Below are 72,089 nucleotides of genomic sequence, written 5' to 3' on the forward strand. Positions count from 1 at the left end.
TGCTAGATGTATGTGGTGAGGAGTTTCAGGAGTCCCCACATTGTATTCTTTGGTTTCTTCGATGAGAATCGTTAATCGTTCCTGCTATGTACTAGAGGAGAGAATGTCAAATCTTTCATCCTCAGGTGCCTCAGAGAGGTTTTCACCATTGGATACGCTCTTTCTTTTTAATGTTGTGGGATCAAACAGTGTCACAGTGTGGTTTTCACTAGAAAATCCATGTTTAATTGTTATATTTTTACAGCTGAAAGGTTTGGCATCCGCCCCAAAGTATGCTGCGCTATTAAGTTCTATGGCAAATCCAGCTTTGTGATCCCCACTTGGTATGTTATCCTATAGTTCCAAAAAGTCAATGATCGCCTCATCGTTTTGGAAATGGTCAAGACATGGGGGATTAGGTTGGTTCCATTCAATGAGTTTAGGATGGATAATGAGCATTACCTCATCTATTAGGTTAAGTTCGTGAGATGTATCAGTGAGGGTTAAGACGTTGTGGTGAAGGTCGTTGATGGTACTCTCCCTGTCAAAATCAGGTGTAGGATGTGATGTAGTGTCTGGGGAAGAAGTTTCCAGCTCAGGAACCCAAGAGGTCTTTATCTGTGCTTCTCTATAAACAGGGATATCTTTGCGGGGTGGAGGTAGTGATGTATCTTCCTCATCTGAAGTATTAAGCTAGACTGAATCAAATTCCCACTCATGCGAGTCAGTCTTCGAGTCACTTTCCAATAGTCGATTACTAAACCATATTGTGGTATCCTTTGAGTTAAATACTATAGGTGTAATCGGCTGATGAACCTTTGTAGATGAAATGATCGGTGTTGTAGAAAGGATTATGGGGATCAATGAATCCGATACAAGGAGTATTGGTGTTATTGAATCTATTGCTTCTGATGGAATTGTCGATGTTGTCGATATAGCTAGGGGTTTTGATACTAATAATGGTGCTATTGATGCAATTGTTGTTGTTGATGGGGTTGTTGGTTTTATTGATGGGATGATTGGTGTTGTGGATGGTATTGTTGGGATTTTTAGCCTCAATGGGGTAATTGCTATGGTTTTGGGTGCTTCTTTTATAATCAAAGGCAACCTCTTTGTAGTAGGTTGATATAGAGGTTTGCTGGGTTTCCCTTTAAATATGAGCTTAGGAAGGATCTCCTTTTGAAAGCCTAAGCCTGTGTTATCTTTGGGTTTTAATTCCGGCTGCAGCGACTCATGTCGCCCTTGCTTATAATGCCCTAAAGCACTTTGACCATCATATCCCATTCTTTGCACAATGAGAAGGCCTTTTCCATGTTGATCTGTGGGAAGCTTAGCTTGTAGAATTTTGGTGGTGATAGGATCTTTATAGATCCATTCTACTAAGTCTTCATCTATGGTTTCTTCTTCTTGACTCTTTCCAAGGATGAACGATGTCAAAGTACATGCTGGCTTGATTAGTGGTGCTTGAAGTATCTGTTGAGGTTTGCCATGTATTCTAGGAGAAGTGGGCATTTTTCCAACACAAAAGAGTTGGCTTAGATTGCACTCTCTAGGACCTTCTTTAGCTATTTTCATCTTGAGCTTCTCTTGCTTGGGTATAGTGGTATTTGAACTGGAAAGAGAGGTTGGACTTACGTATGACGTGGAGGAGATGGCTTCTCTATTTTTGGGAACGGTAATCTCTAGTTGATGACTTATGTTATGACAATATGCAAAGGGGTTTGCATTGCCCAGGATCATGATTTCTACACCATTATGTGGGAACTTGTGTTGGCATTATGTGAACTGGCATGAAGACATAATGACGTTGTATGTTGTCATTGATGTCAATATGTGTTATGAAGTGAACCAGCATATGTGATATGTGAGAAGAGGGAACTGGCATATGTATGAACCGGTTTATATGCCAAAGTGAAGTAGTATATTTGTTCAAGGAGAACCAACATGTTAAGATGAACTAGCATATAGTTATGGGAACTGGCACATGGAAGCATTGTATGATGACCGGTTGGTAGGTAGCTTCCACTTCAGGATTTCTGGTTGGAGTACCTCAAGTCTGTGTGGCTCAATCGGTGATCTTCATGTGATGAGTTAGCAGTATAATGAAGGACAAATCATGTTGCCACGTAAGCTCTATGTGCGTGAAGGATCTTGCATAAAGAAGACTATTCCTATCTACCTCAAGAATGTGCGAAGTCTATCAAATGGTGATAATGTGTGATGGGTTATCAGTGGCCATGAAATCGGTGGAAAATGGACGATGGAGAATGTCTTGAGATCGATTCAAGATTGTTGCATTTAGTGCAGTATGATTCAATGGTCAGGATTTAACTGCTTGAATTGCTTAACCTATTAGGTTTAGGGTTTAGGGTTTTTGCTACCGACCTGTCTGTTTCCTATAAGGTCGATGTTGTGTTTCTTTCTAAGGTTGTTGGCAAAAATTGTGAATGTGTATCCAAGGGAAGTGATACGTGATTCTTGCCAGACCAAAAGAGAGAAGAGATACCTGCAAAGTGAATGTGCAGAAGGAGAAGAGGAGCCTAAACGGATCTACATTAGCATTGAGTGTTGTTAACATATCATTGTAATTCCTGTTGATCTCTAACCACTTCAACAGTTGTAAAATCCCCTAATAGGGTAGCCTTAACTGGTTTGATGCAAAATCCCCTAACAAGGTGGTCTTAACAGGCTTGATTCAAATCCCTTAACTAGGTAACTCGAGGTTAATGAGTTCTGAGAAGCTATAGAGCTCTGGAGATCCTTTAGCTATTGAGTTCTTGAAATCCTCTAACAAGGTGACCCTACCGGGTTTAACCCTTAACCGGGTATTATAGCTATCCCTTAACTGGGTGATCCCTAACAAGATCGGTTCCTAGCAGAACCTATTGTAATGTCTTTAACCGGACAAGGCTCCTAACAGAGCAGACTTCAAAAGAGTTCAAAAGCAACTTGTGGGTATTCATCCCACCTATGGTTTTTCCCAGTTGGGTTTCCATGTGAAAAATATGTGTGTCATGTTTGATGCTTTTATCTTGTGATGCTTTGTTACTACCTGTTGAGAATATGATGGTTCTATGTTTTATGGTTGTCTATAAAGCATACTGAACTAACTATTGTGACAATCAGAGGATAGTTTACCTGTTCATGCATGAGGGTGAAATGGTAGTTTTGTTTTGAGTTAAATGAAAAGCTAAGTGTTCAACCAGCCAATGCTTGTTTTAAACACTCTTGGCTTTACCAGTTGCAGTCTGTGTTTAATAGGTATTCCTATTTGCCAGTTGTTTGGAGTATTTGTTGTCAAACCGGTTTTGGATTGTATTTATGTTTGTACTGATTCACCCCCCCTCTCAGTACCAGTTTGGTACTAGTGGTTCATCATTGAGTTATCAACTTGATACACTAATGGTAGGTGGATGAAATGACTTGCATGGTGTGTATCCAAGGTCTCCCCAACAACAAGTTGTATGGTAGAGGAAGGTCCAGAACCTGACATATGATGTGTTTCACCACGAGGCCCACTCGGATTGGTAGTACAATAGTTCCTTTGGATGAACGCTTTGCATCATCATAAGCTTTGATTGTGATCTTCTTGCAGGAATCCATTGATTCAATTGCATATCCCAATGCAGTGACTAATTGTAGTGTACAAATATTCAGGCCTGCTCCATTATCTATCAAGACTCGCTTAATCCTATGCTGGTTGATAAACCCTTCAATGTGGAGTGAGGTGTTATGAGGTTGTTGGAAGGATGTGTTGTCACTTTCAGAAAAAGTGAGACAAGGTGATGACCTTAGATTTCTGACCATGGCTTGGAACTGATCTGTATTTAGGTTTGCAAGGACTGACGCCACTTAGAGAGCTTGATCCAAGATTTTTTTATGAGATGGAGATAGGTGCAATAGCTCTAAGATAGATATTAGTGCGGGAGTTTTATCTAATTGGTCCACAAGGTTATACTGCTTTGGGATAGATGTGGTACCTTGTGGAGTTGCTTTTATGGTAATCTTGCTATGACGTGTAACAACATTGCAGTTGGAAATGGGATTTTTGATGGTAATAGTTGCAATTTGTTCACTGGCATCATACAAATGATTCACAATGTAATTATACGTGCCTCACATATAATCAGTGGTATCTATGTTTCTCCTTGAAGTGGAAGGACCTCTTTGATCTTGTGATGGAAGTGGATTTTTGAACATTAGATGATCATTGTTTGTTGTCTTTGGGTCGTGTCCTTCGATTTCGATATCACCTCGGTCAATAAGATCTTGAATAAGATCTTTCAATCTGTGATAATTTCTTGTCTTATTCCCTTTTCCTTGATGGAAATCGCAATGTTCAGTATCCCTCCACCATGAAGGTTTGACTTGAGGTTCGTAATTTTATGTTTTGGGTAAGGTCACAGATTTTGAGAAACCAATTGGTGTAACACTGTTTTGATGGGTTCCCTTAAGGGACTGTATGTTCACTTCGGTTTAAAATTTTGTTGATGTTGTCTAGGTTCTTCTTGAGATTTGTTGTGGCCTTGATTTAGAGGAGCAACTGTGTTATTCTTGGGTGGGGGGTTTTGTCCTGCAAATCGAACCACAGGTTGTGCACTTTTTATAGTTCATGCATCCACAACCCTGTCATTGACGATGTTTTTATTTTTGTTCCAAAAGTTAGGCTTGTCACTATTGAAGTGTGGATGAGGGTTGTCCTTTGGCTCATTGTATATTTTGGTAAGTCCTTTCTTGATGAGAGCTTGCTCACATTTTAAGCCTTTGGTGATCATGTCATTGAAAGAATCTGTGTCTTTTACGTCTAGGTGAAATTTTATTTCTTCGTTTAAGTTGAAAATAAATATTTCCACTAGTTCTTGTTCAGGTAACTGAAGAGAACGTCTGCTAGACATTTGACGCTATCGTTGCAGAAAGACTGAAAATAGTTCACTTGGTTTTTGTTTAGTGTTACATAGATCAGCCATGGTGATATCACGTTAAATGTTGTGTGAGTAATGTGCCAGGAACTTCTAGATGAGTTCTTCAAATATCCTAATGCCACCTGGTAATCAAGAAAACCATGATGTGGTTGTTCCTCCCAAGCTTTGGGGAAAAAGGCACGTTAGGTATGTATCCTCGTATGCCACTTTGAGGCAAGCTGAATGGAATTCTCTAACATGATCATGAGGATCTCCTTTTCCTCTATACTTTTTGAACTTGGGTGTTTCAAACCCTCATGGAAAAGGTGGCATATGAAGATTCCTATCAAAGGGATAGGGACAAATGTCATTGAGTGAAAATTGATTAGTTTTCACACCACTATGAAGTTGTTGGGTGAGATTTTCAACTTGTTGCCACATCATTTCTATTTCATTTGGAGGAGGAGGTAGTGGATTACCTTGATGAAGGTTGTATCTGATGTGATCTCGACCTCTTTCTTCCTCATTACAACTTTGTCGTTCTGATGCTTGCCTTAGTTGTGCAATACCAAAGTCAGAGGGTAGTTTGGCTCCTTCTTGAGCAAGTCTTAAAAAGTGAGCATTAGCATTGCTCCTGAGTATTTCATCAAACAATCTATTAAAGAGAGGGTTGTGTTGTGCCCTTTCTATTGCCGCAGGAGTAGGAGTACTTGGATTTTCATCATTTACGTTTCCTCCTAGGGCTTCTTGGAATTCATTGATATTGTCTTCCTCTTCTTCTTCAATTTTTATTTGTCTTGTTCTAGATTTGGTTTGAGCCATTTTGTTTACAATTTTTTGTTGAAGTTGAGTGAAAATGATGATGATTTGTTGATGAAATGAGAGATTGATGTTTGGTGGGGTGTTTTGCATATGAATCTCTAGCACTAAAGGTAGATGCTACCAAACGTTCTTTCTTGATTTGCTTGTTGTGTTTGATTGACAAAGTTTGATGTGATAAGGCTTAGAGAGATTTGAGATGTGTTATAGACCCAACTACCTAGTAATGAGAGGATTCACTCATAGACTAGTTTTAACCTGTGTAGAAATGCCTCTTAGGATGAGTTTATCCTAGATGTAGAGACACTCTAAAAGTGATGTGTTGTGTTTGATTCAAGCAATATCGAAATAGAACTTAGGACAAAAACTTCTTGATGTTTTGAGAGTTGGAATGGATTTTATGATGTGTGAATATGAGAATGGATGAAATGTTTAACTTCAATAGAAACTTTGTGTTACAAAAGGAACAAACTCTTCTTCTTGTTCAAAGGTTGGTGATTCTTCCCTAGCTGAGTTATATGTGATACAAATGTCTGGAAAGAAGGTAGGATTGATCTTGCCTCCCTTGTTTTTGTGATAACTCAAAGCTCTATATTGAGCAAAGGCTCTGTGGTTTAATGACTCTTGATCAAACTCATTTGATTTTCCTTGAAGGTATAGATGCATGTGATGTAAGAAGGTGCTTTGAGAGACAACTATCTGTCTATTAAGATAGAAGAATTTCTTCCTTTTTATGAAAGCCTTTGAGCTTAATGGTCTTCTCTTCAAGTTGATATGTTGATGAAGATTCTTCTTTCTCAAGATGTGAAGAACGATCATATAGTTTTATACTTTTGCTATTGCACTTGTTTTTTATCTTTGTTGGTTTTTGAGAAATGTTTGTGTTGGATGAATACTTGTTTTGGAATTGATTTTTGATTTTTCTTTGACAAGAAAATAAAGCAAGCACACAAACACAAGAATGTTGCCTCAAAAAGGCACAAATAAGTATGGGTCTAGATCAACCCAATCATTGGAATTTTTATGACCCTTTCCTTTAAATATATTTTAGGTGTTTTCCAGAGCCTGAAGTCGGCTCAATTTACACTAGTCTTGACTCAAAACAAAAACACTTCAAACACTCTTTATCCCTAAGGTCAAATGGCCAGTTGCGATAAGTTCATCCCACATCTTGATATTTCTTCGACTTTGGTACTACATACCTTATGAATCCTGTTATGGCAGGTAAGGATGTGATATACTAATTCTTGCACGAGCATAACAAATAGATGATCCCTATGATGAGGGAGTCACCACTTTTACCAGGCTACAAGTAACCTTTCAAAAAACTATGTTTCTACTCAAGGAAATATGTATGGTGAGTGTCTTGGGAGCAAAACCTTCTATGCTCTTGCACTGAATTTATCACAAATATCCTCAATCAATAGAATGGGTGGGCTACTACTTAAAGGTGTTTAGTAATTTTTGATATTTTTCGATATAAGTTCATTCTGCAGTGACTCACTTAAGAGCCTTGTAACTTGTGGTGGGGCTCGTTTGTCCTTTCAACAAGTTACACTGTAGGAACAACTATACCCAAGGCTACAACTTTCGCTATCACCTGATTTCTATAGCGGCTCGAAGGATTTACCACGCAAGGTCGTTCCTAAGAGTGATCGATCTCTTGGCAGACCTCTTTTAAAAAGATAAAACTTGAGTATTACTAACACTTTTCTCTTGCACCTAGGACCACAAAAGCCAAGGGAGAGGATAATGTGTGTTAGAAGTAGGACCACTCAACAAACTCTTTTTGCACAAGTGTGCCAAACATGAAATACACTTGTTCTTTTTAACTTGTCATTGCAATGATGTTCTATCTAATTGGGGATGTTGCTCCAACAGTCATGGTGTTCTTTTTATCCTTGAATGGAAAAACGTGTTGTAATCTAGGAATTGGAAATCTTGGTCAATTGGTCAATTGAATTAAGAGCACATTTTGCTTGAAGTAAATCAATTTGAGAACAACTTTGACAAATTGGGGATTCTTTTTAACTTGCACAAAATGAAGTGTTGATTGTGAATTTTAGTTTTATGTAAGAAATAAAATTTGCCTTGTTGATTTTAAGAACCAAAAGAATTTGTTCCTAACTTTGCAAAAAATAATTTTGTGTGTTTGTTTTTGTGATTCTTTTTAACTTTGAACAAGTGTGATTCTTTTTAGAGCTCTAAACGAAAGATGTGGTTCTTTTTAAAACTCCAAATGAAAGTGTAGTTGATTTTAACCCAAAAGGAAAATGAATTTATTTTATCCTAACTTGAAAGACAAAGTTAGCAATATGAACAAATTTATTTCCTAAGTTAAAATTGCTAAAAAAAATCCTATTGTAGGGGTTACTTAAAACCTGCACAAAGGATAATTAGTTAGAAAAATCTGCATGTTTTGGTGGGCTTCTACAAGCCTAAAATTTTTGGTTTTCAGTTACAAGGAATTTTCTTACAACTCTCTGTTACAATAGCTCGTCTGTGTGAAAACATAAGCACTATTTAACATGAAAGAGCAACAGTATAGACAATAGCGCTAAAGTATCAATTTGTGAAGGCGCTAAATTGAGAACAAAAGAGCAAGAGAATGACTTGTGTGTCAATTAAAACATTCAAAAGTTAGTAGTCTTCAAAATGATTGCTCTTTGATTCATGTCGGATTCACCAAATGATGCTCTGCAAAAAGGATTAGAAAATCTGCTTGATGGCAACACACACAAGAGCACAAGAAACAAACGTTAGTGTTAGCAACAAAAGATTATCCTAAATAGGCATATCAAGAGAGATACTAAGCATGAAATAGAAAACATACAAACATAGAATAGATAAACTATACTCCTCCAAATGCTAATCAAGATGCTCATAGTTGCTCCTCCCTTGTTCCTCTCCTCTCCAAGTTCCACATGAGTGTAGCTCTCAGCTTTTAGCACTAGCCATGGATGCCATATGGAGATTCAAGATGGTTGAATATGATAAGAAAATGCTATGCAAGTTTAGATAGTGATGCTATGAAGAATACTCTATGCTAACACTAATATAACAACAATACTCTAATGCTTCCTCCTTTGCTTGAGGAGAAGGGTTCTATTTATAGAATAAATGGGGAAATGAAGGGTTAAGATTGAGAAATCTTAACAAGGGCTAGGATTGAAATATATTCAATCCATGTGAGACTTTCAACCCAATCCCATGTTGACAAGTGTCACCATGAGGAGGCTTGAGCGGAGAGATAAGGAGCATTAAATGTTTGAGGGGACATGATGGTTACCCTAGGGGGTTGGGTTAAGGTTAGGTTAATGGATATTCCTTTTATCCAAGGGATAAATGAATGTACAAGGGTTAAATGGTTACCTTAGTCAAATAAATAAATGCTTTGAAGAGACCTATGAGTCAAAAGGATGGTTAAGTTAGCGGAAAGTCTCTAACCAAAGGTAAAAGGTGAGTTAACCATAAATGGTTATGTAAGAGCCTTTAATGGTTTGGAAGACTTTAGAGGTTAACAATTTGAAGACTTAAAGCCTTAAATGCCTTTCAAAGACTTTGAGGGCTTTGAGAAGTGACTCCAAGTTGCTTAGGAATGTGACAATATTTAGGGGGTGAATTAGGCTAATTAGAAGGAGTTAGAAGAATCTAGAAGGGATTTAGGCATGCAAGTGGATTTTGTAGGAGAATGCAAGTGGGAGGAATTTTGGGATTTTCAATTAAAATCAAATGATTTATTTCAATTAAATGGTGTAATTTGGATTTTGATAGATATTTAAATAAATATTAATTTATTTAAATGTGAATGTGAATTTTGGATTTAAATAAATATTAATTTATTTACATGAGAAAAAGGAAGATAAAGCATTTAAATGCTTGAAGACTTTGAGGAAAACCATTAAAGGCTTAAGAAGACTCTAGAATGAAGCCATTAAGTTTGAAAACTTTAAGGGAAACCATTAAAGTCTAAGAAGACTTTAAGAAGGAAGCCATTAAGTTTGAAGACTCTAAGGGAAACCATTAAAGGTTTCAAGTGGTTGAGGATAAATAGGATTTTAAATAAATAATTTATTTAAAATAGTTGTGCCACTTGCATTTGTAGGAAAATACAAGTGGGTGGAAGATAAAGGTGATTTAAATAAATGTTAATTTATTTAAATGTGAGAGATGGGATTTTGGGAGATTTAAATAAATATTAATTTATTTAAATGTGAGAGAAGATTTAATTAAACAAATATGATTTATTTATTTAATTAATGGTCTGAATTTGGTTAAGTGAATTAAATCAAATAAATTGAATAATTTATTTAATTAATAGGAGAAGAGGATTAAGATGAATTAATTAAATATTAATTTAATTAATTATTGATTGATGGTTAAATAATCAAATAAATACTAAATATTCATTTAATTAAGTGGACAGATCTATGTGACTACAGTTAGTATAAACAAAAAGGCACGATCAAGTAATGTCTTGATCGGTCATGACCGATCAAGGCATTGCTTGACCGTGCCCCATTTGTTATATACTTATATTGAGTGGCAATCGTGAGATAGGACATAGAAATTAATAAATGCTCCTCTCACCTGCCATACATTATCAGATTCATCATATAAATGGATAATACATAGATTAAGAAAATATAACTAGAATATATCTTGCACATTGAATTGAGAATTGAGCATCATTTACAAAGAAGTGCCATGTTATGATAAGTTATAGTAGATGTAAGAATAAGCTAAAAATAACATCTTGAAATTAATACTCTATTTGTAAATAACTGCATTGAAATTAATAATTTAGTTGTGGGCATCATTTTTTGTTCATAAGTTTGATTCATGATTTTGAAAAATTATGCTTGGTTTTTGGTTTGATCTCTAGTTAATTTGGTGCTTGATATGGAGTTTTCATTATGTGAACTCTAAATATCAATACTCTCTCAAAAACACTCTAGATAAGAATATTGTTGTAATATCTTATGGAAGCTTGAACCTTGATTCGTATTATAATCATATTGACTTGTTGCTAAAATACATTTGAATAAAATTGTGAATGTTTAATTTTTTTCTAAAAATAAATAAAAATAATTATAATAAAGATGTTTACCTAAAATACTTTTTAAATAATTTTAAACACTATTTTATATTTACTCTTCTCTTACATTAATATAAAAAGTTTTCAATTATTTATCTTCTTAAAATTACAAAATTATTTTGTCCTCCTTTTTATCTCCTATTTAAAATGAAAATGAAACTCTTACTCTACTAGAAAAATTATTTAGATTGGCTAAAACTTCACAATTAAAGAATCAAATTAACTAAAAGAAAATCAAATGGGAAGAGAAATTCAAATAATAATTTGAAGGGCCACCAAATAATAATAGTGTTGGATGAATTTAGTGCAGCGATGACGCATGGGCGCTCTTAACCAGTGCATAGGCAAGCAATTTTTTATAAAACTAACAGAACATCAGATTTCAAAACATGGGAATAACACAATTCTAACACAAAACTAAATTTTAAAAAGCAGAGAAGGCAGGGGACGCCCTATTACATCAACGCCGCAACCTGGGGTTTCAGACTTTCGGCCAGATTCTCAAAGCTACGAGCCAGCTGAATCTCATCTAATGTTTGCTCGAAGTTTCCGCCTCCTTTCCTCGCCATTTCAATCAGGATATTCATTGTCGGATTCATTCCGAACATGATTGTATGAAGTATCATTCTAGGATCTGCTCTTTTCATTTTGTCCACATAATACAGGGGATCTCCTCCACCATTGTTTCCCCCATCACTCAGGAAGATGACTACGGGTTTTTTCATGTTCACAGAGTGGTGTCGGGCTCCTTTCATCAATATTTTCTCTGCAGCATCTAAACCTGATGAATAGATAGTTCCTCCACCTGGGTAGTACTCAACAAGGCGATCAACAACAGCTTCCCCCATGTCCTCCATCTCTACAGCTATATCGGCGCTGGCATCAAACAGAACCACAGATATAGAATCATCAGAAATTGTTCTGAGCCGGGCTTGTATAAATCTCAGAATAGCCTCATATACGCATCCAAGCCTACATCTATGCTTCTTAAACGTTGCCAGAGTGGGACTAGCATCTCGGGAACCCATGGAACCTGATCTGTCAATAGTAAATATTACATGATGAGGGACATTAGTAGAATGATCACAGCCAAAATGATGGCCATCATCAGTTAAATACCCTCCAGAGCTCAAATTCTGTCCAGCGCTCTTGATAGGTGGATGCCAGAGTTTTTCAGTGCAATATGATTTATCAAAAGCACCTGACTCTGTTTCATGCTCCTCAGATTTACAATAGTGATTACATCTGTCAAACTCTTCCCTTTCTTTTTCTGTGCAAGGGTCGACAAACCTCACATATTGCCAGTAAGTCTCATGAGTCATCTCATCTTTGGGAGAATCCACATCAGGTCCATATGTCACAGTTTCATGCCTCGAACCATCATAGAGGTTGCCGGTGCATTTGCTGGAGCCAGGACAAGGAACCAAATGAATGTGTCCTCTACCCTGTTTCTTGCAATACATGTTACACATTTCTGCTTCCCCTATCTCTCCCCATTTATACTTGCGGTCTTGAATATCAATATCTTCGCCTTCTGAAATGAATATTACATTTTTCATATTGCCATGCACTGTATCGTGGAAGCCTGAGTGATCTATTGGGAGCTGGCAGAAGTAATCACAAGATTGGCATCTGGTATCGCAATAGTGCACAGAATCTTCTCTTTTTGTGTGAACATGAGGACCTTGATGGTTTCTTTCGTAGGGAGGAATGGGAATGCAACAGCATTTGCGTAGGCCTTTTTGTTCCGACACAAGTTCATACTCAAAACATCCCCTTTGGCCCTGAAAAACCCGGGTTTGTTTGACAAGCTCAGTGAAGATTTCGCATATTCCCGGCATCTCGCATTCATGGGTGCAGGCGTGCTCATTTCCACACAAATGCTCTGCATTTTGATCCAAATCATGGAAATGATCTTTAACCCCACATGTCCTGCTGCACCCATTTACCGTGCATTTTCTCTGACAGTATCTCTCATGGCACTGATGCGGTGCATGGGTTGATTCAATTGCCATAGCACACGGATTGTTGCAGCTCGGAAGAGAACATTTTGAGCTGCACATATGTTGAGGAGAATTGCACTTGTGCTGACCAAGGTGCCCTGGGCCCAAAGAACATCGGTCGTTACAATTTGAAGACATCTCAAATAAGTAACAGCTCTCACCACATGTATGATTTTGCTTTTTGCAATTATGATTTCCTTCGTGCCCTGCTAAATCCCCGCATAAGCTTGAACTGTCCCCTTCTCGAGCACAATAACTGCAAGTTTCTTTACACGAATGACTCCCCATGCAAGAATGTTGATCACAATGGCCTTTCTCCATCACACACCTCCAGAAGCAAACAGAGCATTTGCATCCACAAACTATTAGACCTTGCTTTACTTTGCCAAGAGCTACATCAGCCTCTAGCTGCAATCTTTGCACCTCATCATTATCAGAGAAATCTATGGTGTTTGAACTTATCCACTGTTGAACTCTGGCATGCCTTCTGCATGCAAGTGCCTCCAAAAAGCTCTCAAAGGAAGAATGCCAATCCTCCCCGTTGCTACAATTCCTGGGTAAAAACATCTCCAGATTCGACCTGATTTGAGAAAAAACATCTCATATAGTAACTGGAGTTTCTGACTCTGTACAGGGTGAGAGATACAATCCTGTATCTCTTATGTTCCATGAAGAATCCCCGACAACAACAGGAAAATCAGGAACTTCTTCCCGTGTGTCAAAATTATCCAAAACCCTTAATTCTTCATTTGTATTTGTCACAGAAAGGCAACCCGTATGGACCGCAGAAGTAAGATTTCTTCTCAGCATATCAACTGCCACAGCAACTCGCTTGCTGTCAATAGAAGTCCAGTCTTTGGCTGCAATTTGAGCTATAATAAGCTTCAGATCCCTCAAGAAGGTGAATCCACTATCATAGCAAACTTTGATTCGTTCTGTCACCGTTGCTGCCAGCTCACTTAAGCTCTCTGTATAGTACTCAGATCTATTATAAGGAGCCATAGCAGCAATCTCGACCTTTCCGTCGTACATTTTTAAAATGAAATTGTCTTGGGATTTGCTGCATATTTGAGAAATCTTCTCGTGAAATTCTTGCATAAGGTCTTCTACATCGGATGTGTCCACATCCTTGATGGCAATGTAAAATAGACCTTTAAATAACATTTTGTCCTGCTTGAGTAGATTGATCCCACTCTGGAACCGGCTGAAAGCGGATTGTGTGTCCTTATCCAAAGTGAAAATCCTGTAATACCAAACGAAGATTTAGAGTAACGTGTTATTCATGTGATATACTTCATGTAAACTGAGTTACCCTTTCTAGATGACAAAGATTTCAACAAAAACAGTGGAAAAGTTAGCGGTTGGAGATAAATGACGCACCTTTTTGTTGAATATTGTGATGTTGCTGACAGCGGCATTGAGAACAGAGAGAAGCATATCCTCTTGTTCACTTCTCTCAAAACTGCCGAGGCCCTCGAAGTCCAAGAGCACATACAAGCACCTGCTTTCCCTGCTGTCATCTCCATCTTCGCCCGTTGCAAGGGTCATCCACACTCCTCCTGTGCACCTGCCACCTGCAACATCAAGAAGTGACCCTGACAGATGATTTAACAAATATGACTTTCCGCTACTTTGCTTTCCCATGGAAGATATCACCTTAATCTTGCCTTTCCAACTGCTAAGAACAGCATCATAGAACCCAAAGCGTATAGAGTAAGCAAGTGATACACTGTTCACATAACTAACATCAGGCGGTATTTGAAGTCCATCCTTAAGAGCTACCATTGCATTGTTTTCTGCACGAGCTATTTGGATAGGAACGAGGCAAACAAGCTTCCCAACCCACATTCCCATTTTCACATGTTTCTGCTGCTCTGCTGCAGCTGAAACTGAGCAATTCTCTACATTATTCACTTCAAATTGAATCTCCATGCCTGAAAAGTCTTTATCTTTTCCAGCCTTGAGTTGTCTAATAAGAGCTTCTAAATAGGTGAGACATCCCTGACCATTGCAGCGATCTGATCTACTACTTTCCAGTACCACTTTGAATGTAATGCACTTCTTAGCATGTGGAAACAACTTGGGTGTTGTTGCAAACTTGTCAAAAATGTGATAGATGTAACCCAAATAGGGGCACGCCCCAGCGATTTCTGTTTCATCGTCGGGAGCTTTAATCTGATCTACTTGATGCAACTGCACAGCTTCTTTAGCTAAAGCGGTTTTCAGGACATAGGAAAGGATAAAATCAGGAGCATCTACAGGGCGATATAGCAAAAGCTGACTTTGTGATCCGAAGATCGTAATTTTCGCCCCAAGTTGTTCCAAATCAGATATACTGCATTCTCCTGCATTCAAATGGATTGTCTTCAAGTGGCTCATGCTATCACCCAAAACATAAATTTCAAGTATGTTTTCATGACATGAATGTCCTGTACCCGCAACACCAATATCTTCACCCTGCCGCTGCAACTGCCTGAAAACAAGGAAGAAATAGCCGTCAGCAGAAACACATGCTCTCAAAGAGGAGTGCTGCTGCAAAGGAAGAGAAATATGCTTTGGCTTCATCATCGGCTTCTCGTGGATTTCAGCCACCCTTGCTCTGTTGGTGTCATCAACCATGAGCAGTTCCATTTTCCCCGGAATTAAATGCATCCATGTAATGTTCTTGCTTCCTATATAGGACTCTAGGTTAACCTCAACCCCAGTCCCAAAGACATTCCTAAATGACTCGTCAAATCTAAAAATTACAATCTTTGACCTATCTTTTTCATAGAGAGCCATAGATCTGGTAGCTTCATCGACAGCCAACAAATCGAATCCCCTCCTAAACGTTAGAATGGGATGACTGGTATTATTTATGTTGACACCAATCTTGGGACACCGGTACAAATACAAGGAGGAATCTTTAAAATTGTGAATGAAAACCATGAGCTCTCCTGACTTCAGGATGACTACTTTAAATAATCTTTCATGCTGAGGATTAATGGCTGCTAATTCTACTGATTCTCCACATTTTGGTACAATTGAACGCCCACTGTTGCTATTAAACTCAGAAATGTCTTTTCTCATTGGAGTCAGTTCACATGCTTTATAAACAATGGCGAACGGATGTTTCTCCTCAGTTGACACCTTCACCTTCAGCTCCGCTTGCTCCCAATATGAATGCCACCACGAAGGTCTAGTGCTCCTAACTTCCTCAATATATCTGGTCATCAAGCTGTCATTCTTTACCGTGGACATCTTCTTCTTCAATTCTTTCACAAACTCATCTTGTCTGAGTCTTGTGTCTCTGTCGACAGAACTTCCCCTTTTCTTAAACAAACGAGTCCACAACTCCTTTATGTTCTCCTGAAACTTGCCTCCATGGTCATTATAGACTTGACAACACACGGTTTTAAGGGTGTCATGAGATAAGAGGGCCTCCTCATCGATTGACTGAGCAGGATGGACGCTACAGAATTCGACATACGGATCTCGGATTTCGGGTGGCAGACTCTGCATGTTTTGGAATGACAAATGCTCTTCCATAAAACCTACACCTAGACTCTGGTCACGGTCCAACAAGAAAGCAGTAAAAACTAAATTTTTTTCGAGCCTTCTCAATTCAATAGGAACCATATTTTCTACCCAACTACGGATTGCAGAATGAGACGAACTCTTATTAACAAGATGAACCTCCCCCTCCACTACTTCCTTAGCACCCGATTTCCGAGTAACAGGAAAGAAAACAATTTTAACAATCTCACCTGATAGTGGGAAATCTTTACTGGCGCTACTAGGTTGTAGAAACTTCGCCTTTCCATTGATCTTTTTGGAGCAGGTACACTGACTGGAGCATTCGGCATATACTTCTTGATCGTAAGAGATGAAAGGCGTTGTCCACTTTCCTTGGCTGGATACTTAACCAAATGCTCACCGCCACTAGATACGAACATGATTTCTGATCCGAGCAACAATACCCTCTGATCTCCATGGCAAACATTATCCTTCTCTGCTAAAATAATTGAAAGTTCTCGATGCAGTTGCTCAAATCTGTCCGCGTCGATGTCCATGTCAGAGCACGAACTCTGCTCGTTCGCATTCCCTTGTTTTGTTTCATTGCTTACAAAAAGGAGAACGTGCGGACAGAATTCTTGAATAACTCTGAGAAAACATCTCTCGAATTCCTCAAATTGTGCAGAGTAAATGGCTGACTTGCTCGTCTTGAAAGATTCCATGAACTTCTTGTAGTTCTCAAACTTTTGTGGCTGACAGTTTTCCAGGAGAATTATGAATTGCTCGTTACTCAATCTGGAGTAATCGACATTAGAATCTTCCGACCATCTTTCAAGCATATTGCAAAATGCAGAAGCTTTCATCGAGACTTCCTGCCTATTCTTAGAAACCCCAGGAAGTCTGTCCTCTGTTGTCAGGAAACAAAAGCGGTGGTACCCTTCGCAGAACACCACATTTCCGTCATGATTATTGGCATTTCCAGACTTTGCACTCTTCACTCCTCTGTCAATTCTTAAATTGTTACCAGGCAACAGCTCCACATCATTCTCCGAATTCTTCACACTGGAGACTTGAATCCTTCGTGTGCGCGTAGCTTTTGAAGAAGCGCTTGTTGCAGAGGCAGCCAGAGATTCAAAAGAATAGCTCCCTTTCACACACACATATACGCTATCACAAAGCTCAACCAGGTATCTGATAAAATTGCAAGACACGTTTTTTCTAGAGGCATGTTTAAAATGCTCACCTTCATGCCAGTAGAAAACAACCATGCTACTCGACTTTTCAGGAAAACTGACATATAATCCAGGTTCTAACAGTCCTCCTTCCATCTTATCAAGAACGCAGTCTTCCACTATACTTTCCTTGCGGAAAATATGTATGAGCATTTTCTTGTCTCCATAGAACCCGATCGCCGGTAAGCATAGTTGATTGAGTGCACTGAAATTGATACGAACCCGCGGGGGCTCACCTGAGGAAGCCGTGGCAGAAGAGGGCACAAGCTTATTACAGAGGCTCAGAACTTCATCTTGTGGGAGCTGCACCTTTTCAACAAAGCTGTAATCTTGCTTGTCTGGGACAATACGCATGACCCTAAACAGATTAGGAGAAAACGCTTTCTCAATCGTAATTACATTCACAGCTTTACTCTTATCTTGAACATGGAGCGACAGAACGTCAGCAGACGTCTCTCCTTCTTCATCACAAATCACTCGAGCTGATTTCTCTTTCACAGCATAAGCGATTTCTGCCTTTCGCTTCATTGGGAATGAACGGAGATCAGAGGTAAATGTTAAGGAAATCACGCGGCGCAGTACAATCCCTAGAAGAAAATGCTTGTATCAATGGTGTATGGCGAGAACAGGGCAGATTTCAAACATGGACCAGACAATTATCTGTGTTCCGGATCACGATACTTGTAATACCTAGATTTATAAAGAGCAAAAATAACAGTCGTCAAATCTTTGTGCAGGTTTTTTAAACGAATTCTTGAAATAACTGCTCGGATATACTTTATGGTGAAGGCAAGAAGCTCCTCGTTTTACTGCTGTTAGGTGGCAGCTCATTGTACGAAACCTGGGAAGACAAGAGTTTTCGGAATTGCGAAGGTCACATTTACATTCCTTTTCCATTTGTACGTGATAATGGCTCGACCCACTTACTAGGGAAAGGACTCAGTTGTTGTGCACCTTAATTTCGCGTTTCTCAAAATCTTACTTGGAAATTTCAAATCACTCCGATTTTTTTATAGCAGCTTACTTGGCAAGTCCCCTGCTTATAACTAAGGTTTCAGGGCCACATCATCAAATATGATGCCACATCAGCATGCTTTTTGCCAAGGTGTCCAAAACAGGCCCAAAAAAAAGTGAGACCAATAGGCATGCAAAAGACACCCCAATAGTTGTGCAGTTGACATGGCATCACCTGATTGGTTACTTTTTACAATATTAGTACATTTCTTAACAACTATTGGTACATTTCCTAACAACTGTTGGTACATTTCCTAACAAAAATTAATATTTTTCATTTCAAACAATAGGTTTTATTTGTTCAATTTTTGGAACAAAAGGTATCAACAACCCTCACAACAATTGGTACATGCTCAACTATTGGGTCCTTTCCCCTATATTCTTCCTCCTTTCTTAAAGCTTAACTTATATTGTACATGATAATGGCTCGACCCACTTACTCTAGGGTTTACAAAAAAGAAATGGAGAAATGAAGAGGGTGGTAGCTGGGAAACATAAACATAGAGGATATTGTTAAAAGGGAAAGGGTGGGTTATGTGGGAAGAACTCTGAATTAACATAAAAAATGGTCAATCATGTGATAGGTTACTAAAAATTTGAAGAAAACATGGTAAGTTTTGAAAGCAAGCAAGGGAGAAAGTAAAGAAGTGATATTGACATGACAAGTCAATTAAATAGTGAATTAAATTTTTCTTTTTTTTTAATGTGGGTGGGCAAGGATTGTTTAGTATAAAGAGACAAATGAAAGTTAGGTTGGAAATGTTTGTTGCAAAAATAGTGTATTTTAAATTTTCTAATTTGTTATTTTGAAATTAAAATTCGAGAAATGAAATGTGAGTTAAAAAAGATAGGCGGTTTTGAAAAAAGGTGGATCAAATAGTAAATAATTGATATTCATGTGACAAGTTAGTGAAATAATCAACCAATTCTACTCTTTTATACATTGCTCATTGATGCAGGAGTATCTAGGGCATCAAAGCAATCTTCTATGGCCAAAAAGTATTTATTCAATTCTCTATTAAGTTAGGTTAATAATTTTAAACAAAGGCTAAATGCAAGCTATTATGTGTCTCCACATACCTTGGAAAGTGTTCAAGAGGGCATAGGAGATAAAATAATTTATTATTTATGGTTAATGTCAAATGATAAATATATTTTTCAATAGTGGAAACATATAAGTGATGATTAGAAAGAAAAAAGGAGGAATCTCTCACCTAGGCACCCACTTTGGAAAAGTTGAAACATCCTGTAGTGTCATTCCATGGCAAGTGTAGTTGATTTAGTGCATATGTCAATGTACTAAAGCCCTATGGTTTTTCACTTTGTATATGTAGTCGTGGTAGTAAAATATGTGTCCTACATAGTTGATAAATTTATCAAATAGCACCAAATATTGGGTAAATTGAATATAAGACTACAATGGAGGGATTACAAAATAACGTTCTTTGAGTACCTTGCTAAGTGGATTTGTTATTCTTACTACGTGTTTCTAAAAAGTTTCTAGTAAAAATTATCAAAGTAAATTTTGTGGTTGTTGTAATACAATTTATTTTTTTGGTTGAATCAACAAAAAAAAGAGAAAAATAAGTTTATTTCAAGTTGAACTGCACAATATAGAAACTCATAGTAAAATATTCCTATCACGCTTAATGTTAAAGAGGTCATGTGGCATACTAAGGGAATGCATAAAACTTTGTGCACTTAAAACAATGATAAAGCTTCTGGTGCCAAACACTTTTTTGTCATAAAATTAAATAACATAGAAAAGATAAATGCCATCTTCTAGATCATGGCCTAGCTAGGGTGTTTGGTAATTTTTCTTAAAATCATATGTAAAGCTCAATTTTTGTAATCCATGTATTAAGAGAGCCCTTTGCAGAGAGCAACTCAAATTTGAGGAAAAAGCTAAATTTAAAAATGCCAGTGCAATTGTGGTTTGGTGTAGTGCAACTTTATCCATAGGATCAAATCAGAACTCTACAATCAGACGTTTCTTTTGGCTAGTTGAAGAGGAGAATATCCTTCCAAGATATGATTGTGATATGATCAATGGGTTAGATAGATGGCATCCATTTAAGAGTTCTAATTCTAACACTAGGACTATATGGACTAGGGAGCTAGCATGTTTTTTTCAATTTTGTATTGCAGGTGAATGGGAAGAATGTGAGAATACGAAAAGGGTTGAAGAATGGCAATAGAAATCTTTAACACCTAGTGAGACACAATATCAAGATGTTAAAAGAAATGAAGAACCAGATCATGCATTTGCATCAAAAGATGATGATTGTGTTTTAGACGCCATACAACCTAGTAATTTAATTCAATTTATTGTTTATAATTTTAAATTATATTATTTATGTATTGTCATATAATTTATGATTGTATTTAAATTATAAATTCTAACAAGTTCCAAGTCATGTGTATGTTGTTGTTGCATCTCAGGATAATGATGAGAAGATTGAGTATTGGCTAGCTAGATGTGTAGAACCTAAGAAAAAGTTGATATGTCATCAAGTAGATGATGATGGTTTTCAGTATCCAGCTGGGTCTATTGTGGTAGTTGGCACATGGCTACACAAATACCTAACAAGAAGGAATGGCTTACCAGCTTATGAAGACAACCAATCAAAAACTAAGATTATACGCTATTCTCATTTGGTGATGGCAACAAACATCAAATTAGAAAGACACAAAGGGAGACCTGCTAATAAGGTATTATGGACACTTTCAATGGAAGAGCATGAGGCAACCATAAACACATTGCAGAAGAGAGAGGATGCAGATGGTACATTATTTTGAATCAAATTTATGCATGTAAGTTTGTGTTAATCAAGTGTGAAATTTTTATATTTAACTTTCTATATGTATATATGTCTTCTTTATTCTTATATGTAGTTAATTAATTTGGTGTTCAGGTGTCAAGTACAACTTTATGTAACATGGATGACATCGAACTTCTACATTTTACAACTTCTGGCTAATCAAAGTTGTAATACTAGGTGAGTAGTAATTCTTTTATTATTGTTATATGGTAATACAAGATGAGGTCTTAGAATTCAATTTAATTATGATAATTTTTTTTCTTTGTCACTTTTACATATATATTGTTGTTATATACATATGTAAAATGAAATTTTGGTTTTGAGATGTCAAGTACAACTTGACGACATGGATGGCATAGATACAACTTGGTGAGTACATTAGACTGAATAAAATACATTTAATTTTTTGTAGCATAAATTGAAATTTATTTTTAAATATATATTTCTAATGGCATTTGAACATTCATTTTTTTTGTAGGACCCCTAGAAGAACATACGTGCACATGAATTATTAATGTGCAACAACACACAAATGCATTGATATAATTTTGGTTTCATAAACAACATTGTATTCGTCTACTTTTGTTAAATAAATAAACTATGTACATTGGCCCTATGTTCACTAATTGATGATAATACTTTTTGATGTTGATAGTTATTTTAATTGATGTTTCATTCAATATAAATAAGTTGATGTTTGCTTATATATATGTATGTATATTTCCTACTCTAATCTAGTTCTCATTAAATCAATTCATCTTGTCAATTACATGAACAAATAAGTACATAATAATGAATGATAACAAGTCTATGTTATAAGTCCACCATAGTACTCATTTTTAATATTATTATTTCAATTGTAAAAATGACCCATTCAATTATTTAGGATATATATTATTTTTAAATTGCATCATTTAGTGAACTATTGAACAACTTCATCCTATCTTTTCATATTATAATTTTATTGCTCCCAAAAGTGTCAATTTTAAAGGCTAATTGTTTCCCATCACTATTCATGCTAAATAGATATAGATCTAGCATTTAAGATTTTGTGTTCAATGAAAAGTTCAAAAGTCATTGGTAATTATGAATTAGATTGAAAAGAAGAATGAACCAATTATTTTTTATTACATCCACATCAATAGATACAACATTATCATAAGCATTTACATATATGTCATGTGTGTCTTTAATTTATATGTATATTAAAAAAAAAGATTTGGCTTAATGTCAACAATGTGTCATGATTTTTCTACACATAATAAATTCCCAATATGTTTTTAGTGCCCCATTTGTCTTTGACACACATTTAAGTATATGTTAAATTTCATTGAAATCATTAGATTTAAGGATGTAACCACATCAAGTGGACAAGACTATATGCACATGTATTCATCTCAAATATCACAAACATCTTTCTTAGGTTTTATTTTCCATATGTATAGCATTTCAATATTAGATCTAGACTATCACACTAGTCATAACATATCATTTGACCCAAAGGGAGAAGTCAATAGTAATTATTAAAATAGTTGAGTATTCCTTATCTATCACATTTTCAATTATTTCTATTAGATTTCATAACTATTATATTTTTCATCAACTTATGCTTCTAGTTAATATTACAATGTCTTTTCATATTTAGTAGTTTTATCTTTGATCTTTAATAATGTCATATCATGTGCATGTGCAAGCCTCTAGAATGGAATATGATATTGGAGAATACGTGCATGTAATATAATCTTTGTTTTTTATAGTTTTAGAATGTCATGTCATGTGCATGTGTTAAAAAATTTAGTATTATTACTTTCTACCTAGGATGCATGTGTGAGCCTAGAATGACAACACGACACACAAATGTCGTGTACAAGTAAAGTGCGAAAAATTCATACTAGAGGGCACCAAATCAAATAACAATTGATGATATATAATCACATAACAAGTCCTAATATCATAATAGCAAGGAAATGACATAATAACAATTCCTAGTCTAAATAACATAACAAGTCTTGATAACATAATTACAAGACTTGATAAAATAATAACAAGGAAACGACATAATAACACATCCAAATAAAATAATAACAAGTCCTGATAACATAACAAGTGTCATCATAAAAACTAAAAATATAATAACATAACATGTTCTAACATATATAATCTAAGAGCTCTCGTGCATCTGATCTGCAGTCCTCTTCACTCCACGTGAAGATGACTGAGATGCATCATCCTACTGGATGTGCTCCTGAGATGCACCATCCTATGTGTTTGAAATATCAGTGCCTACACCCTCTTGTACATTATTAAAAGATAACATGAGAAGAAGTTATGTGTGTTTAATTCAAATGACTTGCATAATTCACTTATAAAGTAATTAAATAATGAACATTTATAATAAATTACCATACGACCGTGCTCTGTAATGACCTCAGTGGTATGAGGAGGTCCACTCTCATGAACAAAAAAAGTGGCTACAGTCAAGTCTTGTACAAAAAAATATTACATGAATTTTGGTAATCCCTATAAAAGACAGGTACACAATAGACAATTTAGAATTTATTTTTTAATCATGACCTCAAATGACAATGTCAATGGGTGCATTTAGCTCAATCCCATAGCCATACCAAGACTGATAATGGTGTCGACCTGAACAACATATGTAAAGCACAAATCAAACTTTTATATACATAAATTATAAAGTATATAAAGACTACAAGTTTATGGAAGAAAAGAATACATATGGTGTCTAATGTGTAGCCAAAGTCACAGATGGGTGAGGACGTACACGTGATGCATCATAAGACAACCCAGAAGCCTACAATTGCAAAAAATAGGCATGAATAAGAGTTGTAGATAAATTAGTAAGCATATAAACACTTCAAATTAATGGATGAAAAAAATACTAAGGGTATATGAGGTTGAGCCTTAGTGATTGATGGGTCGGGGAATGAAGAATTGTCAACCTCAGTGTTACACGAAACACACTACAAAATTGAAAAAAAAATATCATACGCATTATTAAATTCAAGTTTTAATTGTTTATTTTAAATGTACTTCAATGTATCTAGATGAAAGTGCATACCGTAAACGGGGCACTGACATCTCAAGGTATCGAAATAAGTTGATGGCAGTCACTCGATGATGTGGCATGAACCCTCCTCTATTCAGAAAAAATGACTCGTGTTATGGTTCATATGTGTATATATTGAATTTAATATTACACTGTAAATTATATAAATAAATTTGTACCTCTATAGGATGATCATCGTCTATGCATAGGAGATTAACATATGAAGAGATGATATCATCATGTACACCCTCGCCAACATCAACATCGAAAGGATCACCATCTCCTCCATGGGAAGCATCACTCTGGGGACTCGTACATATACCCCCGTAGCTCGTGCAAACATGTGCTATGCTAGGGGCAACCCTCACCTGGTGCAACTGCTCTAAAAAATTGCCCAAAAGGGCACTCAATGAACCAAGAGCAAATTCAACTACTCGATGATGAACGGGTGCAAGAACAACTAGTATGGGAAGAGGAACAAGGGGATCATCACACACATGATTTCTAACTCTATCACTCAATTTGGCCCCTGGCCTATCTTGTGGCATGCCTCAACCAACCCCCTGGAATGATCTGATGTCAAAGTAATTGGGATTTTTACCCAATTCAAATTCAACCCATATTTTTTTCAAAAAATACATCGACACCTCATGATTAGAGTGTGGTAGATGGTCAAATACCATCAACCAATTCTCCCAAAAGCGTGTAGCTATCTATGGGTTCCTACACCATCTAATAGATATACATGGCTTCTTGGGATCTATCTCCTCACCTGTTTCCGGGTTCACAAAATAATATTTCAAATCATTTTTTGTTATTTTCAACTTAATGACCTGTTTATAAGGTAGGCTATCAAAATAATAAGAATGCATGGACTCCCTCCATGTGCGATAACTATCCAACTCATCATCCAATGTCTGTACAAAACAGACAATGCTTTGCATAATATCTGCAAGGTGTAGTAGTTGGGGAGGAGGATGAGGGTCATGTATAATAGTGTGAATATCCCTCATGAGGGAAGCAATATTATTCCTCATGCTCTCCCTCAACTGCTTGGGAGTAGGTGCAGGTGGCATCAAACCTAATATATCATCTATGTCAAACTCATCCATGATGTGAATATAATCTACATATATATACAAACATGAGAATTTACAATTGCTATTTAATTTACATTTCACCTTCCAAAAAAAAATTATAATTAAATACAACATTTAGAAATATAAATTTAAACATTCTATTGGTGTAATTGTTTATTCTTATAAGATATAATTACACTTTACTTAAGTTAACTTAGGATAATGCATCTCATCATAGTTTGGATATGAGACACTTAAAGAAGTGTGCACATAGGGATGATGCTTGTAGGAGAAATTCAACCTTTTGTGGTCTTATCTTGCTATTACATTCCACATTCGGTGGGTGATCCACCTCTTGTGGAATATTATATTATTTCTCCTACCTACCCTTACTTTTTCTTACCTACCCTTGTTTCTCATTGAGCCACATGTCATGATTGTGTGGTCACATATCCATTTGGCCTTGCCTATATAAGCAAACCCATATTCATTGTATTGGTTAATCCAATTGATCACTTTTTCATATTGATGAAAATACAGTTTGTTCTTGTCAAACTGTTGTCTCTCTTTTGTGTGCTTTTCATTGTGCCCTTGATCTTGGCAAAACCTCACATAGTATCAGAGCCATTGGGGCTTCATTGATTGGTTTTGGGAGACATCTTGGAAGGCTTCTAATTTTGGATCTGAGGTACTATGCATTTTGGAGGCATCCTAGAGTGTTTTCCACCTCACCATTGTATTCGAGAGGCCGTTTCCATAAAAATCAAGTATGAACTCGACCTATTTTAGCGAAAGTCAAATTTTGGGTGTTGGAGGAATTTTTTACCCAATTCGGGTAGTACGGTATGGATTTTTTTTAAAAAAAATTTATTTTGCAAATTTATTTTTTTTGATTTATAAAAACAAAAATTTTGCAGATTTAAAATAAAATACAATTGAAAAGTGCTTCAAAATATATCTATATATATATTATTGTCAGGGGGGCATTACCCCACTCCCAACCCATACTGTCAAACTTGCGATTGCAGATGTACTGGCGTCTGTAGCAACTCTGACGTCCTTGGCACCCAGTGACCGCCGGCCTCACCACAACCTCCTGCTAGCCCTGCAGTGCTGTCGGCCCCAACCACCACCTCCTGCTGGCTTCGATGACTTCATTATCGGCTTTAGCCACCGCTACTGGCCCCAACCACCACTACCGGTGACTACTATCATCGGTGCCCGCTACTCCGTGCAGCCGAACCCAAGGAACCTTCCTCCCTCCAATGAGACCCACATGGCAGGTGGCCACTAGCCCATGGGAAAGACACTCTACGACACATCGTTGCCACCATACAGTACGGTCTCGCATAGTCAGCTACCACGTCATTTATCCTCATAGCTAGGGAGAAGGGTGCGACGACCATTTTGACAGTCATACAGCCGTCAAATTTAACATAGTAAAGTGTTGACATTAGCCTGTGTTAGAAGCTTTTTGAAAATTTTAGACCCCTCTCCATTGAGCAAATTAATTTTTTGGGTCAACTTTGAAGGCCCATAACTTGCTCAATTTTGCTCCTTTTTGCGTGCAATTTTTTTTGATTTGGGCTAATTTTTTGTGCTCTCCACAATGGTGTGGTTATTTACGGATTTTGGAGAACATGGTTTTTGGAATTTTCAGATTCTCTTAGTTGTACCTGTCCAATCCACAATTTTGCAATTTCAAAGGCTTCGTTTACGCTCATATGACGTCCTTTTCAGGTGTCATTTTTTAAAGTGCATATTTTCTCATCTACTTTCATAATATGTCATCAGTTTGCAGATATTTTGAGTGGATATTGTACTTTTAGAAATTGGTCTTTTTTGGCCTACTTGGTACTTGTAATTTGCTTGGATCTTATTGCTTATTGCAAGAAGTATGGTCATGATGAGCATTGATGCCACACCAACCAAGTTGATGAGTTAAAAAATCTCCTCAAGAAAAATAACATCAATTTTCCATCCGCCTACAACAAGAAGGAATCATCTCCTTCCACTTCCTCACAATCTAAGGGAAAGGGGAAAGGATTTATGGCTAAAACGGGTTCTTCACAGCTGTGGATACTTGACTCAAGTGCATCTTATCACATGGGTTCTACAAAGGAGAAATTTTCTTCATTGGAGCCATCAAAGGTACCTCACATTTACATAGGTGATGATACACAAGTTGAGGTTTAAGGGAAAGGTTCGGTTGCCATGGATGATGGAACATTTGAGAATGTTCTTTATGTTCCTAACTTGTCTACCAATCTTCTCTCTATCTACCAAATCACTAACTATGAAAATGGGAAAAAGGTTGAGTTTACACCTGATTCACTTGTGTTAAAAGAACTTGATAATGATGCCTTGGTTGTAGTGGGACAAGTTAATGGAAACTCAAGACTTTATTCATTCTTCCACTTTGTGTTAAGTTATCCTTCTAAGGCCTTTCTTACTCATTCAAATTCAGAAAGTAAGCTATGGCATGAGCGGTTTAGTCACCTCAACTGCTGTTATCTTCAGCAGCTTAGCACTAAAGACATGGTCACAAGTCTACGTCAAATCATTTTTTTAGAGGGTGTATGTTCATGATGTTCCATGGGAAAGCATCCCAAGGAGAAGGTTGATAAGGGAAAAGCTTGGAGAGATTTGGAAGTTCTTCAACTTGTTCAGAGCGATGTAGCAGGTCCATTTCCATCGCCTTCATTTAGTAGGGCCCGCTATATCCTCACCTTCATTGATGACTACTCCCACTTCACTTGGGTCTATTTTCTTGTTCATAAGAGTGAAGTGTTTGACAAATTTCTAGACTTCAAGGCTCGTGTGCAGAAGTAATCAGAGAAAGTGGTCAAAATCCTTCACACAAATAATGGAAGGTAATATGTAAACAAAAGACTTGAGGATTTTTGTACACTTGAGGGGATTGATCTTCAGCATTCAATTGCCTACACTCCACAGCAGAATGGAGTTGCAAAACATAAGAATAGAACTCTCAAAGAAATGGCTAGTTGTATGATTCATGCACGTTCTCTTGATCCCACCTTTTAGGTAGAGGCTATTAGTTGTGCTACACATATCCAAAGTTGAGTTCCTCACAAAGCTTTGATGGGTATTACTCCTTTTGAGGCTTGGGCTGGTAGGAAACCAATTGTGAGACATTTCAGAGCCTTGGGGTGTCCAGCATGGCCTTGCATTCCTCCACAGAAACACAAGGCATTGGAACCTCAGAGTAGGTCTTGTATTTTTGTTGGATATCCCAAGGGTGTTAAGGCATAGCAATTGATGAATCTAGAGATACATGAGGTGTTTATTAAGAGGAGTGTTCATTTTGAGGAAAGCTCTCCTAGCTTAGCCTCCCTTCCTCCTCTACCTTCCTCCATTTTGGATAGTGATGAGAGTGATTTAGATGATGAGACTCCTTCAACTCCGACTCATAGAGTTACACCTCCACAGGTTCCATTAGTAGTTGAGGAGCCTTTTCTTCCACCTCCACCTGGACCTCGTGGGCTCGACAAACACTTGAGTTAGTGGTTTCTCTTGTTGGAGATCCTTCAGATACATGGAGGAATCGATCACAGCATCAGGACCTTCCACATGCATACATTTCTACCTCTTTCGATCCACAAACATTTCAGGAAGCATCAGTGGTTCCCAAGTGGAACCACGCTATGGAGGAAGAGTATAGTTCCTTGATGAGGAACAACACTTGGGAGTTAGTCCCTCTCCCTAAGGGGAGAAACATGGTTCGATGTAAGTGGATCTATCGGACCACATTTGTAGCGGATGGCAGTGTGGATAAGTATAAGGCTTGACTTGTTGCAAAAGGTTTCTCTTACATTCCAAGTGTTGACTATACTAAGACCTTTGCGCCCGTATCCAAGATGAACTCCATTCGCTTGACACTTGTTATTGTTTCAGCTCATGGTTGGGTTGTCCATCAGCTGGATGTGTAGAGTGCTTTTCTTCATGGGGATCTTGATGAGGAGATATATATGGAGTAGCCACAGGGTTTCATCTAGGATTATTCATTGGTATGTTGACTGAGGAAATCTCTCTATGGTCTTAAGCAAGCCCCTAGGGCTTGGTATGCCAAGATGGATTCCTTCCTTCTCTCAGCAGGGTTCACCAAGTGTCATTCCAATCCGAATGTCTACATTTTGTGACAGGATGACTCACACTTGATACTTGTGCTCTATGTTGATGATTTGATCATTATAGGGAGCACCTCATCCATCCTTAGCAGTGTCAAAATCTTCTTTTCATGACATATTTGCTATGACTAACTTGGGTCTTTTGCACTACTTTCTCGGGATAGAGATTTCACAGTCACCTTCCGGAATTACATTTTTGCAGCCCAAGTATGTTCTTGATCTACTTGCACCCTTTCATATGGCTGATTGTATGCATGCATCGACTCCCTTTCTTTCAGGAGTCAAGCTTGATGCTAAGTGCTCTTCTCCACCAATTGATGCCCCATTGTATCATCAGCCTTTGGGTAGTCTCATCTACTTGACTCACACACACCTTGACATTTCATTTGTGGTTGGCATGGTTTCCTACTTTATGTAGGAACCACATGAGCTTCATTGGAAAGTAGCCAAATGCATCCTACACTACATCCATGGTACACATCATTATGGGATTCACTATGCAGTAGGCATAGGACTTCGCTTGGTTGGATATACAAACTCCGATTGGGCTAGCGATATTGATGATCATAAGTCTACTTTTGGTTACAACTTCCACCTTGGTTCGGGCCCCATTTGTTGGCAGAGAAAGAAGCAGCATGCTATTTCTCTCTCTTCGACTGAGGCTAAGTATCGAGGGGTGTTGAACACAACGACTGAGACTATTTGGCTTCAGCATATTCTAACAGAGTTTGGGTTCCCCACTGCACGACTGAGAGTTCTGCATTGTGACAATCAGAGTGCTATTGCAATATCGAAGAACTCGATTCACCATTAGCGGACCAAACATATCGAGATTCATATGCACTACATTCGGGCGCTGATTCAGGAGCAGGTCATTGATTTGCAATATTGTCCTACAACAGAGCAGGTTGCAAACATATTCACCAAACCCTTCACTAAGAGTAAGTTCCAGCAGTTGCGAGCTCTCTTGGGGGTGCGAGATGTTTCATTGGGGGGGGCTCAACTGACTTCTCCTTCCTTTCTTATGGGGGGAATGTTTTCCTCTTTGAGGTTTTGTCCTTCTTCTTTGAGATTCTCTTTGTACATTTATCTCTCTTTTGGGGGGGAGTTTTTTCCCACTGGGTTTTCTCCCTTTCTTTGTTTGTGAGAGATTGCATTGCATAATTTTACTTGCATTTTCATATTGTACATGGGTTCCTATCATGGCCTCGTTGTCGGGACCCATCTTGCAGTGTTGACTTGAGTCTTCATTCCCCTAAGTTGCACTTAAGGGGGGGTGTTGGTGCAATTGTTTATTCTTATAGGATATAATTATACTTTACTTAAGTTAACTTAGGATAATGCATCTTATCGTACTTTGGATATGAGACACTTAGGGAAGTGTGCACATAGGGATGATTCTTGTAGGAGAAATTCCACCTTTTGAGGTCTTATCTTGCTGTTACATTCCACATTCGGTGGGTGATCCACCTCTTGTGAAATATTATATTATTTCTCCTACCTACCCCTACTTTTTCTTACCTACCCTTGTTTCTCATTGAGCCACATGTCATGATTGTGTGCTCACATAACTATTTGGCCTTACCTATATAAGCAAGCCCATATTCATTGTATCGGTTAATCCAGTTGATCACTTTTTCATATTGATGATAATACAGTTTGTTCTTGTCAAACTATTGTCTCTCATTTGTGTGCTTTTCATTGTGCCCTTGATCTTGGAAAAATCTCACACATTCAAACTTTTATGCATGATTAAAATAAAGAGATAGAGAGGGAGAGTAGGTAATTTGAGAGACAATGAGTGAGAGAGAGTGAATGAGGGAGAGAGAGAAAAGAGGAGTTCATAGAGAGAGAGAGAGGGAGAGAGGGGCGAGTTCATAGAGGGAGTTCAAAAAGAGAGAGAAAAGAGGAGAGAGTTCATAGAGGGAGTTTAGAGAGAGAGTAGGTAATGAAAGAGTGAGCGAGATAGAGAGAGAGTGTGATACAGAGAGAGATAGAGAGAGAGAGTAGCTAATGAGAGAGAGTAAAATATATATATATATATATATATAGAGAGAGAGAGAGAGAGAGATAAACATCTAACTATACACATGTATAACATTTGAATATATGTAGCATTGGGGTGAAAATGGGTCTAAGAAATCTTATGTCATAAAAGGTCCTACTAAAGGATCCTAGGTATCTTAAGGGGCCTAGGTATCTTAAAAAGTCCTACGTTATACTAAGGGGTCCTAGGATATCATTTTAACTTCTAACTACACATGTTTAACATTTATACATAACATTGGAAACATATAGAACATAACATTTTAACATATCAAAAAGGAATTTAAACATTTAAACATCTAACTATACACATGTATAACATTTAACTATATGTAGCATTGGAGTGAAAATGGGTCTAAGGATGTAGTAGGATGTATTAAAGGGTTCTTGGTTTCTTACAGGGTCCAAAGATGTCCTAGGATGTATTAAGGCATCCTATAATGTCTTAAGAGGTCCTAGGATGTACTAAGGGGTCCTAGAGAGAGAGAGAGAGAGAGAGAGAGAGAGAGAGAGAGAGTAGGTAATGAGAGAGATTGCAAGAGAGAGAGAGGGAGTGAGAGAGAGAGAGGGTTATTGTTAATTTTCTATCTATAGTTTATTGTTTGTTTTCTGTCTAGGGTTTATTATTCATTTTTCTTCTAGGGTTAATTATTCATTCGTTTTCTGTCTAGGATTTATTGTTCATTTGTTTTTTGTCTAAGGTTCATTGTTTGTTTGTTTTATGTCTAGGATTTATTGTTCTTTACATTTTTGTTTTTGTTTTCTACCTAGGGTTTTAAGTTTTAACTATTTTTTATTTTTCATGTTTTCTACAATATTTGAAAACTTAAAACAACTATTTTAAACATAAAATTAAAGAAATTGTATACACTATTAAACAAAAATGTTTTCAAATTTTCAAATTTTAACCTACTCGCTACAATTAAAAAATAACAATAAATTGACATGTTTTTAAAAAAATAATAATAAAAAATAAAAAAATATATAGAAAGACAAAGGTACATACCTGGAATGAGGAAAAAAATGGTCTGGGGGGTCGGCTGGCAAGATGAAAATGGGCACCCGTGCTTCCTGAAATTGCTTACCCATTTTCTGAATAGTGAAAATGAGAAAAAAAAATGCCTTTTAAAAAAAATTAAATACATTACAAAACGAACGCACGATTTTTACAAATCGGGCACCCATTTTCTGAATAGTGAAAATGAGAAAAAAAAATGCCTTTAAAAAAAAATTAAATACATTTACAAAACGAACGCACGTTTTTTACAAATTGGGCACCCGTGCCCGATTTGTAAAAATCGCACGCCCGTTTTTCTTCGGGGGCCCGAACCAAAACGGGAACATGTTTCTGAAAACGTGCGCCCATTTCTAGTGGGTAATTTTCCCAACACACAGACTTCCATGGGATTGGGACCCAACTTTCAACTCTTACCCTGTTGAATCTTAGAATTGTATGATGAGTTGTCCATCATACCTTGAATGCTTTCATTGATGTTTACAATCTTGTGTAGCGTCTGAGGTTGTTGTGAGTCTAAACTCAAGTCGGTCTTATCAATTTTGGGGTTGTGTCCAAGAAGTTGTCTTGACAAACTCAATCCTTCACAAGGCTCTGCATCAGTAATGCTCTTATCTCTATTGATGTTGACACACCTTTTCCTTTGGGTCAAAGTTGTTTTGATTGTAATATTGGATCCACTTTTATGATTTTTCAACATAAGAAAAATAATTCTAATGGTGGGATGTTAATTAGGCAATATCAAGGCGTTGTTTTAAAATAGGTTGCTACTTGTTTATTCTTTAGTTCTATTGTTTCATTGGTAGCACCGTTTTACTACCTTTTGTAATTGTTTTGTTCCAATTCTAGTTCTAGATGATTTGTACTCCAAATTTATAATAGGTTGAGGCCCTTCCTCATTTATTTTAATAAAAAAATATACAACCCAAGAAATCAATGAAAAATGTATGGGAATGGGATAGACCCATCTGATGCCTACACCACATGAACTTAACACTATTCATAGGTTTACAAGTTTTATTAAAGAATAAATAAAATTTTCTTGAGTTTCAATATGATCTATTTTTAGATTTTTTGGACCCAACTATCTCACTTGCACAATTAAATTGTACATCATCATGATTGGCGATAAAATGGTAAACATGATTTATAGTCATTTAAAATACACTCTAGGAATCAAAATTCATCATTCCGTCTCTTAAAACCAATACTAGTGTATAATTTCTTCAACAAAAATTGTTTACACACATGTTTTGGATATTTTATTTCTTATTAGTTGTCAATAGCATATTGTTTGCAATTTCCTTCTCATTGAGCTAACGAATCCACCAAATAGAATAGAAAATACTCACTAGTTAACTTCTAGTTATCTAGATTTTCCAACAAATCAAAATCGATAACTTCAAGTATCATTAATACTTTTCTTACATAATTAGTACCATTATAATTTAAGAAATAAAAAAAATTTCCTCTCAAATAACTAAAAACACTTTTTACTTCTATCCAATATTCCACTCATAATTGAATTGAAATTCCACTCCTCCATTCCCTAATACTCTATTCCTTATATCTTGACCCTTGTTGATAACCAATCAAAGAGATATTTTGACAAATCTAAAATAACCTCAAATAATAAGTCAAATAATATTATTTCCTACCATCTTAAGTTTTATTTCATATAGGAGCCTCCTTGTGCATAAATTCCTCTATCTTAGTTATAAACCACTAAAATACATCAATGCACATTATCTAACAAGGTATGCTAAATATTTAATTAATTTTATGAAAGTTTGAGAAATGATTTAGAATTCTTATCCATGAATATAGTATAATGGAAAGGATATACACCTTTTCAATCCATGGACATTGGCATACAACTAAATGCACTACTCAACAAAGGAACTTGAGTTTGGATGCCTCTTCTTTAATGTATGCATTCTTAATCATAACTTACTTGGCATATAAAAACACCCATAAACAAATAAACAATTGCATACTAATTTTAGTAGATTTTCATTATATTAGATTCTCTAAGTTCAAGATCAATTCACAGCTATTTAGATGGGTATTCATCCTTTCTACCAACTCAATCAAAATCAATTCTACATGATTACTTTTAATCTATTTAATCCTTTCTAACTTAAAAATATGATTATCCATACTTCATCTAAAGGAAACTTAATATTCTTACCTTATAATCCATGAATATAATTTGTGTTCAAAATACTAGACAAAAAATTATCTTATTACAATACTACAAAAGAAGGCATGTGCTACTATATGATACTTTTATACTCAATTTTTTTAATCAATTCAACAAGTAATTATTGATTGTGAAGGAATTAGTTTAGGGACATTATTAAATTGAAATTTAAGTGTTGTGGTCAATACCTATGATAATGAAAGTAAAACAAATTAAATTTGTGCACTCACGTTATTTCCTAAGGTAATGAACTGATAAATTATAAATCAAATATAAACCCTTGGAATCAAGACTCCAATAATTTGTCAAATTGTGCAAAAATATATACCTCTTATTTACTAGTCATTACATTTGAGATTTAAGTGGTTAAAAGGCTCAAAATGGAAGGAAAGCCTATAATGTGTGCACTTTTAATCCTGACATTCATGAAATGTCAACTTAACAAGCAATGAATACAATCTAAATTTAATTTAATAATAGAAATATAGTATTAAAATATAAATCATTGTAAGTGAAAATACATTTTCCTTAGTGTTAAACTAGGCTAATTAAATAAATTTAGTCATTAAGCATAACATACTCATATTGAAGTAAATAATAGTTGGGTATAATAAATGTCAGTAAATCAATGATAAATTATGAATTCCAGTGTATGTATGGGTTAGGTTACATACATTTGAATACTATGATAAAGAATGAATCTAATGTAAGGTTACCTACATTTGAAAATTGTAATTATGAATGAATGTGATGTAAGATAGTAGAATTGTACTCACTTCTATTTTAAAATAGAGCACTTGATTTTATATACATGACTCAAGATTAGAATATTTTTTGAATTTATTGTAGGTAAAATATATGTCTTTTAGGATTGGTCCTAATTATCATAGGAGTGAACTTGTTGATAGTAGATAAATGTGACTTATTAATAGTTATTTCTTCTCTTTATTGACTCTTTAGAACAAGTGATATTTAAGATACCTTGATAATCTAATTTGAAAGCATGGTCCAAGTTCTCTTTGTCAAGCCTCTTAAATATAAAGAATGATGATTCAAGAAATAAATCTAATTTCACATTAGAAAGTGTCATTTGTCAATATGTACATGTATTAGTTCATTCCTTCAAAATGAACCTAAAACTAAATGTTAAATAGCATACATATGTAAATCTCACCATTACAATAATAAAATCATGCTTTAAAACTTTACAAAAGGTAGACAATTGAACACTTTAATTAGTGCAACAATACGTTAAAATTAAAGAACATTGTCTACTGAAGATGAAACTAATAATTTTTATTTCACTTCCACTTTACTTTTATGATATTTTCCATTGCTTGAAATGGATTTCAAATTGCATTTATTTGATTAAGCTTTCATGTTATTAATTTTTGGGTGAATTTTATTCTTATAATATTTTGAATTTACAATTTAAAATATAATGACCACAACTTTTTATTTGATAAAAAATTTAATTTATAAAACTAATAATTTTTATTTCACTTTTTTCTTTATAATATTCTTCCTCCACTGATTTAAAGTTATGTCCTCCCTAAATAATGAACCCTTACATCTCTTTATATGACTTCAAGATAAATTATTTCCCGAACATATGGGGACCAGCTCAAATATTTTCTCTCCTTTCATACTGTACCTGCTCTAACATTTTCATACTGATTCGATAAAAACATCTTTTCATTTTTGCTTTTCCCAGCCATTTCTTCTCAATAAAGAAGATGCCGCTGTTGTCACGCTGTGAAGCGTGGCGAGCAGATCTTAGCTTTTGTTGGCTTTAAAAAGGTTGAACCATCACAGTTTCTTCCAGTATAAGCAAGCTAAGAAGAGAATTTAAATTATAACGGTGTTCACTTTAAGAGCTCAAATAACCAGAGAGAATAGATAGATTATAGTGTATGTACAAAAGATATAGCAGGATCTTTATGCCGAAAGCAGAGACTTTAGAGAGATTTGACATCGGTATATGCCACCTCTTCGCAGCCAGTCTTAAATTACACATTAAGTAACATATTAATTAAGTTTAGAGATTAGCAATTGCATTTTGGTGTGAAATGGGTACATTAAAGAGTTAGTAAGGAAGGTTAATTAAGGAAAATTTTGATATATTTTTTTCATACATTTGTGTTATACATGAGACCAATATGTAGGTCATTTAACAAATGATGTTGTTTGTGCAACAAAGGTCTCAATGGAAAAGTGATATATTTAAATCAACTATGCATCCACTTTAGAGATTCAAACATGACTATAACAAAACCTATAAATTAGCCTTCGTTACCAACAAGCTCATGTTATGTTTGCAATTGGGAGAGAGAGAGGGTGGGGGGCGAAGAAGACCAAGCAAGTGAGAAAGAGTAGTAAGGAGTTAGAGATGGAGAGGAAGATGGAGATGAAGAGGGAAAAGGAGAGGGATAGATAGAAATGAAAGAGATAAACATTTACACAGGGAGAAAAGAGAGATAGGAAGATAAATATAGAGATAGGAAGTGATATATAGAGATGAAAAAATATAGGGTTAGAGAGAGAAATAGAGAATAGATAGCCACTTTTATAGTGGTGGTCACTCGTATAAAAAGACAAGTTCTTAGGATAATCTAAGGCTCTCTTTTATCTTTCATAACTATTTTCTTTAAATTTTAAACTAAGTCAATGATGATATCTTAGAAGTAGACCAATCTCCTTCATTGTTCTACTTAATTAAGATGAACCAAATCAAAATATGTTCAAATATTTAGTATGAGATTTGATATCCAAACTGATAAATACAAAATGGTCCACATATTTCAATGTCCATGCTTTTCATGTCTCTCACCTTGCACGATCACTATTCTAGAACAAAACTTCATAATACACATGTATAACATAGGATTTTACATGATTGTTGAATTTGGCAAGAAACCACACCTTTCATGTCCAATTTAATAATTTAAATTTAAATTGATATCAAATGAGATTAATTAATTGCTAATGAAGTCAAGTAATTGACAAAAATATATATCTTAAAACTAATTGAATTTGATTTGTTTAAATTTTAGAGCTTGTATGTTAAGAACAATTGGATACCAAAAGAATTGTTTCAAATCAGTCAAAGAACCTCGATAGAAGTTGTATTCTTAAGATAATAGTTTTAAATTATGTTGTACTGCAAATATGAGAAAACTATTATAAATTTGTTCTCCATTACTAATTATAGATATTTGACTAATAAATATAATATAATTTTAGTTTTTTATTAGATAAATATATAATATATTTAATTTAGTATACAATTTATAATTTAATATTAACCTATATTTAATATTATTTTTTATAAATATAATATTTATATTTATTTATTATATATTATATTTTATAAATTATTAAATATAAAGATAATTTTTTATATTATATAATTAATACATGTAAAAAATAAATAAGTAAAACATATAATCAATGATAATAACAAGATTTTAAAAATAAACAATTGACCTAATCAAGATATAAGCATGCGTAATAGAGATATAAATTAGATTTCACTAAAGTAAACAATGCTAAAATTTAGATCTTTATTAAAGATAATGACTGAAAGAAATCACAATGAATAATAAATAATGGGTTGCATCATTGATGAAGCAGAAGTAGTTTTGCATTTTTTATTGTGCATCTCTACTCGTTCTTATGATGGGTCTGAAAGTTTCTAAATAAAATAATAATTGGAAAGCCTTAAAATTACAAGAGCTTTTAACGTTGAGAGTTCAAATATTCATTGTATGTATTATTTTTTTCCTTAAAGTATATATTATTATTTGTTTCCATATTCTTCAGCACTTTGGTATTAAAAGATAAACATCTAAAAAGTAATTCATATAGATTTAGGAAAAAAAATCGCTTTCTTAAATTGGATTTCACTAAAGTAAACAATGCTTAAATTTAGATCTTTATTAAATATAAAAACTTAAACAAATCACTATGAATAATAAAGAATGAGTTGCATCATTGATGAAGTAGAAGTAGTTTTGCATTTTTTTATGCATCTCTACTTGTTCTTACGATGGGTCTGAAAGCATCTAAATAAAATAATCACACGCAAGCCTAAAAAATGCAAGAATTTTAAATGTTGCAACTTCAAATATTCGTTGTATGTATTTTTTTTTCTTAAAGTATATATTATTATTGGTTTCCTATGCTTGAGCACTTTGGTATTAAAAGATAAACATTTCAAAAGTAATTCATATGGATTTAGGAAAAAAAGCGCTTTGTTAAATTGGATTTCACTAAAGTAAATAATGCTAAAATTTAGATCTTTATTAAAGATAAAGACTTAAACAAATCACGATGAATAATAAAGAATAAGTTGCATTATTTATGAAGTAGAAGTAGTTTTGCATTTTTTTATGCATCTCTACTTGTTCTTACTATGGGTCTGAAAGTTTCTAAATAAAATAATCCTGGGCAAGCCTAAAAAATGAAAGATCTTTTAATGTTGCAATTTCAAATATTCATTGTGTGTCACTTTGTCAAATTGGATTTTACTAAAGTAAACAATGCTAAAATTTAGATCTTTATTAAAGATAAAGACTTAAACAAATCATAATGAATAATAAAGAATGAGTTGCATCATTGATGAAGTAAAAATAGTTTTTAATGTATCATGGATTTTGGGTAGTAGCATTCCTTTACATTTTTAATAGTTGTGGTGGTTATTATTTTGTTTATATTTTCAATGATATAAATTAGTGATAAAAATTGGTGTTTTTTTTTTTATTTCATTGATGCAGAAGAAGACAATGATGATATTTCTATAAGACAGAATCTAAAGTCAACTCCTTAATTATCAAACATTTATATTTTATATTTTTCCTGAAAAGTAAGAGTTAAACATAAGAACTTATGTTGTAAAGGTAGTAAGTTTTAACATTTTACCTTTTTTTATTGAAGAGGGATAAAAGAAAAATTATGAATATTTAATTTTATTAAGTCATTTTATGACTTTTACAAGTTAGATTGTCTATTGTATGTAAATAAATAAAGAAATAAACTTGGTTTTTACATATGGAAACAACGGTCAATTTTAGAGTTCTTTGTAATATTTTCATCTTTAGTAATCTTGAGTATGTGATTTTTTTACTTTTCTTAATGTGCTTTAATTACATGTCCTTTTTTTCTAGTTCTATCGTGTATTGATCTATAATTTAATCTTGAATTGAAGTATTTTTTCTTTAAATCACCTTGATTATGCATTTCTTTCATTTTTTAGTCTATTTTTATTTATTAACCCATTTTTTTTTAGTAGTAGTTGTGTGTATTTATGTATGACTTTCAGCCTAAACTCTTTCTCTCCTTAATGTTATTTATTTGATGTTTTTTGAGAATTACTATGAGACCATTTATTTTTTTTATAAATTCATTTGGTTTCTTAGAAACCCTCACTATTACCTATTATTAAAAAAAGCATTGAAGAAGATTTTTTTCTGCATTTTCTAAGTTAAATTGCATGAAATTATAAATTTAATTATTTTTTCATCACATCAACATCATTTACAATATTATGACCCTTTATCATCCATAAAAATACACATAACATATTCATTCATCACATGTCATATACAATAACTAATTAAGTAAAAACATTGTTTTAGATATAATATTAAACTTATAAAAGTCTTAAAAAAGTAAGGATGAAATAGATAAAATAGTGTCAATTGCAAGAATCTTTAACATTTACTTGAATCTTAATATGCTTTATTTTTAATTTTCTTGATCTTAACTATCTCCCTACAAAACAAGAGATGCAAGCGTCGAGTTCCTGCAGAGTGGAAGCAAGTATAAACAATGAGTGAAAATGGATTTTGTAGGAATTGTTAAATTCTCAAGGCTTATTATACAATTTAAGTGCACTTGGTATGCAAGTTGTTTATGCATATGTTGAATTACTAAGTTCAAAATCATTAAGCTTGCTTAGAGGCCTACAAATGTAGTTTGATCTATTGTGATGAACCAAATTAAAAGATAGAGGTGATAACCTTTAAATAGTTGCAGCTGAAAAGTAAACAAAGTTTGAGAAATTGTAAGTACAGTCCTAAGACAAGGTAAGAAGGCATAATAAATTGATTCTCTAAGGATAGCTGGTAGTCAAAGAGAATAGAGTTTCAAGAGAAACATATATTAGGAAGCCAAGAAGACAGTCTAAAAGAAGTGCAAGATGATAGTGTAAAAGAGGAAGCATTCTTCTTGATAGTTATCCAGAGATGTGAAAATGCACTCTAGCTCAATTGAATTTTAATTCTTAAGAAATTGTCGAAAGAATATTTAGTTTGTAACAACTTTTAATTTCAAAGGTGAAATTTAGCTCTTCCTTATTTATTTCCATTTTCCTAATTCCACCTAATATGGTTTAAAACTCACCATTCCTCTTTCCAGATTCGTAAAATATATATAAGCTTTCTTATTTATACAAATTTGTGCTGCCTATAGTTGCAAGTTCAAATATTCATTGTATGTAAATTTTTTGCTTAAAGTATATATTATTATTTGATTCCATATGCTTGAGCACTTTGGTATTAAAAGATAAACATTTAAACAGTAATTCATATGGATCTAGGAAAAAAACTCATTTTGTTAAATTGGATTTCACTAAAGTAAACAATGTTTAAATTTAGATCTTTATTAAAGATTAAGACTTAAACAAATCACAATGAATAATAAAGAATGAATTGCATCATTGATGAAGTAGAAGTAGTTTTATATTTTTGTATGCATCTCTATTTGTTCTTACGATGTCTGGAAGTTTCTAAATAAAATAATCATGGGCCAGCCTAAAAAATGCAAGAACTTTTAATGTTGCAAGTTCAAATATTCATTGTATGTATTTTTTTAAAAAATAAATTCTATATTATTATTTGTTTCCCTATTCTTGAGAACTTTGGTATTTAAAGATAAACATTTAAAAAGTAATTTATATGGCTTTAGGAAAAAAATTCGCTTTGTTAAATTGGATTTCACTAAAGTAAACAATGCTAAAATTTAGATATTTATTAAAGATAAAGAATTAAACAAATCACAATGTATAATAAAGAATGAGTTGCATCATTGGTGAATTATAAGTTGTTTTGAATTTTTTTATGCATCTCTACTTGTTCTTACAATCAGTTTTAAAGTTCTATATAAAATAATCATGGGCAAGCCTAAAAAATGCAAGAACTTTTAATGTTGCAAGTTCAAATATTTGTTGTTGTATATGGTGAAAATGGATAACAATAAACAACAATATTGAAAGGCTAAAATGAATCCAACCACTAAACCCTAGCCTAACAATGAACAAAGATCCACCATAACATATGAAGATTACCTAAGACAATGCAAATAACTCAAAATCACAAAGATTATACCATCAGATGTCCAATAGGGTTTTGATCTCCCTTCTTCCTATCTCCATTGATCTTGCTTGATATATTTGCTCTTAGATTTTTGTATGCACAAGAGCTCAACAAAGAACGGAATGTGGTTGTAAGTGGAATGGTAGTGTAACCAAGTCCTCCAAAATCAGTCATTAGGGTTTGACAATGAAGAAAGCATCTCCTTAAATAGAAGACACAATATGAAATGGAGGGTTAAGATTGAGAGGTGTAAAAAGAGAGGTCGGCTAGGATTAGAGGGTAGGTAAAAGAAATACCAAAATAATGAAAGAGGTAGGTAGTGTATGAATTAAAAGATGAATGACATGTGTCATGTGTAGAAAAAGATAATGAATTAATTAAATAAATAAAGATTTATTTAATTACTAGAAGAAGTAGGACAATTAAATAAATAAAATATTTATTTAATTTAGAAAAGAGATAATTTAAATAAATAAATGTATTTATTTAAATGAGAAATAAGGCTAGAAGAGGATAAATGAATTAATTAAATAAATAAAAATTTATTTAATTAATAGAAGAATTAGGCTTAGATAATTAAATAAATAAAATATTTATTTAATTAAACATGACAATTTTGAGTGTCTATAGTTGTTTTCTTGAAGTATATATTATTATTTGGTTCCCTTTGCTTGAGCATTTTGGTATTAAAAGATAAATATTTCAAAAGTAATTCATATGGATTTAGGAAAAAAAATTGCTCTGTTAAATTGGATTTCACTAAAGTAAACAATGCAAAAATTTAGATCTTTATTAAAGATAAATACTTAAACAAATCACAATTAATAATAAATAATGAGTTGCATCATTGATGTAGTAGAAGTAGTTTTGCATTTTTTTATGTATCTCTACTCGTTCTTACGATGGGTCTAAAAGTTTCTAAATAAAATAATCATGGGCAAGCCTAACAAATGCAATAACTTTTAATGTTGCAAGTTCAAATATTCATTGTATCTATATTTTTTTTTCTTGAAGTGTATATTATTATTTGGTTCCCTATGTTTGGTCACTTTGGTATGAAAAGATAAACATTTAAAAAGTAATTCATATGGATTTAGGAAAAAAATTTGCTTTGTTAAATTGGATTTCACTAGAGTAAACAATGCTGAAATTTAGATCTTTATTAAAGATAAAGATTGAAACAAATCACAATGAATAATAAAAATGGGTTGCATCATTGATGAAGCATAAGTAGTTTCGCATTTTTTTATGCATCTCTACTTGTTTTTACAATGGGTTTGAAAGTTTTTAAATAAAATAATCATTGGAAAGCCTCAAAAATGGAAGAATTTTTAATGTTGAAAGTTCAATATTCATTGTATGTATTTTTTTTTCCCTTAAAGTATATATGATTATTTGTTTCCATATTCTTGAGCACGTTGGTATTAAAAGATGAGCATTTAAAAAGTAATTCATGTGGATTTAGGAAAAAAAATCGCTTTGTTAAATTGGATATCACTAAAGTAAACAATCCTTAAATTTAGATCTTTATTAAATAGAAAAACTTAAACAAATCACAATGAATAATAAAGAATGAGTTGCATCATTGATGAAATATTAGTAGTTTTGCATTTTTTTATGCATCTCTACTTGTTCTTATGATGGGTCCGAAAGCTTCTAAATAAATAATCATGCGCAAGCCTAAAAAATGCAAGAACTTTTAATGTTGCAAGTTTAAATATTCATTGTATGTATATTTTTTTCTTAAAGTATATATTATTATTGGTCTCCTATGCTTAAGCACTTTGGTGTTAAAAGATAAAAATTTAAAAAGTAATTCGTATGGATTTAGGGAAAAAAATCGCTTTGTTAAATTGGATCTCACTAAAGTAAATAAAGCTAAAATTTAGATCTTTATTAATGATAAAGACTTAAATACAAATCACAATGAATAATAAAGAATGAATTGTGCATCATTGATGAATTAGAAGTAGTTTTGCATTTTTTTATGCATCTCTACTTGTTCTTACAATGGGTCTGAAAAGTTTCTAAATAAAATAATCATGGGCAAGCCTAAAAAATGCAAGAACTTTTAATGTTGCAATTTCAAATATTCATTGTATGTCACTTTGTTAAATTGGATTTTACTAAAGTAAACAATGCTAAAATTTAGATCTTTATTAAAGATAAAGACTTAAACAAATCATAATGAATAATAAAGAATGAGTTGCATCATTGACGAAGTAAAAGTAGTTTTGCATTTATCATGGTTTTTGGGTAGTAGCATTCCTTTGCATTTTTAATAGTTGTGGTGCTTATTATTTTATTTATATTTTCAATGATATAAATTAGTGACCAAAATTGGTGTTTTTTAATTTTTTTATTTCATCAATGCAGAAGATGACAATGATGATATTTCTATAAGAAAGAATCTAAATTCCACTCCTTAAAAGAAAAATTATGAATATTTAATTTTATTAAGTCATTTTACGGGCTTTAAAGGTTGGATTGTCTATTGTATGTAAATAAATAAAGAAATAAACTTGGTTTTTACATATGGAAACAATGGTAAATTTTAGAGTTCTTTGTAATATTTTCATCTTTAGTAATCTTGAGTATGTGATTTTTTTAATTTTCTTAATGTGCTTTAATTACATGCCCTTTTACTAGTTCTATTGTGTATTGATCTATAATTTAATCTTAAATTGAAGTATTTTTTCTTTAAACCACCTTGATTATGCATTTCTTTCATTTTTTAGTCTATTTTTATTTATTAACCCCTTTTTAGTAGTAGTTGTGTGTATTTATGTATGACTTTCACCCTAAACTATTTCTCTCCTTAATGTTATTTATTTGATGGTTTTTGAGAATTACTATGAGACCATTTATTTTTTTGTATAAATTCATATGGTTTCTTAAAAAACCCTCACTGTTACCTATTATTAAAAAAAGCATTGAAGAAGAATTTTTTCTGCATTTTCTAAGTTAAATTGCATTAAATTATAAATTTAATTATTTTTTCATTACATCAACATCATTTACAATATTATGACATTTTATCATCCATAAAAATACACATAACATATTCATTCATCACATGTCGTATATAGATAATTAATTAAGTAAAAACATGGTTCTAGATATAATATTAAACATATAAAAGTCTAAAAAAAGTAAGAATGAAATGGATAAAATAGTGTCAATTGCAAGAATCGTTAACATTTACTTGAATCTTAATATTCCTTATTTTTAATTTTCTTGATCTTAACTATCTCCCTACAAAACAAGAGACACAAGCGTCGAGTTCCTGCTGAGTGGAAGCAAGTATAAGAAATGAGTGAAAATGGATTTTGTAGGAATTGTTAAATTCTCAAGGCTTATTATACAATTTAAGTGCACTTGGTATGTAGGTTGTTTTTGTATATGTTGAATTACTAAGTTCAAAATCATTAAGCTTGCTTAGAGGCCTCCAAATGTAGTTTTATATATTGTGATGATCCAAATTAAAAGACAGAGTACATACTGCCAAAATCTAATTTAACATCTAGAGAGGCGATAACCTTTAGAAATAGTTGCAGCTGAAAAGTAAACAAAGTTTGAGAAATTGTAAGTACTGTCAGAAGCCAAGGTAAGAAGGCATAATAGATTGATTCTCTAAGGATAGCTGGTAGTCAAAGAGGATAGAGTTTCAAGAGAAACAAATATTAGGAAGCCAAGAAGACAGGCTAAAAGAAGTGCAAGATGATAGTGTAAAAGAGGAAGCATTCTTCTTGATAGTTATCCAGAGATGTGGAAATGCACTCTAGCTAAATTGAATTTTAATTCTTAAGAAATTGTCGAAAGAATATTTAGTTTGTAACAACTTTTAATTTGAAGGTTGAAATTTTTAGTGTAGCATAGTTAATTTTCATGTATAGTTGTCAAACAAAATATTGAATATGCAAACAATTTCCTCCTTAATCCTATGATGACACTAATAAAAAATATTTTTTATTATTTTCCACAATTTTTAAATTCCTAATTTTTAAAATATAATTTTAAATTATGACCATTCATATGATTATCCTCCATATCCTCCATAGAATAAAATTAAAAGATCTTTAACTTCAACTTTTTATTCATTCTAGATGATTGATTTTATCCACCTTATATTTGTATAAACATTACTAGTTTCCTAAAGAAGATCTGTAATGTTAAAAAGCCTAAACTGAAATGTACATTTTAATTAAATTGTAACATATTCATTGTCATCACATCCATGATAAAACAAATTAAAAATCCAAAAGGAGAGACTATATGGACATATCAAATGTATATACATGTATATTTAATAAGCAATCAAACTTGGAAGTTTTGACAAGTCACAATTGAATCACATGTTCAAGTCCAAGTGTCAAAAGTAAAATATATACTTGACAAACCCTATTCAACACCATGTCTAAATGCATTGTAAGCCTTCCATGTATCATGGTAATAAAAAAAAAATTGTGATATTTATCATTGGCTTATATTTCTCCTTTAGCATATCATTGCTTAAGCGAAGCATATGAAAAGAAGTCTATAAAGGGTAAGTGCAAGAAGTTGCGTCAACTTTTTGGCCAAAAAGTGGAATTTTTTTCCCTTTTTTTTTGATTTCGTCCCATTTGACCTAAATATTTGAGGCACTTAAAGGATGATTCTTGAAAAAAATTTAGTAATATAAAATGTAGTGCTTGAAGTCTACTTTCCAAATATGTAATTTTTAAATAAATAAAAAAGCAAACAGGATCCCGTTCTTTATTGCAAATTATTAAAAAAAAAAAAAAGCAAACAAGATCCCGTTTGCTTTTACCATTAATTGTTTTTTTTAAATTGTATAAATATATGATCATTTAACATAATAAAACATGTCAATTCAAATGGGCGAGTTTTTACATGATATATTATGATCTAGTTGTCCTTTGGATGCTTTTTGGTTCCAATTTTAGATCCATTTTTTGAAGGTGGCATTTATTGCATAAGTTTTTAGTCATGGGGTCTAAACAACATCAGAAGAAGAAACAAAGGAGGAAATTGACCATCGAGGAAATTCAAGAAGAACGAGAGAGGGAGGCCAAACGTCAAAGGGATAGAAGAATGACGATTCAACAAATGAAAAATCTCAATGCTTCTGGATCCACAACAATGGAAGAGACAAACATTCAAGATGATGCCTTGGGGGATCAGATGGACGTAGATGATGCAATTATGGATGATGATGATGTGAATGAAATAATTATGAAGAATATTCCAAGTACAACATCCTCAAATCGAGGTACATCTTCAAATTATCCAGGTACATCTTCAAATCCTTCTCTGCAAGACATGGATAATGTTATTATAGGTGATATTCATATTGCTGATTTAGTAGAAGCTGGATATACCAATGTTGAGATTGATAGAATTGTCCATGAAAATGAAAACCTTCATGTTGGTAAAGATGAAATTATTTTGATTGTTGAAACTAAAAATCCTTTTGAACATGATGAAAATGAAAATCCTCCAATTGTTGAAGATCAGGGAAACTTTTTTATAAAAATTAAAAATAATGTTTTGGATAATCTTCCTAGTAAGATTTCTTCGAGACAGATAAGAACATATGCCAATAGAATATACAAAGATTTTTTTATTGAAAAAAACTTGCAATTCAATGTCAACTTATGATGCAATTGATGAGAATATGGAAAATGAGAAAAGTGATGAAATAAATAGGCATCTATGTGAAACCAGAAAAAAGATGAATCTGTTAAGCATGTTATGTCTACTATTGCAAGTGCCATTGAATCTATTGGTACAACAAGTCGATCTAAAGATAAGAATGCAGTGCGATGAGCTATAACAACTGCCATAGTGAGTAAAGCAACCTTGAATAAAAGGATGGTAAGCAACATTAGTGGAATTTTAAAGATGCATCCTAAAACATTGGTTAGAGCAGCTAAAAGAAGAGAAAGTATTGAAAGTGATCCAATCAGCCAAAGTTGGAGTTTTAGTGGTAGACTTTGCAGGTCAGATATGAAATTGAATATTGAAGTGAAATCTTTGGTTGAAAAGTTTTGGCATGATAATACAAGGGTATCATCTAATGCTAGAGATGTTCTAAAGTTGAGAGTGAGGTGTAAAATTCATGACCCTCATCCAAAACACCTATTAGACACAACTCAAACTGAATTTTATAGAAAATTTTTGGATGAAGTTTCGTTACCTGGAAATATCATTATAAGTCAAAGATCATTTGAAAAATGAATGCCCTGGTATGTAAAAATTAACAAGCAAAGAGTCTCTTGTTGTTGTAAAACACACGTGCAATTTCATTACTATTATGATATTTTTTGATACATACGTTGTGTTCTGCATAGTAACATGCTTATCTAGGAATGTGGTATTGATATGCCACCTGAACCAATCAAAGAATTTGTAGCAAGTTTATTTTGTCAAAGAGCTGATGGACAATTATTTTATTTACATTCATGTATCTCTAAACAATGTTCTAGTTGTGACAATTTTTCGTCACTAGTAGAATGTATGCATGAGAGTAGTGAAACTGATTTTGGACAACAGCTAGTGGATGTTAGAAGATTTAAGAATGTTGAGTATCCCTTAAAGGATGGGAAAACATGAAAGCATGTCGATTTAATCAGAGAGAAGGTTAGTGTACATGCATTCATGTCAGAATTTAAAAGTAATATTGTACCAAAATATGTGACACACTCTCAACATGCTAGATGGCTTGATTCTCAATTTTGCACATGTAGAAATACATTTCCAGGTGGAAGTATACTATCAGTGGTGGAATTTGTAGAAAACTATACTCTTAAGCCACAAGAGGAAATTCAATCTTAATATTATAATTCCACTGAAGTTGCTATTTTTGTTCATATTGTTTATAGACATGCAGATGATTGCATGGAGGATGATAGAAAAATCCTAAGGGAGTATCATTTCTATGTGAGTGATAATAGGATGCATTCATCAGAGTTTTTTCAATATTGTTTCAGCATATTTTATAGAAATATAAGAGAAAGAGGAATCCAGATGACAGAACATCTTATATGGTCAGATAATTGTATTGGACAATTCAAGAATGCTCGAATGTTTTACTGGTTAAGCAGGGCTCACAAGGAATACAATATCCAACATATATGGAGTTTTTTTGAAGTTGGACATGGCAAAGGAGAACATGATGGAGCTAGTGCATGTGTTAAAAGAATTCTTGCTAGAGAGCAATTAAAATTTGAAGAAAATGTAAAATTTAAAGATGCACGTGCAATTGTAGATTGGTGCAACACAACCTTATCTATTGGATCAAGCATGAACTCTACAATTCAACGATTCTTTTGGTTAGTTGAAGAGGAAAACATTATGCCGAAACTTGATTGTGAGACAATTAGTGGATCGGAGAAATGGCATTCATTTAAGAGTTCAAATGCAAGCACATGGACTATATGGATAAGGGAACTTGCATGTTTTTGTCAGTTTTGTATTATAGGTGATTCTGATGTATGTGAGAATACTAAATGGGTTGAAGATTGGAATCAAAGATCATTGACTCCTACTCAAGCACAAGATCAGATTAACACAATTGAAGATAATGATGAGCTATTTGCATCAGATGATTGTGATCGTGTTTCAGACCTTGTACAGAAAGGTAATCATTTTTTATTATTTTGTTGGCCATTTAATAAAATTAGTTTCAAAATTTTGTATATTTAGTGTAAATTAAAAATTGCATTTATTAATTCTAAATTGTGATAATGCATTAATTTTTTGTTTGTCTAGGACATGTGTATGTTGTTGTTGCACCTGAGGACAATGAAGAGGAAACTGAATATTGGTTGGCTCGATGTGTTGAGACTAAACACAAACTAGTTAATCCTCGAGAAGATGACGATGGTTTTCATTATCCGACTGGTTCAGTGGTAGTTGTTGGAACTTGGCTAAGGAAATATTTGACAAGGAAGAATAGTTTGTCTGCTTTTGAAGATTATGAAACACATAAGAAGATAATACACTACTCACATTTGATTGTTGCAACAAATATACAACTAGTGAGATATCACAACAAACCTAGTAATAAGAACTTGTGGACAATTTCTATGGAAGATCACGAGACAATTATAGATGCTTTGGGAAAAAGAGAGGATGCAGATGGTACAATGGAATAAGTATTTAAATAAAGAGGTATGTATACATGTTAAATGTATGTATGTATATATTGTGTACATGTATAATTTCTTTTTATTACATACCATTTGATTATATAGATGGTTTAAATATTATTGTCTGATATATAGGTTCATCCCCTTATTGAGAGCTCTTACACAATTGTGTTACATGTAATGGAATAAGTATTTAATATATAGTGGTATGTATACTTGTTTTAAAATTATGTATGTCTTTTGAAATGATTTAAATTGATATTATAAAATGCTTTTTAAATATATATACCTGTTTTCATAATTGATTTAAAATGTGAACTTGACCGTTTTGCACTTCCATCTAGATTCTAATTTTTTTTGTCCTTATTATTTTGATCCCCTTAAGCCACATGTCCCAATTGTACACCCATCCCCTTAAGCTGAGTCATGTCCTAATCAATTATTTTCCCCTTAAGCCATGTCCTATAATTTACTTCAAATGATCCTCTTTTAAGGCACATATCCTATTTCTAGTTTGATCCCCATAAGCCACATGTCCCAAGTGTACACCCATCCCCTTAAGCCGAGTCATGTCCTAATCAATTAATCTCCCCTTAAACCATGTCCTACAATTTACTTCAAATGATCCTCTTTTAAGGCACATGTCCTATTTCTAGTTTGATCCCCTTAAGCCACATGTCCCAATCATACACCCATCCCCTTAAGTCGAGTCATGTCCTAATCAATTAATTTCCCCTTAAGTCATTTCCTATAATTTACTTCAAATGATCCTCTTTTAAGCAACATGTCTTATTTCTAGTTTGATCCCCTTAAGCCACATGTCCCAATTGTACACCCATGCCCTTAAGCCGAGTCATGTCCTAATCAATTAATTTCCCCTTAAGCCATGTCCTATAATTTAGTTCAAATGATCCTCTTGTAAGGCACATGTCCTATTTCTAGTTTGATCCCCTTAAGCCACATGTCCCAATCGTACACACATCCCCTTAAGCCGAGTCATGTCCTAATCAATTAATTTCCCCTTAATTCATGTCCTATAAGTTACTTCGAATGATCCTCTTTTAAGCAACATGTCTTATTTCTAGTTTGATCCCCTTAAGCCACATGTCCCAATTGTACACCCATGCCCTTAAGCTGAGTCATGTCCTAATCAATTAATTTCCCCTTAAGCCATGTCCTATAATTTATTTCAAATGATCCTCTTCTAAGGCACATGTCCTATTTCTAGTTTGATCCCCTTAAGCCACATGTCCCAATCATACACCTATCCCCTTAAGCCAAGTCATGTCCTAATCAATTAATTTCCCCTTAAGTCATGTCCTATAATTTACTTCAAATGATCCTATTTTAAGCAACATGTCTTATTTCTAGTTAGATCCCCTTAAGCCACATGTCCCAATTGTACACCCATGCCCTTAAGCTGAGTCATGTCCTAATCAATTAATTTCCCCTTAAGCCATGTCCTATAATTTAGTTCAAATGATCCTCTACATGTGGTGGAGTATCAAATACCATCTGCCATCGATCCCAAAAATTATCGGCCATGTCTCGATGTGTACACCACCCCATGGATATGCGGGATTTGTTTGGTGGAATGGGTTCACCTATGATGGGGTTTGAAAAATATGGAACAAGGTGAGATTTGTCTATTCTTAGGTTAAAAAGTTCCTTATAGGAGAGGCCATCAGAATAAAACTAGCGTCTCTCCTCTCTCCATGCTCGATGTGAATCGAACTCTGCATCTATAGACCTAACTACATCAATAACGTTTTGCATCTTTGGTGCATGTGTGGGGATATATGTGGTGCTCTAAGGATCTCATTAACTTTCCCTTGTATGAAAACAACATTCTCATCAATAATGGCTCAAAATCGACCCTCAGTAGAATCAGGAGGTGGAGGATGATGATCAGGTGGGGGTGGGGGTGGAGGTGGAAGAGGAGGTGGGGGTGGAGGTGGTGCACCATGGGTAGGATCATCTGGGGGGGGTTTGCTCAGGCCCTGTTGCATTAAGCAAATCTTCTATATCAAACACATCCATGTGATGATGTGTATGTAATCTGATCTCTGCATATATATATACACTTGATACATTTAATTAAAGATCAAATAAAAATTTAAAATCTAACTTTTGAAACTAAAACATGAATTTAAATTACAAATAATTTTAAAACATGTACAATCTGCATATATATATACATTGTAAACATATATATACATATGCAAAAGTTCTACAAACAAATAAATGATAAAAAATTTAATGTGTACATTTGAAATCAAGAACATCCATGATTTTACATATAATATATATGATCATGTACATAAGAATTTAAAATTTAACATCTACATGAAAATGTTTGTAATTAATCATCAAGTGACACACATGACTTAAGGGGATTGGCCTATAGTTAGGACACGTGGCTTAAGGGGGTCAAACTAGAAATAGGATAATTTTGGCTTAAGGGGATAGGCCTAAATAGGTCGTAATTAAATTTAGCATCTAGAAATTTTGTAATTAATCATTTAAGACACACGAATTAAAAAGATTGGCCTAACTAGGACAATTGGCTTAAGGGGGCAGGCCTAATTAGGATGTATGTTAATAGATTGGCTTAAGGGGATAGATTGAATATATGTTAATAGGGGAATTGTCGTAATAGTATGTTAAGAGGCCCATATGGTTGTAAATATAGTTAATTTAATGTACTTAGAATAGGAATTTCAAATTTACCATCTACAAATTATAGGATGTATGTGGCTTAAGGGGACAAGCCTAAATTATAGGATGTACGTGCATTTCCTAATTACATGTGTCTTAAGGGGACATGGTCGAAATTAAATTACATTTGATCATAATTAAGTTTAATAAATTGAATATATAGTTAATAGGACCTATTTCATACTATTTAATATATATGGCATTTAATAATATATATAGTTAATAGGTCCTGGTATGTTAAAAGGGGAATTGTTGTAATAGTATGTTAAGAGGCCCGTATGGTTGTAAATATACTTAATTTAATGTACTTAGAATAGGAATTTCAAATTTACCATCTACAAATTATAGGATGTATGTGGCTTAAGGGGACAAGCCTAAATGATAGGATGTAGGTCCATTTCCTAATTACATGTGTCTTAAGAGGACATGGTCGAAATTAAATTACATTTGATCATAATTAAGTTTAATAAATTGAATATATAGTTAATAGGACCTATTTCATGCTATTTAATATACATGGCATTTAATAATATATATAGTTAATAGGTCCTAGTACATGTTAAAAGGGGAATTGTCATAATAGTATGTTAAGAGGCCCGTATGGTTGTAAATATAGTTAATTTAATGTACTTAGAATAGGAATTTCAAATTTAGCATCTACAAATTATAGGATGTATGTGGCTTAAGGGGACAAGCCTAAATTATAGGATGTACATGCATTTCCTAATTACATGTGTCTTAAGGGGACATGGTCAAAATTAAATTACATTTGATAATAATTAAGTTTAATAAATTGAATATATAGTTAATAGGACCTATTTCATCCTATTTAATATATATGGCATTTAATAATATATATAGTTAATAGGTCCTAGTATGTTAAAAGGGGAATAGTCGTAATAGTATGTTAAGAGGCCCGTATGGTTCTAAATAGTTGATTTAATGTACTTAGAATAGAAATTTCAAATTTAGCATCTACAAATTATAGGATGTATGTGGCTTAAGGGGAGAGGCATACATTATAGGATGTATGTGGCTTAAGGGGACATGCCTAGAAATTATAGGATGTACGTGCAACATTTCCTAATTACATGTGTCTTAAGGGGACATGGTCGAAATTAAATTTAATTTGAGCATAATTAAGTTTAATAAATTGAATATATAGTTAATAGGACCTATTACATGATATTTAAGAGGCCCGTATGGTTGTAATTAGTTAATTTCATGTAAGTTTAGAATAAGAATTTCAAATTTAGCATCTACAAATTTTGTAATTAATCATTTAAGACACATGACTTAAAGGGATTGGGCTAATTAGGATGTATGTGGCTTAAGATGATAGGCCTAATTAGGATGTATGTGGCTTAATACCATCTACCTAGATTGTAGGATGTATGTGGCAAGTAAAGGAAAGAAGATTTACTTTAAATATAGGACACACATGTGGCTTAAGGGGATCATTTTATAAGGTCCTACTATATACAAATATTTAATAGGTCCTAGCATACATTTTAAAAGGTCCTAGTATACATATAGTTTATAGGTCCTAGTATACATATAGTTGAGGGGATCATTTTATAAGAAGATTTACTTTAAATATAGTTAATAGGTCCTAGTATACATTAAAATGGGTATGATTGTAATAGTATGTTTTAAGAGGGGTATAGTCGTAATTAGTTAATTAGTTAATTTAATGTACTTAAGACACCTGACTTAAGGGGATGGACGTATGTACACAATATAGGAGATCTTATGTGGTCAAATTGGGTCATAAGGGGTACATGTTGTGTACATAAATGTTAAAAAAGTGGCATGTGTGTGATGGGCTTTTAGGACCACATTGTGTTGTAAGGGGTAACACATGTGTTCTGACGCAAGCGTGACCCCTTAGGACCACATATGAGCCCTTTTAACATCCTATACTTAGTGTATGCAATATACCCCAACTACTAGGATGGTTAAAATGGTCATATGTGGTCCTAAGGGGTCACACATGTGTTCTAACATATGCGTGACCCCTTAGGACTAGATTATGACCCATTAGAACATAATGTGGTCCTAGTAAAGGCTTGTCACACACATGCACACATTCTAACTCAAGGTATAATATAGACATGGCTCAAACTAAATTATAGGACAAATGTGGCTTAAAAGGGGAATGAATTTGAAAATAGAAGATGGCTTAAGGGGATACACGCATGTGTTCTACAATGTACATGTGCGACCCCATGGGATCGTGCATAGTGTCCTAAGGGGTCATGTATGTGATCCTAAGGGGTCACACATGTACATTAGAATGTGCATGCATGACCCCTTAAGACCACATACATGACCCCTTAAGACCACATACATGACCCCTTTGGACACTATGGCTAATCCTATGGGGTCATATGTGGTCATAAGGGGTTGGATATGATGTGATCCTATGTGGTCATAAGGGGTATGTTGTATACAATTTAAAGATGTTTTAAATAGTTTCATTTTTGTTGTAATTTTTTGGTTTTGGTTTTCATTTTCATTTTTGTTTTGATGTTGTAAATTAAATGTTTTGGTTTTGATTTTTTTGGGGGGTTTTCGTTTCGTTGAAAAAAAATCCTAATCTAATCAATTCATAAAAAAAATTCAAACTAAATTTAACTAATTTTTAAAATAAAAACATACTTTTCTAATTAAAAAAAATTATTGAGCTAAAAAACATTTTTTTCTAACCCAAAAAATAAATTTAAAACTAAAAATTATTAACAAAAAAAATAATTTTTAAATTAAAAATCTATTTTTTTAACTAAAACATTAATCTAAACATGAATTATTGAATAAAAATGGGTGTTGGGCATACCTGGAAGACTAGAAGGCGGGTTGCTGGCAATTCCTGTGAGGGCTCCACTCCTTGAATTGGGATCCTGTATGCCAAAAATGAACCGCATTTCGTTAAAAAAAAATTATATATTCAAAACAGGATCCCATTTCATTTCAACATGGGATCTCGTTTCGTTTTCAACATGGGATCCCGTTTCGTTTTCAACACGGGATCCCGGGGCCCACGGGATCCTGTTTGATTTTAGGCTCGGGATGCGGAGAGCCAACAGGATCCTGATTCGTCTCCTATTCTTTCCACCCGATTTTGACTTTTTTAACTATGGCCAAAACTTCCACATTAAGTGGACACAACTTCTTGCACTTACCCTAAATTACAGAAATTGTTGAAGCTCATTGTACAGGGACTTATGAGATCGATACCCTGACTGCCAGTCATTTATCCTAATAATCTAATTTATTACACAAATCCTATCTTTGGCTCACGTTGTGAAATTTCTAGAAATTGAATTTGAGTTTGTTACCATTATAAAGATAGAATATCAATGTGTGTTTGGTTTATAAAGTTCTTATTACTGGGTTTCATTGAAAGAAATATATGTCCTGTTTCACTACTATTATTTAGGCATTATATCAGATTTGTGATTTTATGAGTTGCTGGAGACAGTTGTTGAACATAGAGAAAACAAGGTGTAATCTGTTATAACTTGTTTGAGCTAATTCCTTGCATCTATGTATGGCTATAATAGATTATGGAACAACATTACTAGCTTCAGTTTGAATATCTCAGAAATAAAGATCATCAAAGTACTTTTGTTGTTAATATCTTTGACATTAGATTGCAAATTAGTGTCCTTTCTTTGTCAAATTTCAGAAATAAAGATCAACAAAGTACCTCTATTGTTAATATCTTTGAGATTAGATTGCAAGTTAGTGTCCTTTCTTTCTAATTATTTTATGGACATCAATACCATCTAAATATGAAAGCATAGAATCAGTAACTATGATATACATGCATACCTGAAACTCCTCACCAGTAATACAAGTTAAAAGCAGAGCATACAAAATATATTTTTGGGGTAAAAAATGAAGGTCAGTTTTAGTAGAGATTTTACATTTTCCTAATTTTTTTTCAAGTATTTTGCTTTGAGGGCTGATGATGTGTCTCCATGTATTATACCTTTTTGACTGTTGATATGACATGTGAATCCATCTAGTTGTGAACCAAATTACTTGGCTTAATCTTTGTCAACTATCTCTAATCCACGATCTATTCTGTTCCAGCAATTCTGTTCTGGATTTCTCCCGTGACAGTCATATTTGTTTCAAATTGGAATATCTTCCACTAGTTTTGATAATTTAGAGCCACATGCCTAGAGTTGATACATCCATTTTCAATAGTTGTCATCCTCAGTTCAAATACCAAGGGGTGGTGGATGTTTGCTATTCATGTTCATATTTTATTTGCATGCAGCTGCATCACTGGTTGTGTATTGCATAGTGAATTGTTTTAAAAAAAATTGAAATGACATCAAATGGAATAGCTTGACATAAAATTGTTGCCTTCACTATAGTTCCATGACATATTCCATGACATATTGTCATTGATGGCAACTAACTAGCAATCATTTGGTAACTCACCAGCACCGACAATAGACTTCTACATACACTGACAGGCACTTCACTGACAACAACAACAATGCATATCAACACTCAAGCCGACATGGAATAAACTTTTATTTATTGTTTTATAATGTAATTATCTCTTGTAAAAGCCAACATGGCATATTGTAAAAGACTCATATATGTATGAGATCTTATACGTCATTTTGATATGAGAGAGAGAGGAGGGAATATAGATGATAAGTATAAGGCAATTTTGTATAAGGTGATATAGTTGACAACGAAGGTTATGGTTATAGACTGAGCTTAAACTGGTACTAAACCTGGCATAGTTGATGTTGATCCAAAGCAGTACATTTTATTGTAATTTGATAATCCATTTTGTAAGACAGTTAGACTTCAATTTTGTAGTTGAGCAGTGAGCTCTAGGCTGCTAGCCTTCCTGCATGTGCAGGCCCCTCATTGTAAGTAATATTTATTCGTTGGCCAGTGAGTGAATATTGTGGGTCACAAATGCCACCGATATTTTTCCCGCACTGGGTTTCCTTGTTAAATATATTGTGTTATGATGTGTTCTCTATGTTGTCTCTGTTGTCTCTGTTATTCTTATTTGCTGCATTAATTCTTATTTACCGGTACACAGTTTTGGGATTCAAAATTCTTAATAAGTTTAAATATTCTATTCACCGGTTAGACACTGATTCATCCCCTTCCCCCCCCCCCCCCCCTCTAAGTGTCTTTGGGACTATCATTGATTCTAACAATTAGTATCAGAGCTTGGTCCTCTATTTTCAAAATCCTAACAGCTTGAGGAAGATTCTGACACTGGTATAGATGGAGAACTTATGAAAACAATTGGAAGGAGCTCTTGTAGATTATGATGCAGAGAAATTGAATAATATCAAACTTGAAGATGATCTAAGGACTGCATAGGAATTCATTAAAGGACTTCAGGAGAACTTTGCTATAGCAAAAAATAAAATAAAATAACTTCATGAGAATATGTAGAAAGATGATGATGAAAAAGAATCTCTTAGAGAACTTGCAAACAAATTGACACAAGAAAATAGTAATATGAAGAATGAAATGCAAGATATGACTATGAGGTTATGTAAAGATATTGAAGACGGGAAGAAGAATGAAGAAGACTTGACTAGGAGACTCAATGATGCTAGAAATGAAAATCTAAGACTTAGTCATGAAAATGATATGTTGAAAATAGATCTGATTCACATGCAACATGACAAAATTGAGCTTATGAGACAAATGGGAATTCTAGAAAATGAGTTGGCCACTGCAAATAAACACAAAGACAAATTCAAGAAAAGTTCAGAGGAGCTTGAAGACATGCTGAAAAGTTAAAAACCTAATGGAGATACTAATGGACTTTGATTTGAAGTTGGAGAAAGTTTCGGTATTGCAAACAATCTAGATCAGAATAAGCCGACAAGACAACCTAATGCTTATAAGTTTAATGGTAAATGTTTCAATTGCAACAAATATGGTCATAGAGAAAATCAATATAGATTTAGAAATAATATGAATATTAATGCACCCACCGGTCAATGTTCCAAATGCAACAAAGTTGGTCATAATTCAAAAAATTGCAGAATGAATGTGAAATGTTATATATGTGGAAGATATGGACACTTATCTAATCAATGCAAAACACAAACCGACATACGATATGGAAAGGCTATTCAGAGGAGTAATGTGACTTGTTATGCTTGTAACAAAATTGGACATATTGCTAAATTCTATAGAAACAAGACTTCATCGACAAACAATAAAGGATCCAGTTTGAAAGGCAAAGAAAAGGTAGATGAGGTAAAACAAGAATTTTCAAAACAATGGATTAAGAAAAGAGATTAGAAAGTTGATGAAACTGTCTCTATACTGGTAGAATAGAGTAATCCTCCACTTGGAGGAGATTCTTCATCCAACTGAGAAGTAACCCTTTGAGGGTATTGCAGCAAGTTGAAAACCATGCAGATTACCCTTAGTTGTCAGTAAGAAGATATATTTCTTCTTTACCGGCAGATATGTTAAGTTTTCACTTAACCGGCGAGCATTTAATGCAATTGGTGGAAGAAATGTCATTATAAATCAGCTGATTTCCCTCATTCTTGACTCACCGAACATTAAAATTATCAGAGACTATGAAAACTAAGCGAAGGCATTCAAGGCGAAGGTGCGAAGTGATTTCTTCAGACATTCAAAATATTTTCAGGTAGTAAAAGGTATTTTTCAATGGCCTCTTCTTTTGCTCCCTATTTTATTCTAAACCCTACCATTGTGTAAAATGTGAAATGCCCTAGGCCCATGTTTAAGATAATTCCCGAAATTGCTAAACAAGATGACTCTGTAGGGGCATTTTCAAAAATTCCTAAAGGAGTAGCATTTGCAGAAGACCCTAGGATTTATATACATTGCAATATAGAAGAACTAAGTTCTGAGGAACTAATGAAAATTTTTACTAAGGTCATTTGTGATGAACATGGTGTTGTTAAACCCGAACACAAAATTGTGGAAACTCTAGGTTTTGTGGAGATACTGAATATCCCTCAATTTCTAGAGGAAGTAGTAAGAATTGTATTTAGTAGAGCACATGGAGAATTCTTATGGTTGGATTTTGTCTGCAAAATAACCTGATAAGCAATTAGGGCAGTCACTGGTTTACCCTCAACCAACAGCAGACCTAATAAAACCAAGAAGATTCCCAACAGCAAAGTGATAAGCCTAACCTGAGAAACATCTGACAATAGATCACTTAGAGTAAATGATATTAAGGACATCAATGTGAGATTTGTAAGTATGGTGCTAGAATACAAGACCACACATGCAAATAGGCTAAATTTTGTTTCTAGTCTTTGTATAGATAGTGCTTATGAGATGGTAAACAACAATGCAATGATAGATGTGTGTGAATGGTTAAAAGATGAGCTTATGAACAACTTGAAAAAGATTAAGGGAGACAAGAAGGGTATTTTCCATTTTGGAAACCTTTTAAAATGTTTATTGTTGTATTTCACTAAAGAGATCCCCAGTACAGGACCCAAAGACTTTGGTTATGATATATCGATAGGAAAACAACTACAGGAAGCTTTTGCCATCATGGAAATTGCTAGAGACAACAACATAATAGATTACTACAAAACTTTCCAAGCTAAGATGAGAGCTAGAGAAAGGTTACCATAGAGTGTAGTAGACAAATATGACAAAGAAATTTATTTTGTTATCAAAAGAGATGAAACATGGATGGAGGCAATACTCCCTAGGACTATTTGGGTCACCGATATGGGATATGAAGTAGATCTTAATATTCTGGAGACATATGCCAAAGCTTTACTCGATGCACCAAGAGAACCATCGAGAAAGGTCTTTGGTAGTGCTAAGACTATTGAGAGAACTATAATTATGTTGAAGAAAAGAAAGAAAAGAGAAAAATGCATTAGAGGTGATTCTAAGAAAGAAAAGGAAATTAAAGAAAATGTCATGAATATCAGTGGCATATTGGTTAGTGAGCTTGAAGGACTTCAACCGGAGTCACATATTTCACCGATTGACACATCTTCTGCAACTGACAGTGAGAAGGCAATAGAATTTAAAAGAGTTGAAAGGAGGAAGAGAAAACCTTCACCAATACCCTCTCCTTCACCTAAGAGAACAAGAACTTTGAGAAAGAAACAACAGGCAATAAGGGGACCACCCAAGAAACTAACACCAAAGAAGAAACAACAACTAGTTACCCCTTCTTCGAATGATTTATTAAATGAAATAACTGATGACGGCATTTCGGCTAATGATCACAAACTGTATAATGCATTTAATGATTCTGACAGCGAAAGTATTGAGAACAGTATTATTCTACACTTGGACATATATAAAAAGGTTCTAATTGAAGTTGTGGATGATTGACCAAATGAAATTTATAGAAGATTGGAAGCAAAAAGGATAGCAGTGATGGAATTAGACAAGAAACTGAAAATTGAAAAACTTCTAGTTGTACATCCTGTTAATTCAAAAGAAGAAATTGATGAATTGATTTCTAAGGCTAACCGATCCATTTTTACCAATGGGCACTGGCAAGTAAGCTTAATGGCAGGAAGAGTGAAAGAGATTGCAGATGAGACTGCAGATAATTGAGATATATTTTTTTGTGGAGAAGGAAAAACAAGAGGAAATGAACTGACCTAAAAAGACATTCAAAGTGTATCAGAAGGACAAGGACAAGGGCAAAGGAAAAATTGGTGGAGTTCCAAACATGAAGATTACTGACAATCTATTGCCACATTTGGATAATGCACCAGTTTACTCAAATGATCCACCGATTATTGAAACTGAAGGTATTACACATAATGACACAAATCCTGAATCTGAGATACTCTTTACCATGAATATGGATACTCAGGAAGTAAATATTGTTGTGGATAAGGATAATTCAGAGGTTAAGGTAGACAATGTTGACAGTGGCAACATGACAAAGAAATCGGTAGAAACTGTTGAAGTTGAGATCCCAACCCAACCAGAGCAACCATCAGAAATTGAAAAACCTACTGAGGTAGAGATGCTAGCATAGGGAAGCTGGAGACAGAGATACTGACAGTTGAACCTTCAAAAAAAAAATTGAGGTAGAGGTACACACTGAAATAGAGAAACTGACAATCACTGAGACATTAAAACAGTCTAAGAAACCTTTGCAGGTTGAGATGCAAACCAAGACTGATCCACTAGAAGAAAATGCAAGCAAAATGATTATACCTGATGGAAGTACAGAGGTAATCAAGATAACTGGTCAGACATCCAGCAAATCTACAAGTGAATTCAGACCTACCAATGTTATAGAGGTACTTTTGGATTCAATCAAAAAGATAATGGATTGCAATGCATTGGCCTACAACGAAATTGATAACATTGTACCTATTCTTAGATTAATTGCACCAAATTGTAATATAGATCATATCAAGGATTCTTTACGTAAATTGGACACGTTGTCCAAATTTATTGTTGGCAATGTAATAACCATTGATAAAGTGAATGAGGACACAATAAAGGAGAGAGTTGAAAAAAAGAACAAATTCTTTGAAGACACCATAAAGAAGTGTACATTGCACTTGAATACATTATTTCCGACACTTAACTCTACAATTTTGGAGTTCAAAGAGCTATATAAAGAAACATGCAAACCTCACCTTCTGATAGAGGATAAAGATAAGGAGATCAATAGAACACAAAAAGAAATTGATGACATAGCTGATAACATAATTGGTTCATCTGGACACATATTAGTTTTTGAGCAGGAAATGATAGTTTTTGATGAGAAATTAGAGAAAGTTGAGAAAGAGAAGGCAAGGATAAGGTCAAATGCCCGAGAACTTAAAAATAAACTTGATCCTAAGTTGGACAATCTTATCTCTTGGAGAATTGAAATATCTAAGGCATTACTTCAAGGAGAATGATCACCAGAAGAACACATGCACTATCTCACTGGTATGATCCAACAGACTGAGGAAACCTTGAATGACAACAAAAGGTTTATGCAGAGTCTAAATCTAGTTTTGGCAGATATTTTTCAGATTGCAACCAATCAGTTGCAGACTTTGAGGTGAAATTTTTACACTCATTTGAATATTTTTGACAACCTTTGTCATTGATGTCAAAGGGGGAGTAATGGAGAGAAAAATGATCATTCAGAGGAGATCATTTGCTCAGGGGGAGCACATCTTTTTGGAAACTTTTTTGAATTCATTTTTTGGAATAGTTTTTGGATTTTTCTCATGAGTGTTGCCATCAATGCCAAATGGGGAGATCATTGGCATTCTACACTCTTATGAGAATAGTTGATGTTCTCATTGATGACAACCAACTAGAAATCATCTTGCAACTCACCAACAATCACTAGCACTGGCAATAGACTTCTACATACACCGGTAGACACTTCACTGGTAGCGGCAACAATGCATACCGACACTCAAGACGACATGGAATAAACTTTTGTTTATTATTTTATAATGTAATTATCTCTTGTAAAAGTTGACATGGCATATTGTAAAAGACTCATATATGTATGAGATCTTATAGGTCATTTTGATATGAGAGAGAGAGAGGAATATAGATGATAAGTATAAGGCAATTTTGTATAAGGTGATATAGTTGAGAGTGAAGGTTTTGGATATAGACTGAGCTTAAACCAGTACTAAACCTGGCATAGCTAATGTTGATCTAAAGCAGTACATTGTATTGGATTTTGATAATCCATTTTGTAAGTCAGTGAGACTTCAATTTTGTAGTTGAGCAATGAGCTCTAGGCTGCTAGCCTTCCTACATGTGTAGGGCCCTCATTGTAAGTAATATTTATTCATTGGCTAATGAGTGAATATTGTGGGTCACAAATCCCACCGAGGTTTTTCCCAAACTAGGTTTCCTCGTTAAATATCTTGTGTTATGGTGTGTTCTCTATGTTGTCTCTGTTATTCTTATTTGTTACATTAATTCTTATTTACCGATACACCATTTTGGGATACAAAATTCTTAATAAGTTTAAATATTGTGTTCACTGGTTAGACATTGATTCAGCACCCCCTCTCAGAGTTTTTGGGACTGTCATTGATTCTAATAGAACAATGGAAGCTATGATGCATAATAGGGAGTTTAATATTGCTTAATTTCATTTCATTTTGCATCTATTTCATTGGTTTTATGTTTGAATTGCCTAGATAGTTAAGGATTTGTAATCGTCCTTATTTCCTATTTAGCAATGGTATATTTGAGAATGCTACATTTTGGTGAGACTGACATGAACAACAGCTAATTAACCTTCTCTTTTTTTTTTGCAGATCATATGGATTTTTTCTCTTTTTGTAGGTTTTGCACAGATTTCAAGACAGACCTCTTTGTCACGCAATCGACCTTACATCATCATGCAATCACATAGACAGGTCCACAAATCAACCAGACAAGGTTATGCATTCATGTGGAACTCATCACGTAATCACCCTTACATTATCATGCAATCGACATTTCTTTGTTACGCTATCACTTTGTTCTTATCACGCATTCGTAGGGAAAGTTGTTTGATTATTTCTATTCTCATATCCTTTCTGTTCTCTAATTTGTTTAATTCTATTGAAAATTGAGTAAGTCTGGAAACAAATTATTTATATTGCATGATTTAATTATAACATTTTATGGCACGAAAGGTACAATTCAGGATTTCAGGTGCTAGAAGGACAAAGGAACAAAGAAGACAAGCCAAATGCTATCAAAGGGTTCTCCAAGCAGAAAAGAAGATACAAGATTGGGAAGATCAACCAGCCTTTGATAGATATAACAACTTAGTTCTCTCATATCAAGTTAAATATGATCTAATTAATATTGAATGGATGATGAGAGATTTAGCTAGGGCCTCACAATTGGTTTTGCAGGTTTCTGATCGGGTTTAGTTCAATTTTTTTAATTTTTTTTGTTATCTACCTATCTATCATGCAATCATCCTATTTAGATTACGCAATCAATTTGTTGGTGTCATGCATTAAATCTATCAGAATCACGCATTCACTTTGTTATGTTCACACATTGGCTTTGTTAGTGTCACGCAATCACGTAGGTATTGTCACGCATTCATTTCTATCAATTTTTTATTCTCTATTTTTTGTTGATTTGATTTTATTGATAATCATCTATTTACAACTTGTGGCGAATTTACAGAAAGGATCAGATTAGTATTAGATCAGTTGCACTCATAATCTCACACTTCATCTTTTGGTGCTTAAAATTAACATTGCTTAAAATGGACATGCACGCACAATCTCACACTTCATTTGTTAGTGCTTAAAATTAACATTGGTTAAAATTGAGATGCATGTATAACACTTCAATTTGGGCTTAAAATCAACAACGGTTAAAATTGACATGCATGCCTTCATACTTCAATATGGTGTTTAAAATGGACATGCACATGCGTATTCAACACCTCAATTTGGGCTATAAAATGAACGTGAATCAAGCTGCATTAGATTAAATGACATTTGGTTTTCTTAAGGTAAAGAATTTTTATCATGTTTGGGGTGGACCTACTATTGCATTAACTAAGTTTCCATCCACCTTCAGGGTCTTGGGAGAAAGGAAGGAGGTGACAACGATATCCAATTTTATTTTATTCCACGTAGTGAGTGGTATCTTTGACTAGGGATTTCATCACCTCATAGAGGTACTTTGAATTGGGATGCATTGGGGATATCATCTCTCCTAGCATACTCTCAAGTGGGTTTTTTGAGCTGCTATATAAATATACTAGTCAGGCAGCTAGAGTGAATTTGACGTATGTGGGGGTCTTCCTTGCATCGATAAGCTTAACTAAACTCTTAAGTGGCTTTCTCTAAGAATCCATCGTTGGATCAGGACCCCTCGAAACCCTACAATAAGAACCAACTTAGTAGCCCAAAACCCTACATTCAGTGATTCCAAGAGTGTGGATCATACCCCATAGATACCCTTCATGTACCTTACACTATGATACAAGAATCCCTCAGCTATAAGATCTTCGAATCTTTGGGGTAAGAGAGACTGGCATGCCCGAGAAGTGTGTGTCATGGAGTGGAGCCAGTGCTGCCAGACTCTCTATCTGTTTGTTTTGTCTCAGTATTTCATAAGGGCCTCATTGAATGGTGTCCACTTTTCAACCTAAGATTGTATTCTATGCTTTTTTGCCAATCTTGTGGGCTATTTTAGGCCCTATCCTACGTATCTCTAATTTTTCTAAGATTGTTTGAAAAAATAGTTCTGTCAGCTATATTTACCTCCAAACAATTATTCTTAGACTTGAAAAAACCATGAAACGTGTCCTATACATAGAATTACTAAAAACAAAGTCCATTTTTGAAACGTCAAAACTCAAAGGTTTATACACTTGTGACCCTAGGAAGTCCTTGCATAGTCCTCATTTACGTCCTTACTATCGTCCTAATTCTTTGCATAGTCCTCACTTACATCCTTACTATCATCCTTAGTCTTTGCATAGTCTTCATTTACTTCCTTACTATCGTCCTTAGTCCTTGCATAGTCCTCATTAACTTCCACATTATCATCCTCATATAAATCTTCATCTATATTCCATAAACCTATGTCTTAGTCTATTATCATTGACATAATCATCCTACAAATTCATAGCATGCATCTTAATGGGTCTCCCAAGTGATGGTTTTCTCCCCTTTGAGCAACCTAATCTAGTGCCAAATGGCGGTCAGTGAGAAATCATTGAAGGTCTAGCTAAATTAGTCTGGGACTCAAGGAGAAACACACCCTAGTATATAGGAGTTGCATACAAGATAAATATTGAGTAAAAATTGCCCATAGGATTGATAGAGAAATTCTTGCGGAACGTCTAAGAGAAGACATGGAAAAACTTGCATTACAGAAATCCTGAAATACTCAACAAGTCTCACATCAAAATCCCCAATAGAGAGTCTAGTCTAATTGTTCATGCACCATACCTACATCTAGAGTCTAGCATTAGTCGTCATCTTGCATAAAACCACCCTCATATAGTAGGTTTTAATGCCCATCACAAGGTCACAAAAGGCAAAAGGTATAATGGACCCAAACAACGACCTGTCTGTAAACCCAACTTGGAATATGGACATATCAACTAGTCAACAATCAAGTTCTCAAGAAATGTCTACCCTAAATGAATTACAACAACATTTAACAAAAGAAGAAATTGAGTCAGCTCAATAAGATCCACATGCCCTTATGATCTTAGATTCTCTTATACATAGTGATAGGGACAAATATCTCTCGATGTTATTAGAAAATGGGGCAAAACTACTTGAAGATTTTGATGTCATGAAGATCTTACCACTAGGAAAAACTTTAGGTCAAGATAACAGTCAAACACCACTCATAACACAAATGCAAGCAATGACCTCCATTTTTCCTCAAAATGTACCTATCCAAACAAATGTCAATACAAATGCAAACTTTCAAACAAGTGCATCATCTTCAGCGATAAATGTTAGTATACCAACATGGAGCATACTGATAATATCAAGTGCCTTAGCACCTATTCAAACACAAGCAACAAGTGCAACCCAACCTCTGGTTTCCTATTCTATAGGATCGACATATAGTCACCAAAATACAAATCTAGGTCTTACCAATACAACAAGTACAACTCAACCAAACATGGGTTCGCAAATCACTTATTTCATGGTACCTAGTGGAATGTACAACACACAAAATTATAATCATGGTACCTTCCAACAACCTCCTAGTTATGCAACCACAAATCCTTTTGTGGGACATACACAAACACAAGGTGTACCTTTGACCCAAACAGCTATTCTGACACAACAATTACAGAATTTGCAACAACAAATGACAACCATGCGGACCAGTAACGATAAAAAGAGCTACACAATGCAGGACTTACATCCTTATCCTTTTGATCACACATTATACATGTCGCCTTTCACACCATAATTTGAAATGCCTAAATTTGATAGATATCAAGGGAAGGGTGATCCTAGAGACCACATCAGAGATTTTTTTACGACATGTATAGAGGTTGCAACAGAAGATACTTACTTAATGAGTCTATTTACTAAAAGTCTGGGGGGCCTGGCTTTAGAGTGGTTTTCACATTTACCACCAACCATCATATCATGGGGAGAATTAGCTGAACATTTTATTGCAAACTTCTCGCATAACATTGAAACCCCAGTTACTTTGATGGACTTGTGTGCTACTAAACAATATGAGAATGAAACATTTGCATCCTTCATACAATGATGGAGGGCTCTCTATAGGAGGTTCAAGACAGTTATCCCAAAAATAGAGCAAGTAGATATGTTCACAGAAAACTTGGTTCGCAAGATTAAATATCCAATACAAATGCAATGTTTAACCATATTCAAACAAATCATGGAAAAAGCTCTAAAATGTGAGAAGGGACTAGTGGAACAAGGTCTTATTAAGTATGGTAACACCAACAACAATGACAAATCCAAGTTTTGGTTGAAAAACAAAAATGTGACCAATGATGGTATTGCAAACACTAGAACAGTAAACAAAACTCAACCGATTTTATCTTTGGGAATGAGTCAATCATCAAATCCACGTACAGAGAATAACCTTACTTTAACAAATGTAAACGCTACACAAAACATGAACATAAGGTACCCCAGAGTAAATTCTCCAAGAAGGAATTACACACCTCTAGGAGAACCTATTGAGTCAATGCTCAAAAATTTAATATAGATAAACATCATCACTTTACCGAAAATAAGAGTATATGAATCAAGTCCTTTCAAACCCACATGGTGGAACGATAATGATTAATGTGATTATCATTGGACTAAATGTCACAAAACAACAAGTTGCTACAAATTGAAAAACTTGGTCCAAGATATGATAGACCAAGGCGCCATCACAATCAATACCGATAAAACCTCATCAAACATGAATCATACAATCTTTAAGGATCCATTTGTTAAGCATGAAAAAGGGAAAGCTACCACTTCAGGTACTCAAGACAATATAGCTAACTACACAAAGGTCTCATACGACTACACTATTCATGCCATTAGCTCAGGAGATATAGTAAACAATGATTCACAAGAAACACTTGATCAAGATGACCAATATCTAGAAACTCACACAAATGATAACCAAATTTGCATGATATTAGAGACACCAAAATATGATGATGATAGAAACCTTTGTCTCAGAGACTGGGGGCATGATCAATCATCTCATTCAAGTTGGTTTGAAGATGAACTCATAGAACACATCATGGATGCCAAACATACACATAAAGAATATGAAGAGGGATTTAACATAAACCTTGATAACACATCATATGATACCGATAATACCTGTAAGTCATATGATACAGTGGCTACAATCACCATAACTCCTAGAGATAGAGACTGTGTAGTAGTTACTCGCAAATCAAAGGTAACTTTATAAGGAATACCACAAAATCATCCACCAACATTAGGGACCTACAATGTTGTTGAGCAACTTAAGAAAACTCTAGCACAGATATCATTTTTCAAACTTTTGCATATTTCACCCACTCATAGAGCTATACTAGACAAAGCACTTCAAGATTTGGTAGTAGACAGAGATATAGATGAAAATGTCTTCCAGTCTACAGTAGGAAATTTGCCACAAGGCACTCATATTGCATTCACTAAACAAGACATTCCTAGTGATAGTCTGCTTCATAATGACCCGCTACATCTAGAAGCTTACATACAAAAGAGAAGAATCATAAGAGTACTTGTAGATGGAGGAGCCGGTCTCAACATTTGTACTTTAAAACTGGTTATGGCACTATGATATTCTGAGCTTCACATTGATTCATCCAAGGGGATAAATATCAAGGCATACGATGATGAAGAACATCCATCAAAAGGGATTGCAACATTACCCATACAAGTGGGACCTATAACAACAGAAGTCACTTTTCAAGTCTTGGACAGAGAGCTGGGATATAACATGTTATTGGGCCACCCATGGATCCACACCATGCAAGCAATACCATCCATATTTCATTAGTGTGTCAAATTCCCTTATAATGGTATTGAAATCACCATAAAGGGTGATCCAAATCCCTTCCAACATTGCAATTACTTGAAAGAAAGTGTGGATAATCAGGTACATATTAATCAAGAAGCACCTCTCACTACACAACTGGGGGCATTAACTGATAACTCAATGATGAGTGAATAGTACTAACCTGGTACTAGCAGGGGGGGCTGAATCAGTGCAGACAAAATATAGTCCTAAACTGGTTTGACAACAAACACTTCAAATGACTGGAAACCAGGGACACCGGTTTGAAATAGAGTGCAACTGATAAATCTAAGAATGATTGAGACAAGCATTAACTGGTTACTCACTTAGCTTTTCATTTAACTCAAGACTACACTACCATTTCACCCTTATGCATAAACAGGTAATCTATCATCAAATCATAATAACAGCTAGTTCAACATGTTTTATTGATAGGCATAAAACACAGAACCATCATGTGCTTGACAGACAATAGGAAAGCATCACAAGATAAAAGCATCACACATGATACACATATTTTTCACGTGGAAACCCAACTGGGAAAAACCATGGTGGGGATGAATACCCACAAGCTATTTTTGAACTCTTTAGAAGTCTTCTCTATTAGGATCCTTGTCTGGTTAGAGATATTACAATAGGTTCTGCTAGGAACCGATCCTGTTAGGGATCAACCGGTTAAGGGATGGCTAGAATACCTAGTTAAGGGTTAAACCCTGTTAAAGGTTACCTTGTTAGAGGATTTCAAGAACTCAATAGCTAAAGGATTTTGAACTCAATAGATTTGAATTACCCCATTAAAGGATTTACAGCAAGTCGGTTAAGGCTACCCTATTAAGGGATTTTCCAACTATTGAGGTGGTTAGAGATCAACAGGTATTACAATGATCTGGTAACAAGACTCAATGCCAATGTAGATCCGCTCGAGCTCCTCTTCGCCTTCTACACTTACACTCTGTAGGTATCACTTCTCTGCTTTGGGTCTAGCAAGAATCATGTATCCCTTCTCTTGGATACACACACACAACTTTTGACAACAACCTCAAAAAGAGACACAACATCGACCTTATAGGAAAACAGATAGGTCAGTAGCATAAACCCTAAACCCTAAACCTGTTAGGTTAAGGAATTCAAACGGTTCAATCTTGACCATTGAACACACTGCATTGAATGTAGCAATTCTTGATCCAATCTCAAGACATTCTCCATCGTCCATTTCCACCAATTTTATGGTGGTGGATAACCCATCACACGTTATCACCATTTTACAGACTTCTCACATTCCCGAGGTAGATAGGAACAATCTCCTTCATGCAAGATCCTTCACGTGCACAAGGATTATGTGGCAACACAATCTGTTCTTTGTTACCATGCTAACTCATCACACAAAGTCATCGGTTGAGCCACATAGGCTTGAAATACTTAAACCAGAAACCTTGAAGTTGAGACTACCAACTGGTAGTCATACAATACTTCCATGAGTCGGTTCACATAACTATATGCCGGTTCATCATGAACAAACACACCACTTCACTTTGGCACAAATGTCAGTTCACAGTGTTCTACCGGTTCTCTCATATTCTAGTTCTCACTTCTTCAGCATATTGACATCAATGACAACATACAATGTCATGCTTCACTTTGGCACAAATGTCAGTTCACAATGTTCTACCGGTTCTCTCATATGCCAGTTCTCACTTCTTCAACATATTGACATCAATGACAACATACAATGTCATTATGTCCTTATACTGGTTCAAATCATGCCAACAATCTCCCCCTTTGGCATTTATGGCAATAAACAAAGATATCTTTTTCGCTTCACATCTTCTCCCCCTTTGACAACAATGCTAAAGTGGAGGCACAAGCTTCCCTGTTCCATTATGCTGCTCCCCATGAGGAGTAGCA

General features: G+C 34.3%; 1 protein-coding gene across 1 annotated transcript; it reads right to left on the bottom strand.

Annotated features, from left to right (window-relative positions):
• Positions 1 to 13,907: 13,907 nt before the first annotated feature.
• Positions 13,908 to 56,092, bottom strand: LOC131038017 (uncharacterized). Its single transcript, XM_057970282.2, has 4 exons — positions 56,005 to 56,092; positions 16,734 to 18,114; positions 14,181 to 16,629; positions 13,908 to 14,043 (listed from the first exon to the last, which is right to left on the bottom strand). The coding sequence occupies exons 1-4, from the start codon at positions 56,090 to 56,092 to the stop codon at positions 14,026 to 14,028; spliced, it is 3,936 nt and encodes a 1,311-aa protein (XP_057826265.2). The 3' UTR covers positions 13,908 to 14,025.
• Positions 56,093 to 72,089: the final 15,997 nt, after the last annotated feature.

The sequence above is a fragment of the Cryptomeria japonica genome, chromosome 7 (assembly GCF_030272615.1).
Source record: "Cryptomeria japonica chromosome 7, Sugi_1.0, whole genome shotgun sequence".
NCBI classification, from domain to species: Eukaryota; Viridiplantae; Streptophyta; class Pinopsida; order Cupressales; family Cupressaceae; genus Cryptomeria; species Cryptomeria japonica.

Excerpts from the sequence above, each read along its gene's own strand:
- LOC131038017 (XM_057970282.2), bottom strand. The coding sequence starts at position 56,092 with ATGCGGTTCATTTTTGGCATACAGGATCCCAATTCAAGGAGTGGAGCC. Across the intron at positions 18,115-56,004 it reads CCCGCCTTCTAGTCTTCCAG|GGATTGTACTGCGCCGCGTG; the intron begins GTATGCCCAACA and ends ATTTTCTTCTAG. Across the intron at positions 16,630-16,733 it reads TTGCTCGGATCAGAAATCAT|TCAGTGTACCTGCTCCAAAA; the intron begins GTTCGTATCTAG and ends CGAATGCTCCAG.